We start from the raw sequence: 72,089 nt of genomic DNA, 5'->3' as shown, positions 1-72,089 counted from the left end.
TTCATGATCTTATACGAGATCTTTGCATTAGAGAAGCTAGAGGAGAAAACTTCATGTGGGCAGCTTCTAAGATCAATAATCCCTCCTCGGTCTTAAACAAAAGCAAGCCAAGAAGGTTGTCAGTCCATCGCCACACAACACGTACAATTTTATCAAAAGAGTGGGAGCCTTCTTCAATACGAGCATTCTTATCCTTTGAATCCCAAAAAACCTATGTGAGCTCAACATTCTGGAAGAAGTTGTACACCGAATACAAGCTGCTAAGAGTCTTGGACCTGGGAGTAGCCATTAAAATTGAAACTATGCCATATGACATCAGTCGTCTCTTCAATTTGAGGTACTTAAGGTTTTTTCTTAACGATCTTAACATTCCATATGCAATATATTATCTTCGAAACCTCCAAATTCTTTATGTAGAGGGTAATGCATCGCATAATATTTCTATGGAATCGCTACTTGAGCTACAAAAGTTGCAGCAACTCATCTTAGGAAACAGTATTACTAGGCTATATGGTAACCCAACAAGTATGCTACCCAAGAAGCAACTCAATAGCCTTCGAGCCTTAACTTCTATTTACCCTGATAGTGTTTTCGAATGTGCTATAATGAATGGACTTTGTCCAAATCTTAGAAAACTCTCGGTATGTTGTTCCCAAGACCATGAATGGTCATTAAAGAACTTCCTAGCAAGTTTACATCATCTCCAATCTTTGAAAATATCCTTCTTAGATGCCTTTTATAACAAAATTGTATTCAAAGGTGTTAGTGAAGCGGAACTTCCATTATCCCTCACCAAGATTACATTGAAACTATCCGGATGGTTAGAAGATGTCTTACATATGCTTGGAAAGTTTCCCAACCTTCGCATCCTCAAACTAGTAGATGTGAATTATTCCGGCCTTACTATAAGAGAAGGTTCATTCCCAAGACTTCATACCCTCCATTTGGACAATCTCCGCGGAGGATATGTGACAGTGCATCATCCTACGCTTCATGGCCAAGCAGAGCCAGGATGTACACAACTACGCCATCTCTTTGTAAAAAGATGTACTTGTATATTTGACAAGTATCTATTCATGTTGCCTAGCCTTAGAGATGTTGAAGTTTTGTGGCCAGACCCTTCTTTGGCACAAAAGTTGGAGGAAGTAAAACAAGAAAACAAAAATAAGGCATACTATAGGCTTCTAGTCTACAAAGGTGAATAACATCAGTAATGTTTGTTTGTTCATGGTTTTGTCAATTGGCGGCATTACCAAAATAGTATGAGTCCCTAATAGTATGTAATTTGCAAACTTCGTTACATATGTAGAATTTGAAACCTAGTGTTAAAGATACAAGTATTGTAAATTGAAATGTTGCTACAACTCTCAAATCGGGAGGGTCCAAATCAAGTTCGGGTTAAATTTGGTCCATGACCATGAGCTGATGTGTTTATGTGAATCAAATTCGAGCTCAGGTTACTTTGAGTTTGATCATTCCAAGTCAAGGGATTTTTTTCTTGCATGATTTTGGACAACTCTATGATACTATTAGAAAAATGAGCTATATATTGATTGATAAGATTATAAATGATTAAATGGCCATAAATCCACTCTATTTGGGCCTGGAAGCATACCTCCAAAGTGAGATAAGATCTACCATGCTAATTATGGGTCTACTGATTCGCAACCCTTCCAAAGGCTATACTATCTCTTATATTATTAATAAATGGCTTTCGTATCCTCTTTAACAATATGCTTTAGGAATTAAGACGGATGGGCTTGGTGTCTATTGACAACTTGCTCCATTTGTCCTAAATTAATCGTCATATAAGTAAATCATATTGACGAATCACTTAAATTTCGTGTTGTTATCTATTCTCATTTTATCTTATGATATATTTTATTCTACCGCTAAAATTATTTATGTGACTATTATTTTCAAATGAAAAGAGTCGTACTATTGAGAAAAAATAAAACCTTAGATAAACTTAAACTAAGCTTACACCATGTATGAATCATTCATTGGGAAGCTCTATTCTCTATATCTACCTCTTTACCACGTCATTATTATGTGGTCATGATTTATCATTTGCCAAGTCAAAGGCAATTTAGCCTTAGTCCGTACTAGTCCATCAAACGTACTGTTTCCGTATATATCATCTATATGACTTTTAGAACTCGAACTATAGAGGATAAGATTTATCATTGATGATTTATGTAGAGAAGTGTCGCTTTACCAACCAAACCTAACATATAAATATATACTCTTTATAATTAACCTAATGTTTGAAATATGGACATTAAATGTAACAAGTCGGTTGGAATTGGCTTTAATTGTTCTAATAAATGTACATAAGGTAGATGGATTATTTGTTTTAAAGGAATAATAAAATATATGTAATACAATTAAGTGACCGATTAACCTTACAAAATTATACGTAGTACTGAATTTTCATTGGTACGTAAGAATTGATTTTAACCACCATAGGGTTAAGCTCTATGAATGATCTTTTAAGAAGCACATACGGGCTTGGAAAATTGTTGATCTTGGCATGATTGAAGCACATCATGAATGACTCATGAGCGCAACTTTGACACATTCACACAATCGGATTGACATCACAATGTACTATGCACGTTAGGCTATAGGTTGTGTGTAAGACTGTCTGTACAAGTTTATAACACAGCACGAGAGGATTGTCTATACAAGTTTATGATACAACATGAGATCTAATTCGGTGCAAGTTGTCATGAAATTTAAGTGTAAGAAATATAGATGGGCACACGCCATAACATACATATGTGATATATGGGTCGCTTTGTGCCTATCAACTTATTGGCACAGACCATAAGTTCATAACTATTTGCATATACGCTCTCATGAAATTTGACATATGTAGCTATCGAAAAGTCCATGGTGCACTAAAGTAGCAAAAACGAGTAGTTCATAATTTATGATTTTGGATAATATCCAATGTATTATAGGTGACATGGAGAAGCATCATGTAGAAAACTCCATCTATTAAATGACAAAGCTAATTTTAAAACGAAAATGATCGATCATATCAACTAAGTTCCAACTAAATAGACGTGTATAATCTAACGCAATCAATTGGTTACTATTACATTGATTATCCAATAGCATACTACAAATATTATTTTCAATAATTAATTAAAAATTGACTCAACAAAAATAACATCTTAAAGACCTTAGACCAAATATTTGAAAAGTATTTAAAAAGGGCGAAAAGAACTATACGTAAAGATAGGGATCGGAGAATCAACATGAAATATGTCATGCTAATAAAGAACATCTTCACACTTCATGTTTAGTGTATTTTACGGTCATTCCATTAGTTCTAATTGCAAATCTTAATTACGCCGACAAATCCTTTTCATTAGCTGGCTGAGATTTTTGCTTGATCAATTAGAAGTTTAGAACCGCTATATGCCTATATTAACCATTTAATATTACAAAGTATATTAGAAATTAGAAAATAATATTCGAATATTCTTCTTATACGTTTAGGATTTTTAATTATACACAGAGTGATACGCTACTTTGTATCATACATTAATAGGTTTCCTAACACTATTAAAGTGTATTTTTTTTTTTTTGAAAGATAAAGTGTCTACATTATTATAACACTTAGGGTCTGTTCACATTTACTGAACTGACCTGAACTGATTGGAGCTGAACTAAACTGAAATGAATATTTTATGAGAAAATGAAATTAGGAGCTAAACTGAACTGAACTGATTGGAGCTGAACTGAACTGAAATTAAGTAAATGTGAACAGACCCTTAGCTTGCATAGATTGATCAATGGCAAACATTTTAATTTAGGGGGTTTCTTGTAATATTCGATGGTATCACGTCTTAAATGTCTTCTAATTCATCATCAAATTTTCTCTATTGTATATTGGTATGGGATAAGATAATAATCAATGATCCCTTATGTGAAGTAATCAAAAAAAAAAAAAAAACTAGCTAGTTGTCAATTAAAGTGCCAAAAGTTATTCTTTTGACTACATACAGAATAATAATACAAGTCATTTATCTATTATAACATTTGATGTTTTAAGTATGTCATTACGCACTAACATATGTTTTTTTAGAAATTTTTTTCTAAACATAATATCACATTATACTACGGATATATATTGCGAGCATACCCTTAATTAATTAGATACGGAGTATCTCTATTACATATGTCGAAATCATGAAATGATTCTAACAAGATTCTTGTTATAATCTTTTTCGTACACAAATATCTCATCATATGATTACAAAATAAAGTGTGAACACAATACTATGGAGTGTAATGGAAATTGTCAGAGAAAGTAAGATCGACTTGGGTTTACTTGAGAATGGTTGACAATAGGAGTAGTTGACAATATGCTCAAGTTACATAATCTAACCTCGATAATTGTGAATGGTTGACTATTTGGCAAGCTGAGTGAATTATTGAAAATAAAACGTTGACTATCTCCCATGAGGCCATGAACATTAATAATATTGTACGTGGTAGCATGTTAAATGAATTGATGAACTGACTAATTAAGGATTTTTATATTAAATAATACATTAATAAACATATATATACCGTACTCTACAAGTTATGGGAGTATAGTCCAGTACGTATTAATAAGTTGATAGATTATATTATAAACACAAATTTAAATACGTGTACGTACTAAGTCTAATCCTAGATCTTCAAGTACGTTGAGTTTATAACTAAAATGTTTATATAAGCTTGACTAATTAATGAGTTCATACAAGCTTAAGGTTTTATGAGTCAAAATAATAGCTAATTAATCATCACTGGCAATATTTATTATATATTAAAGTATTATACTATTATTGTTACCATTTTCATTATTTCTTTGATCTAGAGCTACATTTAAAGGGTATTTACCTATGAATTAACATCATTTTGATATAATTAAAACAGTAATCTTATAAAATTATGAGAATGTTATTGATCAATTTTGTTAAATTTCAAAATTTTCTACGTAGCTAATAATCAAGACGATTAAGGGCCTGTTCACATTTACTGAAGTGAGTTGAACTAAACTGAACTGATTGGAGCTTAACTGAATATTTTATGAGAGAAGAAAATTAGAAACTGAATTGAACTGAACTGAATTGATTGAAGCTGAAGTGCTGAACTGAACTGAACTGATTGAAGCTGAACTGAACTGAACTGAACTGAAATTAAGCTGAAGTAAACATGCCCTAAGTTGGGAAAAGGCAAATACAAACGAGAAGTAGGCTTTATGAGCCATCCCTTTATGAGCAGGGTTACGGAGATTAAAGAGTACTTTAATTAACTTTTCTTGGCAAAGGTTCTTTGAATCAACTTATTAGAATTTCAATTTCACCTCTTAAGATTCTCAACATATATACTTTCAAATAATACAAATATTCATACCATCAAATGAAAATGAAAACACATGTATAAAAATAGTCCTTAATTTCAGTAGATATATCATCACTCATCAATTAATCCAATCAAGTTATTCTACATGCATGTCTTGACTCGATCAACCAAACTCCAACGTAAAGTTAAATCATGCACAATAATGGATTTTAGAATATAAACTAACATTACTAACTACACCGTGCATGATCAATTTGTTTTACTACCGTTTCCGTGGTCTTAGTTTTCCAAAATTATTGGCCTAATTAAGACAAAATAAACATAGTTTGTTGCAATAAGATGATTATTCATCAAGCAAATATTACTCATTTTGGATACCAAACATATCCATAAAGATCCATACATTGACTACCAAAAATCAAACATGAGAAGATCAAATATATAATAATGATCTCATAGAGCTACTAATTCTTAAGCAAACCGAATTTTGGACCAATCTTTCCTATTACAAGATATCTATGTATGAAATATACAAAGTATACATTTATAAATTTGGCAAGTTGGTTAGTTACGTGTGGCTTGAAGTGCATAAAACTAAATCTAAGTGTGACTTTTGCATCTATAAATCTTGAAAGTCAGCTTAGAAAAAACATGAAAGAACGCTTTCATTAGGTAAGAGTGTGACAGTTCTATATATCGACATCAAATAACATGATAAATGAATAATAGTATATACTAATGGAGTATACCTAATCTCAAGGCATGTACAATTCTTACCAACACATTGGGGCTTTAAGAAGATATGCTTAGGTGTAGGTGTTGTTTGGTTGACGTGGGAATTTAATTCCCATAGGAATTTATATTTCATGGGAAGTTAATTCCTTAATAAAATTCCTAGGAATTTCTAAAGTGTGTTTGGTTGGTAACGAGGGAAATTGAAATTCCCATGAATTGTGGTTTACCAAGGGGGGGCTAACGGGCTAGGTAATTTACTTCCCATGTTTTGAGGGAAGTTGAAATTCCCATGAATTCCCACTTCCTTCATTTTTACCTTTTTAGGTCAACCAAACAACTACCCACTTTATCAATTCCCCCAATTTATAATGTCAACCAAACAAGGCCTTAAGAAGAACAAATTTGATAAGTGGTCTACTATTTTAGAACATGAGAGGAGGATCAAGGAGGATAGGTGGTACCCCTTGATATTGTCAATAAAATACGAATTCAAACCCATATATTTTTTTAATTGGTAAGGAGGACCCTGATCAAACCTCAACTCTCACAGTTTTTTAGATCCAATGTTTTATGGGTCAGACACTTGGGAGTGGGGGGGGGGGGGGTAAGGAAATCCCTACCTCCAAGTACCCTCACTTGGTAGGATTCGAACCCCAATTCTAAAACTTGATGAACTCAACACCAATGCATGTATACTATTATTATACAGTGTTCCTCGTTATACCAAAAATTGAAACTATATCTGGTCTGAGGCCTTCCAACTTTAGGGATCCTCTACAGTTGTGCACTTTGCACTCCCTTAACATTGCCATTGATACTTGAAACATATTCACAATAATCAACACAAATTATTTTCAACAATTAGACATTTTCTAATTTAAAACAATGGTAATATATTTTCAGCCATTTTTAGGATTGTTCTTGTTATAGTATTAAAGGGTGTATGTTTAATCATAATGGTACGAAATACTATACTAATTACTTAAATTTGTCCAATGCTAACATACATAAAACAAATATATTAATTCACTAATATTTATATCAATATACTATACATAGTGCTTAACTAACATCAGCTTAAATATCATATCAATATACATATTTATAAATGTTTAACATGCTTGAAAAATGATTAATACAAGTATAGTATAACATTGTCTTATACGAGTACCTCATTATAATAATAATTAATTAATACGGAGTACTCATATGATCATATAAATAAGGTGATAATTCTGATAAGAGAATTCATTCATAGCTTAAAAAAAACAAAAATGCATGATAAGAGGCTGGGATTAGTAGGAAATAGCTGGCATGCAGCAATATAACTATAAAAAGAGGGCCCCTCCAACAAGAAGAACAACTGTCGATTATCGTGGTTGAGTTAGCTAATGCAGTAATAAGTTGCCTTCTTTTCAAAGTTTTTCAAAAGCAACAAAAATCCAACTGTTTTATTAGTGTTTTTTTCACGCTGATGGTAACAACCATTTATATTTTTTGCAGTTTTTTTTTGGTTGGTTTGTATAGTGAGGGTGAAATAAAGCCAATGTGATTTTTCACCTAATGTGATTATTGTCCTATCCAATATGATTACATTTTACAAGCTCATAGATACCAATATTTTGTTGTGCTTGGAGAAATGAACATGTCATCCCTTTTTAGGTTTGATACTAATTTCGAACTATATGTAATTTATTAACACCTTTTATTAGTATCTTTGCTTATATGTCTTTCTTAAGCAGTTAAGCTTTGTCATCTTCACCTTATTCTATTAAAGATCAAGCCATATAAAACCATTCAACATACTACTAATGAATTGAACAAAATAGATTAGGACTAAGAAAATTTTCATACTCCCAAGCTAGTGTATTTGATAAAGCTCGAAATTGTGACCTCAAAGTCACAAGATGAATTCCTCACCAACTTCGCCAAATAAGTTAGGTTATTTTCAACATTTCGATTTAGCATATATTTTACTCTTTTGATTTTTATTTATCCTATTTTATTTGAACTAATTAGCCTTTATCTTCATTTGATCCAATATTTGCGAAGAAAGGAGAATCCGCAATATAGGAAAATTAGGAATCCATGCTTACTTGGGAGTATATGACATTAGAGACGACCAAAGAATGTGGCGTCTGGCACTCCACGTTGTCAATTGGCAATTATTTGTACATACAAATGGTACAATTATACAAATACTTAGTACATATATATTTTCATTTGATTTTCCAACATGTTACTATTTGGTTGTCCAGGTGACAAACTTGTGATTTTTTACCAATTTGATGTAACCAACACTCACATCACACCCACATGCCCTTAAATATCATCCCACGTGCTTTGCCAACCATCCATTTTCTCCTCATTTTTTGTTATTAGTACTCAATAACAAAATTAAACTAAATTAAATTCCAATTTTCTGAGTTTTTCCATCTCACTTTGTCACATTACTCATATGGTCCAAAGATAAAGACACCAAAGGTCCATCACCATATCTACCATCCTTATTATGTATAAAGACCCAATTATCCTTCATCCCTCAGCAAATCGTTATCGCCCATTCAACTATATCTTATTCCTACTTTATTTTCGCAAATTAAGTTTTTAAATACCGACCACTAGACCTGTCAATTTGGGCTAACATGTCGAGTTCAAGTTCGATTTCAAATCATACTAAAAACCTATCTCAAATAGTGTAAAAACATAATATCCTCACAAAATATAATAATTGAGTCAAATTGGATTGAGTTCAGGTCAGGCTGGGTTTGGATTTGGATTTTCTCTTAGTAAAGTCATATCAAGTTTGGTTCGGGTTGGGTTGGGTCATGAGTTAGTAGCCCCAATGATATGATACCGCTGTACAAAGTTATTGGTTTAAATTCTCCTCCTCGCTTGTAATAAGACTAATACCCTTGTGGGCGGTTGTGGCCGACTTGGACCAAAACAAAACAAAACAATTTGAAATTCAATTTGGTTTAAACAAGATCTATTTTTCACAAAATTTGGATAACGAACGCTTTACACTCACTCTTTCATGTCTACTTCTTCACCTTCACTAAATTTGTTGCGTCGTTCTCCTTTAAAAAAATTTGTGTCGAAATCATCCGTGACAACTAATTCAAGACAAAGAGTTTAACACAATTTGGGAAACCAGAAATGTCACCACCACCACAAAAAAACTTACCATAATGAGTAATTGACTAAACTACCCTTTTTTCACGAAAAATGGCTGGTAAAAATTATACTCCGAGTAAGAAAAAAGCTGCAGTTGTCCTTGTTCTTCTTCCATTCATGTCGGTGGCGCAGCAGATCAGATCACACAGCAGAAATATAATGTGACAAAACCAAAACTACCACTTAATATAGTAATTTTCTACATAAAGTAAAAACATCCAAATAAATAATTAGCCAAACTAACAATACTATTAATTGCAACTTTTTATTTTTTTTTTCCAACGAAAAACGGTCCATAATTAACAACCATATAATAGTAGTATAAATTCTAACAGATCATCAACATTAATAATTATCATCATCATCATAATTCATCACCAATAATACCATAAACCCACTTTACAGTTTTACACAACCACCTCATTCCCCCTTAGGTTAAATCGAACTAATACCCCGTCTGATTGTCACACCGTCTGATACAAGAATTTACGTCAACCCGAACTTGACTACCAACACGTCAACACCTTATCTGACCGTCACAACATCAAGTTAAATCGAACTAATACCTCGTCTGACCGCCAAACCGTCTCATACAAGAATTTGCGTTAATCCAGAGCCTCCGCGACTGACTAATCTTCTTCACTAACTTAATCAATATTTCATTGATCCAAAAACTAATTAAACTCCGTAATCAACACCGTAATGAAAAATCATAATAACCCAGAAAAATGGGGAGATTAACATTTTTTTTTCTTAAAAAAAAAGAAAAGAAAAGGTAGAAAGAAATTAATTCCATTGATTAATTAAGAACAAGGTTGCTTACTGAGCAGAAGTTCTGTTAATCATTTCTTTATATCGAACAATGGAATCATTCCTCTGCATTTGCAACTGTTTCTTAAATCTGTTGATGAAATCGTCTGCTTTTGCATCAACACCATTGTCATGTTCTTCTCTTTCTCTCTCCTCTTTGAACATCTGCACGGGTGGTGCATTTTCTCTCTCCTCTTCGAAATCCTCTTCAACAGTAGACGGCACGGCCGTGTGACGAGCATTTTCGTGAATTTCTGGTTCAACATGAAAATGGTTGAAAGCAGATTTATGACTAGCAGATTTCTTCATCTTCTTCGATAATTTTACTGGGATTTCACCGCCAGAAGGTTTAGTGTCGGAATTTTGTCGATTGTAGTGAGAAACTGAGTTTTCGTGCTTAATTCTGCTGTAGATTTCATCCAAAGTGGGTCTTTCGTCGTCGTCTTCTTCTCCGGCGAGGTCGACGGCGGCGACGGTGGTTGTGACGGTGGGTTGGTGGGGTTCCGGTTGTTGCTCCGGTGGCTCCGGTGGCGGTGGCGACGGCGCCGGTGGTGGTTGTTGGAAGTGGGTGGTGGGTGGCGGGGCGTAGTAGGTGTAGAAATTGATCGATTTAAGGCGTTGAAGGACGGAAGGAGAGCGGGATAATTGGGGTTGGAGTTGTGGTGGTTGATGCGGTGGTGATTGGTGGTTGTGGTGGTGGTGATGGGAGGGTTTGTGGGATGTGAAGCCGGAAGTGACCGCGATCGTGCCGATCATGAGGTTGAGGAGAAGGAATAGCACAGTTGGAGTTAACCAACTATTCATGGATGCCCAAATTGAAAGTAAGGATATTGCTTCTTCAAACATTTTTTTTTTTTTGGGGGTAGTTTTTTTGGTTGTCTTAACACTAATTTTTAGAGAGAGAAAGAAGACAGAGAAAGGGGTTGAGTTGAGGGTGAGAGAAGATGGGAGGATGGAATGGAGTGAAGTGGAGTGGGTTGAAAGTTGCCATTATTTTGTTGGTGTATGTATATACTTTTTTGAAAAAAAAAAAAAAAAATTAAAATTATTTGTCATATGAAATTTGATTGGCGGGGAGAGAGAGTGATGAAAAAGGGGGGAAAAGAAAAGGAAATAAAAGTGAGAGGGAGAAAGAAAAATTTTAAATTATTGTTTTTTTAGGGAAATAATAAAGTTATGTTGATGATTAAAGCTCCTCATCTATACTCATTCTGATTCTTTATTTGCATTGTTAGTTATTGATTGGGATTTCTTAGCTATTGTCTTTTTAAGAGAAAGGTCTTCTAAATCGTTATTTAAATCTCATTTCAACCAAAAAAAAGATATATTGATGATGAATACGTTATTGAAAATACGGTGTGTATTGTGTGCAGTTCGTCACATAATGTGACCGCTTGTAAAAAGAGCAAAGTAACCCATATAACACTGATCGGGTAACACCTATAACACTGACCGAGTAACCCTCATTACTGATCGAGTAACCCCTGTAACACTGACCGAGTATGAGAACTTGTATTGAACATACTATATATGTATATTAAACAATGAATATAAGGGTTATTTGATTCAATATCTTATGTATGGCTATAAACACTGATCGGGTAACACCTATAACACTGACTGAGTAACACTTATTTGATTCAATACCTTATGTATGGCTGTAAGGCCAACCACATATAAGAACTTGTATTGAACATACTATGTATATTAAATAGTGAATATAACTTCAAAGTTACTCTATAAATGTTCAAATTTGTAATATTAGAATATAAGCCTAATAAATGTTTTGTAATGGGTAGGGAGAGAAAATGGTTAATCAGTTCCATTGGCTTTGATTTTTTGTATAACTAATAATCTTAAGTTTTAAATTGTATTTTAGAAGAATAAAATTATGTTGATGACTAAAGCTACTCATCGATCCTCATTCCGATTCTTTAATTGTAAGCTAATTAATCGTGATTTCTTAGCTATCATCTTATGAAAGAAAGGTCCCCTATATTTTATTTTTTTATTTTTTTTGTTGGTAAGGAGAAGGGCCTTACCGAGTCCAAAACCAACCTCATGCTTGGAAGGTACTCTCCTTTCCACTAGACCAAGCTTGGCTTGGTAAAAAGGTCCCTATAATGACTATATATATTTATATCTCTCCCAGGCCAATATTATATAGGAAAAATATAAAACATTGGAGTTATATAATAAAAAGAGCTAAAAATGAAAATAATGCGGAATAAATGAGATAAAACATTTACATTGACTGACATATGATTTTGTCAAACAATGATTTCGTCAAGTATTCCTAAATACTTCATACCAATTTTAAAATAGTATTACACGTTTATTTGTAGATTGTAGTCGTAACTCGTAAGAGCTATTGATATCAAGAACCCTTTCCGTTTGAAGGATTATCTCATTAATTAAAAGTCCTACGACATCTACAATAGAGATTCGACGTTAGCAAATACATAAGATATTGAATCAAATAAAGTTTTCCATCATAAAAACTACGATTTCGAGTAGATCTTGAATTGTGGAACATCTCACGGTTATATCGCTGGAAAATACAACCTTGTTGGAGAGACAATCTAACGATAGATCCTTTGTAGGTGTGATGATGTTTTAATTTCCTTCTGATTCATCTGTTTGAATTCGGAAACTTGATAACTTTTCCACCAACGAAATAATGTCACAAAAACCCATTAGATCTAATATCATGAATTCAAAACTAGGAAATTTGCCCCCCCTCCCCCCCCCCCCCCCCCTCTTCTGAAGGAGGTCGAAAAACCCTTGTCTTTCGAAGAACATCAGAAACTCTTTCTTTAGAGGGAGAAAAGTTCCCCCCAAAAGGAGAAAGCATTATTAAAAATCTAAAAAACTATAAAGAAAGGATTGGGGCTTTCCATCGGTTAAAACTAATGGAAGCCTCTTCAAAATTCAATAATGGAGACAAGGGTTTTGGACAAAAGAAGGAGGAGAAAGGAGAGCGAAAAAATTTAATGATTTCACTACATTATACAGCTAGCCATATAAGTGTATGAATCATTTAAATGTAATATATGAAATTATGAACTTAAAAAAAAAATTACTTGTATAACCTAGCTTAATAAATGTGTTGTACGTAACGGATAGGGAGAGAAATGGGGTAATAATAGGGGCCCATTGGCTTTAATTGAAAGGGGGCTAGTTAACAAGGTCTCACTATTTATTAGTACGTCATTAAATGTACGTGGTAATAATTTAGCAAGTCTTATTGTTGTCTTAAGCCTACAAGAGTACAAGGTGCATGTATGAAAATAAATTAAGGGTACATGATAAAACCTGGCCTTGATTGATAATAAGATAACATTTGAATGTTCTTTAATTTAAGCTTTACACGTGTAAGACTTAACCTACTAATATAGTAAGTCTTAGGGTAATTGATGAATACTCTTTTATTGATTGACAAGGAGTATTCATTTGTTTTGTCAAAATAGCTAATCAAAGAATTCAAAATCTAAATCGTGAGGCTTATACCATTAAAAACATTATCAAACTTCACATAATAAAAATATCTTCCAACTATTCTTGATGACGCTGATTTAACGTTATAAATTGTGATACATTGCATACCTAAAAGATAATTTTGATGTATTACTCATATATTGAACCTTGTTTTTAAGGAGTTCACTCACTAAAATACCTTATAAATGTGTTAAAATGACATGATTTAAGGGCTAATTGTCAATCTTTAATATGAGTACACATTTAATTTTTGTATCTACCCATATATGTTATAAGAAAAATTTAAAAGAAAATTCTTCTATCTACAATTAGTGAACGATTACAATGCTCCATATTATTGCATGTCATAAGGATATCTTTTAGTATAATAAAGCGAAAACTCTAATAATATTACTTTCATGACCAACTCAAAATAGGTCCTAAATTAAATCGTCCAAAAGTTGCGTATTTATAATGTCTATCTAGTCTCTAATGTTACTATACATATCACTAGTTATATTGTCTCCCTCCACAATTGATGTCACTACAAAATTTATACTTCTATAGCAATAATATATATTGATACTAAAAATAATCTCGAGAAAAACACAACATGTCTATATAAATAAACCAGTCTAATCATTGTGCTACAATGAAAATAATGTAAATATGTTTTTGGCAATTATTTACAAGTGTCACTATTATTGTAAAATTTGATTACTAATAACTTTAATTTGGTAGACAGTGGAGAAAAAACATAAAAATATCTTTCAAATTGAATAATGGCCTCTTTGAAAAGATTAATAATAAAGCTTGTAATATACGTAGTACATGATGTATCATTGATTTATTGGAGAAATAGCTCGAGTATTGCATGCAAAGTTGAGATAGGGTGTTGGGGGACAAAGGTGGGCCTTTATAACAGAAAATTATTAATATTATTATACCATAAAAGGAAATGGGACCCTTTTCAATTTGGTGTATGGGCTGTACTCTGAACATAGTCCAGGCTTTGAGGGATCTAATTTGGATCTGTGGACTATTTGATGGGCCCAAAATGGTCCAATCATCTCCTTGCTTGAATATTGAAACTAAAATTTAAGGATTTTTTCAATGGTGGTTTTTATAGATATAGGTGGTGGTTGTGTTACTTGTTTACTATTTCTGCCTTATCAAATTACTTGCAATACAACCTCCTTGTCACGCTTTAATTAGTGTAATGATCTTGTCATTTGAATTGGATTCAAGTCAGGTAATTTTAAGGTTTAGGACGAATCAATTCAGATTTTGAATGAAAATTTGAACCGTCATATCAGATCGATTTAAGTCGAGTTTCGATTTGGGTGTTTTGGTAAGGTATATGTCATTTTGACATGTCTAGTTATTGTACTTTAAGGTATTCAAGTTAGTTTGAAGAGTCTATTATTAGAATATCTTGTAAAGAATTTGAGTGAATTCTCGTCTACTAGTTTTAAAAATTAGTTAATAACTAGCATAATCTTACCTTAATAATACAATTAACCTACCTAACATTTACAAATATGAATTATATGATTAAATCTCCACTTTATGGTCTAGTTAGTGAGTCTCCATTAATCCTCGACAAAAAGTTTATAATTGGTAAGGGTGTAGCCAAGTGTTACCAATAGCAGACACAATTTGATTTGATGTTTGTGGTATAATTTTAAAACAATTGTAGCTAACAAGGTATTGTTAGTGCGTCGTTGGTGGTCTAATGTTGTAATTTCGGTTGTACCTTTTCTAATTTTTTTTCTTTTGCTTTTCACTATTTTGGTTAATTAGGTGTAATGATTTATATTGTATTTTCTATGTTAAAGAATGTTGGTAGGGTTATGTGGCTTATTGCTTCCTAGGTTATGGGTTGATGCTTCTAGTACTTGCTTGGATTAGATAATGTACATTAACAACTAATTATGTATTTTGTCTTTTAATTTTAATCAAATTCTTCAAACCTTCTTTATTTTTTAGGGTTAATGTAATGAGAGGGTTGCGTTGGTAACATTGTGTTCTATCTTATGGTTTTGCTATTGTTAAGATTATCATGGCACTGATGAACTACTCATTTTAAACTGTGTTTTATTTCATGATTATTTGATACCATCAATCATATCACCCTTGCTTATGTGCTAATGGATGGTTATATAATGTATTTATAGGGGGAAAATTGTTAAGCCTAATATTGTATAGCTAATGGGCCAATGTTGTCGGCCCTAATATAATCTCTCGTTAGGTTGTATATATATTTATACTTGTTCATATAGTAATACACTAAGGAAAATCAATTCCTGACATGGTATCGGAGCCTCTACAATTCTACTCCCTAATTTTTTTCTAACCCCTAATTCCTAAAATAATCAATTTCTAATCTTTACATTCTAAATTCCTAATACAAAATCTTAGATTTATTGTCATTATCATGAGAATAAGAGTCTGTTCTCATTGACTGAAATGAGTTGAACTGAACTGAACTTATTAGAGTTGAACTAAACTGAACTAAAATGAATATTTTATGAGAGAAGGAAATTAGGAGCTGAACTGATCTGAACTTATTAGAGCTGAACTGAACTGAACTAAAAATAATCGTTTGAAAACAGGTCCTAAGTACATACTCTCTTGTAAATTTATAAATAGAACTATTTTTATTTATCTAACATGACGAAAGTACTTTTGTTTCTCTCTCATTTCTCAATTAAATTCTTTTCTTATAGGAAGTATAATAAAGTACTTCTCGATGTTTCATATAAAAAGATCTACTTTGTACAAAATAGTGAATAATCACAAATGTCCAACACATTGAATAATCAATAATACTTGTACTTGTTAAAGAGTGGGTGGGATTTAGACTTTTTGAAAGAGTGAGTAGCTACTTAGCCGATAGAATTGCACGAAATTCGATGAATGATTAGGTATGTTGGTACATTGAACGGCACTATTATTATGATTAGGGCTATGATTAGATTAGTAGGACAATAACATAAAACATTGAGCCACACTCCTAGCTTACTTGTTTGTTTAAGGGGCAAATATAAAATGTTATGGGTCATCACCATTTCACCTTGCTACCTCTTTTAACCTTATCTTCTCCTTATTTGACTTTTATTATGGAATGGAAGAATCATGTCATTTTTTTAGTCTATATTACAATAAAGCATCTTGTATGATTGCTTGCACATGGTTATTGGTTAGAGCACTGCCAAAAACTTTTTGGTTTGATTTGTATTGGTGGTTTCATTGAATATAAGAACGACCTACTCTAAACATTAATACACATTTTAATAAATTGTTGAGCCACATATTTATTTTCCGATTGTTTAGGAATATCAACCTATTGTACTTTCTAATTTGTAAGTCATGGCATACGAATAATAAATCATCGCCTTAATAAGACTTTGGTAGTCATATGACTCTCTTTACATCTTTTAGTAAATTTTAGTCTATACTATATGTCTATATGAATTACAACACCACTTAGCTTTAAGTTAAATTTGAGTAAGATCTTACTTTTAATGGTTTTGATATTCTTGATTAGTTTTTGTTTTGACTGTGCGTGTTTGTCAATACACATATTTGACCATTAATATTACATAATTCTCCCTTTTTTTTTTTTTTTTTTTACACACTCATCGAAAATATTCAACTAAGATTTCATATTAATACGTTTCTCTTATGCATTAGAAAATTTTTAATCAAAATTGTAAATTGTTATAAGAACATCAAATAGAAACAAAGCGAGTTTACATTAATGAATCTTGAGTTACTTTAATCTTGTGATGAGTTCAAACCTTCTAGTACAAAGTTGAAATCGTGCCAAGTTCTATAATATAATAAATTCGTATTATATATTTATATTAAGGCAAATCTCATAAGTAGATCATCCATTATGATTACTAATACATGGCATAATATTGACACAAGCACGTGAAAATTAGCTTTTATAATCCAAGTGGCTTACACAAGTGTCATACTTAGATATCAATCATAATAACTATAAACAATCATTGCTATAATTTGTATCGTATTGGTTAATTCTATTGTCTTGATTTTGTTATAACATAATTGAGCTGAAAAATAAACTCAATAAGCGGCGTGGCCGGCTTCTAGTACAAAGAATTTTTTTTCTTTGTATTATTGCACGTCACTCTCAGAGTATTTTTATATTTTATTTTTATGACTAAGTTAACCTAAGATGAGTAAACTCTATTTTAGACCTAGGTAATACGAGTAGTATCTAAGTTAGATTTTGGGTTGTTAATAATTTAATGTATCAAGTCTCACTCGGGGCAATTAAGATAGCTATTGAGTACTATAGACTTTTCATATATTTATTTAATCACTAAGTTCGAGTAATCCACTCACTAATGGAGTTACATTTTATTAAGTATTTTTAAATCTACCTCACTAGAGTTAATAGATTTTCACCGGAGATTTAAGTGATGAATCACAGCATCCAAAACAAGCAAATAATTTGGGACAAGGTTTATCTTTATCAATCAATTTACTTTCATTAAAAATTTAAAACCCACAAAAAAAATCGAATAGTGTTGGTGTTTATCAATCAATTACTACTACAAAATCAACATTATACTTACTTTGTTATGTAGTGCAGCATCATATACACTAAATTAAAGATTAAACACTACTCCATTATATTGGGTAGCTTACCCTCTATACAATATACATCTCACCACAGCTATCATCCATACCTTGGCTTACGGAGGAAATACAACATAAATATACAGAGGGGCGTTCCTGCCCAGAGAAAGCGCCCTGAAATTACTGCCTTAAGAACCAAGATTGGAAGTGCAAGGATGCAATTCTTCCTAGAGACAGACGATAAATACTCTCATTACCAGAGAAACAGTCTAAAATATGGGCAACTGCATGAGTCCCATTTCATCCAGGTCCTGCACATTCCTCCCACACGAGTCTTCTCCTTATTGTTGTCACTCTTGGACAACGGTCACAACTGAAGCTCATAGACCTCGGCAGCCAGCAAAATGTCCAAATTTTATGTTGATTCCACCAAATGCCATATTGGATCGACAGAAGATACAATGCATGCAAGAAGAATATATTTCAGGTCCCAGTGCATATAGGATATCAGTCCAGCCATTTATCTTTTCATCCACAAGCTGCTATCAACTTTTGAAGTTTTTGTGCCAAAGAAGACTGGTTTTTACTCTCATATACTTCAATCAGTGATTTTATTGCCTGCAACACTAACTCTCTTTTTTGGTTCCCACAGAAGTCCACTTCATCTTGCTGAATTATTGTCTCAAGCGATGAGCACAAATCTTTTAACCAACATTCAATGAACAATGCTTTCTGAAAGACACAAATAAAGACATGAGCTAAACTTACAATTTTTTTAATTTTTTAATTTTTTATTTTATTTTTTTTATTTTTTTATTTTATACATACATATATATATATATATATATATATATATATATATATATATATATATATATATATATATATATATATATATATATATATATATATATATATATATATATATATATATATATATATATATAAAAGCAATCAACTTCAGTACTGCTACAGTAGAAGATAATGTGCAAAGTCATTAGTGACAGGAAAACATTACAAACAGAAGCTAGCTACATCATTAGAGGATTTTTACAAGGTAACCAAGCCACCAGATCCTATTATTAATTTATTAAACATGTGACTTATAGGAGAGATTTGGCTATTTTGCATAACTATAAATCAGAGACCATGGAACCTGCGTGCTTGTCACCAACAAAACATTTGTGAAGTAGTCGTGATTAGATTTGAAAACAAGCAGTAATTTGATAACTATATACGAAATCTTCATAATAACATGGATGCATAATAAGCACAATAAAAACATATAAAAGCAACAATCTTCCTCATATGTGGAGTATAATATCAAATAAATACTTACTTTGAGGAGAAACTCTTTCAGTGGTTCATGACTGTTGCTTGAGCAAAGACCAAGTACGTGAAGCATGCTTGCGGTCAGCTGCATCATCCGAAAAAAAAAAGAATTACAAAATGAATTAAGAATAAAACATATCAACACATCAAAAATATATTTTTAAAAAAACCCGAGAGGTAAAATCACTCATATACAGCACTAAATATCACAAATTTAATAAAAATTAGCATATTCTAATACATAAAATAATCTTGTAGTTTAGGCCTTGAGGGTGTGAGCATTGGGGTGGACTGTGGAGCACTTCATAATCTTCATTAATCATTCATTTACTGCATTTCCATAAATTTTAGAAATCATCATTTAATAAATAAAAAAAACTTTAATAATGTAAGGTCCAGTGATAATTACTTGAAGATTTTCTCTGTTCCATCTATTAACTTACAGACAAATGACATATATCCCCTCAAGTGTTCCAACATAATAAATTCATAACTTCAAGGGGGCAGATACAGGTAGAATGGACACTGCAGAGTCTATAGCTATAAAATATAGTTCTAGAAAGAATAAAGTTCCAACAAAATATTATAAAAGCATTGCAAACAACAACAGATAGTTCGGCAATAGATGACACCAAATTTGGAATTAGCATGATTCAAATAAAGCAAATACTTTGCATCACAATTCACAAATACATTCAAAATTCCTGACCTGCTTCTCCAGAGCAATTCTATACTTGAAACTAGGAGTTGAATGTTGGTCAGTTGTCAAATTTTCAAGAATGTGTTGGATACTCTGAACAACATCTGAGAATGAATTGCCATAATCTGAAGAGAGAAGAAACCAATAAAAATAATAAACAATCAAATAACTAAACTAATTATTAAAAAATAACACGATTAAAAGAATAATATTCAAAGTTCTGGTATTGGGAAAAAGGCTATAAGATGTATAATATTATTCTCATGTACCTTTTGCTTGAAGATGTTTACTTGTCATTTAAGTATATTGGAGATATAAATATCAGCCATCTCTTAGTTTTTCCTTTAAGGTGTTCACTATTAGACAAGCAATTTTTTTATATGTAAAAATTTCTTTATTCCTTTTAAGCCTACTTTTTTTTTTATTTTTTATTTTTTTAAAAAAATATTATCAGAAACTTGAAATGCCAATACACTATTGCCATTTTACAACACCAATGCAATGTATCCTGTCACTATATAAATTTGATTACCAATGGAATAATTAACAATTCTTTAATCTGTGGTCTTATTTTAAAATGACACACGTATAATGAAGTAATTGATGCCACATTTATGAGTGGTTAAATAGGATAACTATTATCATTGATGGTATGATACATATATTAAGCAAACAACATCATAGTGAAATATATAGCAGATATTATGGGTGATGGGAGCTGAAGTTTGATTAAACTTGACAGTTGACACTCACCAAGCACTGTTGATGGAACAGCCAAAGCAGCGGCAGCTTGTATGCGGATTTTGTAGTTGGAAGAATCACGAAGCAGCAGTAGAAGAATACTATAAATTGACGAAGCCCTGACAGAACATAAGATTCGACAATTAATAGATTTTTATAGAAGAGACAGAAATAAAAGTGACAAAACCAAGCTATATTAAAGGACAAGCCAACTGAATCTTGATATCCAGAGAAAGGCTGAAATTATCCACAAGAGCTGTCAAAGGAAAGGTTAAGGGTTAAAGAGAAGCAATGAGTTAAGCCATTGTTCTTTGCCATTCTTCACACATAACTTCAGCAGCTAGGCTTCTGAATAGAAAGGAGAAAAAATATTATACCTTAAAGAAAAACCTCAGGAGAAAAGTTCAAAAATCCACAGAAAATAAATATGATGAAATTCTGTAGATAATAGAACAGCCAAGCCCAGCAAGTACCATTTCACATGAACTACCACTTACTTAAGCAGATGCCTTTATCAAACAAGGCTAATCAGGCTGCAAGGCTTTCCTAACAAGATCCAAATGCCTCTACTATGGCAATTCCCAATGAAGATTACTATGGCTAACAATATTTTGTAAAGGGCCTTAGGGGCAGCACAAGCACTAGTTACTGGGTTCAAACGGCATCTGGAAGCCAAAGGTTTCAAAAAGGATATACACTTTTGTAAAAGGGTTGGGCTTTAATGAGCTTATTTAACTAAGGCCTTGTTTAGTTTACCTTATTTTTACTTATTTCAGAAAAAATAAGCTCAGATCAGATTAGAAAAAATAAGTTCATATCAGATCAATGTTTTATGTGCAGGTTTTTATCGCTAAATATCTTTAATTTCGTAATGAAAAAAATTATGAATATTACATATTAATAAAATACATATTATCACGAATCTAACAAGACGCCACTTGATATATTTTTTCCTTATAGATTATCGTATATTTAAGGTCAAAGTTTGGTCAAATCTGACACAAATCAGATCAGATCAGACCAGCAGATAAGTTCAGATAAGCAAAAATAAGGTGAACCAAACAAGGTCTAAGTGGTATATTTGGTGACAATACAATGTTCTAGACTGTACACCTGATGACTATGTTATGTGCTAGATCCATGGATTTTTACAAAGTGTGTGTTCAAGTTACTAATGTTGATTGTTGTAAAATTAAAGAGATGGAAAACCCTGCAGTGTTTTGCTCATACGGCCAGTTAATATATAGAGATACTATGGTTGAATTTAGGAGAAAAATTCTTGATAGCCTTCTCCATATCCTTTTAATTAGCATGTTTTTTTCGCCTTTTGGTCTCCAATATGTTACCTAGATTTTAAAGTTAATTACATGCTTTTCTAGCGAGTGGTCCAAAACTCCAATATGTTTCAGAAAGCAGCAACCCTGATAAAACACTCGCTCTTTTGCTTGGAGTAGTCCTGGATGTCTAGGTCCTCTATACAGTAGATTTCTCTTTCTTTTTTATTAAATGAGTTCTCACAGGAACAAAAGGGTTGAAAAGGAGAGGAAATATCCCCCCCCCCCCCCCCCCAAAAAAAAAAAAAAAAAGAAAAAAAAAGAGAGCCCATTACCAATCCGATTGCTGCATTCTCAGTGATTCATTCAGAAACAAGTTACTTAATGCATGACAGACATTCCATTGGACCTGCAATAAAGGCCTTCTATTAGAAAAATGTATTTAGAAAGAGTTATACTAAAATAACCAGCAAAAACAAAAATTACATTCAAAAAACAACTTACCTTCACATTTCCGGTTGTAATACATGAGAGGAAAGCTTGCACGATTTTCTCTAATAAATGAACACATCCCAAGGGGTCTGAAGATAAGGCAGTGTCCTTATGAGTTACAGTGCACTTCCAGGAAAAATTCTCCATCTTGCTGATTCCAGGACATGTGACTGGACATTTCCCTTGTTCAAGGGGATTTGCAAACGGGATCACTCTTGAAAGATTACCTAGAGCTCTAACAGCATTTGACTTAATCTGAGGCACAAAATAGGGTCATTTAGCGAGTAGCAGGTAAATTAAGAGGAAGAGCACAATGAATTAGTGTAATTAGGTATCCTAGCAACAATATGTAAACGGCTGAGAATGAAAATTTTGAGATGACACCTAATATAAAAATTGCCATCTATATAGGTGTGGGGAATCATTCATTTGAAGAATCTATACATCTTATGTTGAATTGAGAGCAATGTAGTACAAGGGTAATAGAAGTCAAACTAAAGAAAATGAAAGTGAATATAAGAAAGGATGAGATAGTGACGGTGTTCCTCCATCTCTCTCTTTTCCTTATGACACAACTACCGTAATTTAATTGTAAATACCTTAGCTCCTATAACATCATCTCTAATCACTTATGTTTTTCTTAGTTTGACTATTATTACTCCCTTGGTTCATTACTCCCAATTCAAGCATGGCCTAAGTTGCATCCAGAGCCACAAGGAAGGAAGATAAGCAATTTCAATAACTAATTTTTGTAAAAACTAAAAAGAAGGGGGTATGAAGTGCATGATTGAAAACACTGATAAATATTTTTAAAATATTAAAAAGAAGGCGAAATAAAGCGCATGATTGAAAACACTAAGAATATACGTAAAATTCCAAACAAGTTACAAAGCCATCTTCTTGCAAAATGGTATACAGATGGCTAGACAGGCTAAGTGATGAAGTTCTTGCTTAAAGACAAGACCGGGAGAACAAGAGCAAATATCTCCTTACAGCTAGTTCACTCAGCAACAACATCAAAAAAACCCACTTACATCAACCATATGGGGATTCTTGTCAAAGTAGGTTTGTGGAGGGTAAGAGATGCATAGTGTCACCCTTGCACACAACAGGAAGCGCTTTGCCCCTTTCCTCTTTCTACAGGTATAAGACAGGAGCAATTTGGGGAATTGATTAATGCTCTTGTAGTAAAAAGAGACTCAGGGTCACTCAGCTGTCAGCTACTTTTCAACTTGAAACATCAAGAAGGTTGATAATATCCTCCTCTCTTTTTATATCCTTATTTTTTTTAAATGACAAAGAGAAGTGACAGAAATAAACATGACGATATAAATTACTTTTAACACATGGAGACTATTCACAACAAAATACATGCAAAAACCAGAATCCTCTAATGATAGGTAAACTACCTTATCTCCATCTGTTGTTAGCTTCAACGAACATTCTAACAATGTCACCAGTCGGAAATTTGCTTCAGAGTCTGCAAGAAAAAAATAAACCATAATGTGACATAATCCCCATATCATATGATTCTAGCAGAAGGATAATGAAAAGCTGTACACAATTAGCTTAAAACCATCCACATGAAACTGTGCAAAGCTTTGATCTTAACTTAAACTGAACATATAAAAACAAAAACATACAATTAAAAATAATAAGACCCACCTACCTAAGGAAATTTCAGAAACACTGTGTCGAAATGAGTCACATATGTTTGCCAAAGCCCAAGATGCAGTGACACGCACCTGCAGCAGGAATATTCATACGAACATATAGCAAAACGAAAAAAAACATATAACATATAACATATAAATTTATAGTAAGGGGGAGAGAGTTCCATAAATACAGATAATTTGAGTTCAAGATAAAGCCAATAGAAGATACCAAGACAGGCTGATCATGTGTATTGACCTCCACAGCATTGATAAACTCATTAAAGATTTCTGCACTACATGATTAACCATCCATTTAGCATATTTTTTATCATGATTTAAAACAAGTCCCCACAAAAAATATTTTGGAGTACTTCATATTACCTCTTAAAAATCTCTGGAAAACACGCAATGACACCAATTGCTCGACACGCTGCTGCCCTTACTGAAGGGACTGAATCATTTGCAGCTTTTATCTGAAAATTTTGAAGCAACATATTTATGACACTATACAGCCAGCAGAGTAATAAATCCAGATGAAGAACAGATATGTACTCACACAGGAAGAAAGGATGAACTGCTGCTGCTGCTTCCTAAGAGAAAATAAGACAGCACAAGTGATACCAGCAAAACAAGTAATTGATGCAGCTCTCACCTGCCAGACAACAAAAACTTTGCAATAAGTTTTATTACAAATTTGAACTGTTTAGCCTGGCATAATTTGTTGCTGCAGTTAAATAAAAGACTTAAAGAAATATATGGGGGAAGTGCAGGCATGAAAGGTAGCAAACATGAGAAATGAAAATGACTAATGAACCCAGAGAAGACCCACCACTTCAAACAATGTCCTGCCCCTTCTAAGGGAAAAAATCTCAATTATAAACACAGCATCAAAAAATTGGGCTTGACAGCTATTGGTTATATATTATTCAAGATTCAACTTCTACGAAAAAGATTCATATATATACCCATATGATTTCTCTTCCTTGACAGCTTTGTTCCATAAATAACTAATTTAAATAAGACTAACTTCAGAGCTAAAACGGATTGTTACAAGGTAAGAGATTATTTCCTGATTCAACCATGTAAATGTAAGTATGATAGAAATGGAAATATGTCGAGCTACAGACTCATATAACTTGCCTCTTGATGTTCTTGGATAACTGGAGCTATAAAATTAAAGGGATGATCTCCAAACAGCCAGATGACAGTAATATGAGTGGAGTCAGGTTAACAACTAGTAGACCAAGAAATCGAGCTTCAGTGTGGCACTCGTTCACGTGTGTGCTTTAAGGAGAAAATTTTAGAACTAGACTAGGCAATGGATCAGCTACTTTTGCATGGGGAGAATGGCACCAAAGAAAGGCCACAAGAACTTCGGGAAAGTAGGAAACCCAAAAAACTGGTGCCAGCAGTGATGCATACAGAATTCTAGAAGGAATACAGAGCAAATAGAGACAACTAATTCACTCTAGGAAGTTCAGTTCAGTGAGCTTTGGCTAATGCTTCCCAGCAAATTAAAGGCAAAATGACCTATCACTTTATCTTCTGACATAAGCTCAATTATTAATAGTTCATTCTAGGCAGAGACCAGGAATAAATTTTGCCAGAAACAGTTGTTGGCTTTAAGTAGCCTCTACACTATGTAAAAATCTGTCAATTAAGCAAGAATGAAGAAACAGAGAAAAGATACAAAGCAAAGCTGTCAAGCTGGAAATTTGAAAATTCCAAGAAAAGAATGCAAATTCACAAGTGAAAGATGGAAAAGCAGTACCCTCAAAAGCAGAGAAGAAACTAGTTGTTCATTGAGGACCCTAGACTCACACTCTACCCAAACATCAGTAGACAAAAACCAAAATGATGAATAGCCCCTTCAAACTATCCAAAACTCCCAAACCCTAACAGAGTCGAACCAAAGGACATATCCAATGCTCTCACAGATGAAGCAATAAAACAGAAAATTTGGTATGACAATATAGTAATAGGCTCCAGAATCCAGAGCTGTGTCACAAATGGATCACACAAAAGGATTCCTTTTTCACCTTACAAATAAGATATAACCAGATAGGAAAGGACTCAAAGGAGGAAAAGCCAGTGCAAGATTAAAAACAGTTCCATCCATAAGGTCTTTTAGAATTACAGAGCCTCTTTCCCCTCTTACCATACACATCACAATAAATATTGTACAGAATATGTCGGTCAATAAAATTCGCTACCTTATACCTGTGATACTCACAACCAATCTAACCAGCATTCAGTTCTAAATCTCGTCTTCAAGTCTCCAAATTTATAGCTTCTAAAAAATTGTCCATTCTGCAATTAGCTTTCCACGCAGGTTGGTCAATTCACTCCTTTTCCTAAGAGTACTTACATGAGGTCACAGTCAGCTGCTTAGAACTAAAATGTTCCAAAATTCCTAGGTTTTCTCCACCTATACAAGCATATAGCAATGTCAAAGCCTGGTGATAATTCAAAACTTAATGCTTCAAGGAAGATCAAGCTACAAATGGTCTCAATGTCACTCAAAGTAATACTGGTCCCATTACCCTTCAATAAAAGCCTTATGTGGATGACTGAGTTGAGATCGAATCTGGCTACCCACACCCCCACCCCCCAACACTACAGTACAAGACACGTTCACCATGTTAATAAAAAATGCAATCCCTTCTGGTTCTAACAGAATGCTGAGAAATCCTTTTTTTAATCTCTGATCAGCTAATTCTCCTCATTTACTACAAAGTTGGAATCAGCTGAGAAATCCTTTTTTTATTCTCTGATCAGCTAATCTCCTCATTTACTACAAAGTTGACATGCTTCCCTTACATGTACTCACTATTGTCAGGCCAAAGCCAAATTTACACAGTAACTAACCAAATTTGCAATGGATATACAGAAGCAAGCTAGGCTTAAGACTCTTAACGCTTCCCAAATATAACAGATATGATAAAGACCCAAACTCACCTCCTATACTAATAAAACTTCTCCATAACTATTAAGAAAGCTTGTAATGGACATATTGATGTTACTTTCATTGCTTCACAGACATAACACATGGTCCTGCAAAAAACTTACTCTTGAAGGAATTCCTATTTTTCAAAATCGCAATACAGCTATCACCTTCCAAGGTGCTTGCACTATTTATTCACACAAATTTCATAGAAAAAATAACAAATATTTTAAGAAAAACGAATGTGCCAACTAAAGGGGCACATGAATCATTAAATTAATTAGGACAAAGGTTCTTAGAATTCACAGTAAAGTACTGCAATAAGTATGAAGCACGCCTAAAATGTTGGGCTAAAACAAGTATAAAGTACTCCAATGTACACTAACATCTAGGAACATGACAGGGAAGGAACAGTATAACAAAGCAAATGGACTTACACTCCAGGCAAGTCATAAAAAGATCCTCGTTATGAACACTACTTTATAAAATAATATTTAAGATTTAGTGTTATGTTGTATCAAAACAATCATCAAAAGTCATGACACACCAATTTATAAAGCCAGCCAATTTCTGTCCTTTTCAGATAAACACTCACAAGCCAAATAATTAACTAAACGCACCATTCCAGATACATGGCATATAGATATGGATATATGTTTCTCAATGGCCTCAGACCACTCTGAGTTTCCTGACAGATTGTCTCTGGAAGGCCCGACATTCTCCAAATCATATGATGGGGCAGAAGAAATTTTTTTGTCACGCACAAAGTCGGACACAAAAGGAGTCTCTCCTAATCTGTCACCGAATAGATCCTCAGTTCCTTTAAATCCAGATACTGCGCGAAGACATTCATCTAAAACCTGGGAAAAAAAATTAAAAAAAAAAAAAAAGACATCAGAATGGTTTAACAGGTTCAAAAACACAGTAGAATGTCAATTTTAAATTTAAAATACAGTCATATTGAGAATTTAGAAATCTTCTACTCCCTGAAGGTTTGACACAATAATCTGCCAGACGGCAATGTAAATTATTTTAAAAACAAGAATTACAAAGCAGGGGACTTCATACCTTGACAGCAGATGACACAACCTTATCCATAGATGATAGACTCTCATGTCCAAAAGCTCCTTTTGAATATGATAACCTAAAAGTGTCTGGTCTCAAAATTTGATATACAACAGCTGAAATTTGTTTCCAACACGCAGCCACTATGTTAGGGTAGTTGTGGCATAGAGCTTTGAGGGCCTGTAACAAACTTGAAAGAAATTGTAACATATCATCATACTACACAAGAATACAACTAAACAGCTTAGTGGCAGCACAATTATCTGACTGGTGATCAGGATTAGAACAAGAAAAGTTTAAGATAAATTCAAAGCTAGACTAAATAACTGCACCATGTAATTAAGCAACTAAAATCAGGAAAGAAAAAAAAAAAAAAAAAAAAAAAAAAAAGAGGGGGGGGGGGGGGGGGGGGGGACAACATTTGGCTGTAATTAATGGTTCTAATCTTTTTGGGAAATGCTAACACCATGACAAAATTCATTTACAAAAAGATATTGATGTTCAGTCAATACCTGGAGAGCTTCCAAACATATTGGTGGGTTTGCGATTTGCTCAGCATGTCGAAGCAGAGTAATCAAGACACCTGATCCTCCTTTATCCAAATATAAACCTGAAATCAAGCTCATATAAGTACAAATTCAAAGTTACACTCCGAGAAAAATGAAATAATTTAAAACCCCATCAATCAAAAAAAAACACAAAAGAATAAAATTAGTAAACTAATTGAGGAATGACAAGTTGAAAAAATATTTCTGTAGGTATACAAACCAAAACCTGTATGACAGTGACAGTAAAAGAGACAGAAAGAAAGGAATCACAAATACACAAGAATTCCATTTACCACACACTTTCAAGGGATGCAAGAAAAATCTTGAGATATGATAGTGAGTTAAGATAAGACTACAGCAGGTAACAAGTTTCAGTTAATATCTTGTCCCTCTATTGCATTAACTAGTCAACTATCTTATTCTAATTGATTAAGATCATTGTCAAAAAAAAGATCAATCATCCAGAAGGAAAGATATTAATGTATCACACTGTCCTGGGCAGCATTGATCACTTCTGCAAGTTTGCATGTTGAGACATTTCCAAATTAGTTAACATTTTCAGACCACAGATTTAGGATCGCTAATTGCTCAACTGTAAGTTATAACATGAGAACTAATATAAGCCATTGAAATCCCCAGTAAAGAGGGGTTCAGGAGTGAAGACCAAGTGGAAGCCCCACAGTGAGCTCAGCTACTTGTCTTTTTTTTTTTCTCTCTGATTTCTCTTTACAATTCCATAAATATGCTAATGCAATTATGCATATTATCCAGTAAATAAAAAAAAAAAAAAAAAAAAAAAAAAAAAAAGCCAAAGCATCACAACTAACAAAAGCACCGGCAGTGACTAGGAGTTAGTGAGCCAACCTGAAGATATTTCAGCTTCAAACATTTCATTAACATGTGAAGAAGAAGGAGATGTAGATACAGCTCCAGTCAAGCAATTGATAGAAATAGCCTGTGAGATAAAATTGTGGAAATTTTCCTCTCAATAACAAAATTTAGGATAAATTCAGAATGATTAGTTTCACTAAAATAGTGCAGTCAGAAAACCAGCCAACTAACCAGTAAACTGGTTTGATCATTTTTAAATGAAAAACCCTCCTCAATCCTCAATCTAAGAGATGAAAGGACTCTGGGCAACAACTCTCCAGGCATCCTCGAATACCTAAGGAATACATCAAGCTATTAGAACAAATCCCTCAGGAAAAAAGCATATAAAGAACAATTCCAAATTCCCACTTAAAATAAACAAGTGTTCTTCATTCTGAATACTCTCAATTTTTTAAAAGTTTGATACTAATAATCTACCTTAACAAATCACATCAATTCTCTTATATAAACAGGATCTCCAAAAAAAATAAATTAGTGGCAAGGATAACAAGAAAACTTCACATCAACGGGGTATAAATAGTAAATAAGTACAGAACTTGGTCGTTTCAATCTTCTTCTTCTTCTTCTTCAATCTTGATCGTGCCAATAAAATTGAAAAATTCACTGCTGTTTTTCTTTGGATTACATAGTCTAGATAAATAAAAAGGTCAATAACTGTACATGCTATTCTAAAATTTTTGTCAAAGCGCAAATGGTGGTGTGTTTTGGTTCAAGGATCTTATAGAACTGAAAATAAAACTCAATTGTTGCATTACAGAACGACTATTCTGTCAATCATTAATTTTGGGGTTGCAATTGAAGTATTCAACAAACCCAGTCACAAAACACTGCAATAAAAACCACAAGCCACTTGCCGCATCATTCATTACGTAACAAGAAAAAAATCTGTTATTGCAGTATGAGGTACATAAGGATGGGAGACTTGGGGAAGTAATTGAGATAGACTACTTCCAGCCATACCTCCTCCCAAAAGCAATACAGAATGAAGCTTTGACTCTAACCAAAGCAAGAAATACATAATGAACCAAGGATATGAATCTACACATTAAAGCATGAAACTGCAAGTGCTTTACCATCGTAGCCAAAAGAAATAGTTTCACCAAGCAAACCTAGAGAAACTTTTGGGACAAAAAATTCAATACACCCCACTTTGCTCCTCTGTTAGCTTCTGTTAATTTTAAGCAATGTTGATACTTACATAATCTCCAGGATGCATAGTAAATCATTTTGACCTTTAAATGAAATCAATTTATCATTATCCTTAACGGATCCTCCAGAACTCAATGCTCCAAGTTTGAATGACTTATCTCCAGGGCTTCCCTCAAACATTCAACTCCTTATCTAAGAAAAATGTCCTCCAACTCTTCCTAACATCTAATTATTTCTCTTGGACCGAAGACGAGTGGATGTCACACTCTTATCAGTTATCACAGAATACCTCACCCACCACAACCTCCATCTCCAAACTCTCCAATGAGGAATTTACCTTTCCCTAAAATTCAATATCTCCACAATATTTTGCTCCTTCCCTCAAACTCCATTATTCGATCCATTATTCGACAATTAATCTGATTAATGGAATTTATTCAATCAAAAAGGCCTAAGTCATTTAAACATATTGAACCCGATTATAAAAGCGTGAGGTGCACCAAAGCGATATTGTCCTTGGATCCTAGGCAGGAGGTACAAGTGAAGATGTGCACTTCTTGTAGGCAAGGCACACCTTTAATGCATAAAATTATTTTCTTAAATGGTGCATACGCTTGCAGTAAAGGAGCCCCGCAGTTTATTACAGTAATATTAAGCACCTCTAGCACAAAATTGTCTCGGAAATGGGAAATCATGATCTTTTCTTCTACGTGATATAGTCTAAGGAAGCTCGACCTCATTTACCATAGGAACAAATACAAATCAAGCAAAATTTTCACAATTAGCAACCAACACTCATTTCAAGTTCTTGGTCCCCAACTCCCCACAATCTCTATAACACTTGAAACCCCCCCCCCCCTATGGCCCTATCCCCAGAACAGAATAATAAGAAAAGCCGAGAGGGAAAAGGAGATATGTATCCCAGGCACCAAGCATGCATAATCCTTGCCTCATATTACATAAAGCTCAAGGTTTTCAAATTTAGCAAGAAACATACAGCAGAAAGAAATCAGAAAGTAACGTGCTCTAGACTGGTGTAGCACAGAATAGCAAAGAACAAAAATATTTACGGTGTGGATGATATCAACAGCATGAGAATCTTGAACAAGGAAGTCAATAGTCCAGTATGCCTCTCGTGTTGAATCAAGTATAGCACACCTGCACCATCAACAGATATTTATCCATCGGAAATTAAAAGGGAAGAAAAATGATTTAAGAGAAAAGCAATTTTTGTTAGCATACAATATCAGACGAAAAACAAATCCTCAACATAAAGAGTTCAGATCTTGTGTATACCAGCGTGAAGTTGCATGAGTATCTGACCCAGAGAGCTTGAGAGCGCCATGTAAGAACCACATTTAGTTGAATCCCTGTATTCTGCAACCTGCAGAGCTACAGAGGAAGGCTCCTCCAGCATGGCAGCAATCGCTGAGGCAGATGCCAGGCGTGTCTAGCAAGCAAATGACAATGCATGATTAATAAGCATGTGTAGGAAGAATAATACAAGGTTCCAGAAAACAAATGAACTGACTAGACAGTGTCAAAGAATAATATAACACTCATAAAATGGCTCTTGAAGCCACATTAGCAGAAAGTAATGCAATAATGTAGGTTTTATCAAACTGAGGCATCAGTACCTTCAGGAATGGATCAAATAACAAGCAAGTCATCAAAGTCGCCTCATACTTCCTGCAAATAAGCAAGCAGTACCTTAAGAAATTGATCAAAAAGCTCAAAGAGATCAAAACTATTTCAGTTATGTCTGCAAGGAAAAAGATATAGGAAAGAGGAACCACATGCAAAATAGCAAAATATGTTATGCAGAAGAGCACAGGCGCACAGCACCAAGATACGCATATAATGATCAAAGAAAAATGTACAACCATAATAGTGATAAACTGATAATAAAATTGACAAATAAAAAAAAATACAAACAAAGATGGACAACAAGAGGAACATATTGTTCACCTTGGTTGAAGTACATCATTAGTTGGCAAAAGCATTGTCCACTGGGCAATGAAAGCCTTTGGATCAGCTTCACAAAGATCCTACAAACCCATAATTATGGAGGAATATAAAAACATTGAAAGTGAGAACTAATCAATCTTAGGTTCAGTAATAAGCTAAACGATAATATGCATGGCACAAAAACTTAGTTTATCAGGTTCTAACTTTTTCTGCTCAATGTAAGCTGTGTTCTTTAATCATTTATCAAACAAAGAAGTCCCTCTCGCAAAAGATACAACTCGCCTTCAGCTTGTACTAAAATACCGGGCAAGGCATTTGAGTATTATCTAGGAAACTGTAATTATTTATAACTAAAACATTCACTACTCCATACAGTACAAAAAATCATGACTTTTACTTGAAAGGCTTCACATGGCCACACGAAGTTCCAACGGACAATTTGAAGAAGTGCAACTTGCAATGTTAAGACTGGTAAAAAAAAGGAAAGGAGTGATGAAAAGAGTATCATCGGAGTGAAAAAAAGGTATGCCAATCACGGTTTACATTACTAAGAAAATGCGACCCAAAATGGAAAATCATTGTGAAGCCCCCAAAGGAACATGAGATGTACTTCTCTGTCCCATAAAGCTGTCCGACTCATATTTAAGGTTTCAACTACACTATAGACCTTGCTATTAAGAATGCCTTGCCCCTCTGGCTCAGGAAACTCAAACAGGTGACAAAATAGAAGGTGAGTGAGCAGACCCAATGTCACAACACCAAACTGCCTGTTAAAATGACAAGTAGCTACCTCACTATGCACAAACAAATGATACCTTACTTTATACTCTGACAGCACAAGACACACACCTAAGACACATATTTATAATTGCTAAATGCTAAGTCCACAGAGTGAAGACTGTCATTTGTGTTGAGCCTCCTCAAAAAAGCCATCACATAAAGGTTTACTGTCATTGAGACAATGAGACCTGACAATTCCATATGTAATTGGCATAATTAGAGAGAAAGGTGTGGAGTATCAGTAAATGGCTACAGTATATATACACATACATACATACATACATACATATATATATGCAATATCTTACCCTCTTATACCTTACCCTCTTATATGCAATATCTTACCCTCTTATATGCAATATCAGTAAAAACCAGCCATATACCTTACCCTCTTATATGCAATATCTTACCCTCTTATATGGAATATCAGTAAAAAACAGCCATATACCTTACCCTCTTATATGGAATATCTTTAAAAGTATAGTCTGCCACACCCCCACTAGTCAAATCACCAAAGGTAGCTCTGCATGACTATTAACGTGCTATAATTGCTGACATAAGAAATCCAGCCAAATAGGGAATCACCATTACCATTTCTCTACCAATAACATGTCCATAAACATCAAATTACCAACCATTCTCATCTCCAGATTGCAAACTATATGCAAATTTTTCCATAAACAACAAATCTATAACCATTCTCATCTCCAAATTACAACCACTCTCTTCTCCCAACTTTAACCAAAAAAGAAATTACTCTTAAGAGAGACCCACTGGAATGTGCAAATTTTCGCAGAAAGTGGCATACACTCGGGTAAGAGCCCAAATGCACTGCTTAGTTAGAGGTTCGAGGACATAATAAATTTAAGATGTAAGAATGAAAATAGTAAAGGAATAATATAAGGTAGAAACAAAATTCTCCAATTTTCACCTGTATACAATTGATAGCAGCAACTCTGGCCTTACAGCTGCGCACAGTATCAAAATCTTTTGGTCCAATGTCACTATCACTATAGTCAGAATCAGATGATGAACATTCAAGTGGCGAAGAGTCGTGATCTGATGATATTTGAGATGGCTTAGTTAGTGGCTGCTGCAGAGAAGAACCTGTCCTCCTGCGCAAATGTGGAGGCCTGTATGCACCAACATCCTTTTTGATGGTTTCCTTTGAAGAAAACCTATGGCTTGAAGGGCCTGGATCCTTATCTCTATGACAGGATAACGAGCTTGAAGTATTTAGGCCATAAGCTAAAAATACTCTTAATGCTGCTACAAAAGCTGCTAACTGCAATGTCATAATGTTAAAACAAGAGTTGATTCAGTTCAAGACACAAAGCAAAAACCTCATCCCCCAAGAAGAGAATCAATAACTCACATGATCTGAAAGAGAACCCTTCCGATTTACAAGTACAAGGTGAAGACATTGCAGAACTGAGGTGTAAAACCTGCAAAACATAATAAATAAATTAAATTAAAAAAATAAAAAAGTTAGGACTTCTAACCAACACATTAAAAAATATAACGTCAAAAAATGAGGACCAAGGAAGCAAGGGTAACCACTGAACATTTATTTATATATATATATATATATAAATGCGAACGTTGTAAAATGAAGTACAAAGATCTATTTATCAGCCTAGCAACTCGGCAGAAAAAACAAATGGTTAAAGGCACATCAAGACTCTCAGAACATAAGTTAATACAAGCATTTGAAAAAAAAAAATATAGAAAAATTATTAGGAAAAAAAAAAAAAAAAGGCATCCCTCACTCCCTCAGCAGCTGTTAAGTTAATTGTTAACATAGTATATCAAAAGCTCCAAACTCCTTTGCACAGAAACAAAACAAAGCAGGAAAGACAAGACATGAAACTTTCAATGAGACAGCCTTTTCTTTTAAATAGAGTGCAAATCTCATTACTGCAGTAAGGTTTTTGGTCTTTCCCATAAAACTATACCACCTCAAACCCAAAGCATAGAAGCTTGCATGTGAAATTGTGCAAAAACACATATCTAATAGTCAAGAACAGATTAAAGAACTCCCCTGGTTTCAAAGTGATTATGCTCCTTTAATGTTGATATGTTAGAAACGGAGTGCCTCATAATTCACTCTCCATATACGCATTTAATCCATCTATTCACTAAAACATGCTCCAATTGGTTCACTTTCACTCACCTTAATCTTTGCAAAAATTCAACTAAAACAAACACTATTAAATGAATGGAGTTTCTAAACATAAAAAGTTAATATCAAAATAAACATGAAAAAAAAAAAAAAAAAAAAAGGAGTACCTTGACAGGACACCATCCTCTGCACTAAGCATCTTGGCTGCAAGTGAATCCATCACTTTCCTCAGCACCTAATTCAGAAAATAGACAATCTAAGTTGTCCACTAAGACATGCATCAAGAGCTTAAAAAAATCAAATAGTACACACCTCAACAACTGACTGCCACGTGCCTACAGGAAAAGAAGATCCAACTCTTGCAAATGATTCACTGACCATACAAAAGGCAGTCGTTTGAACTTTCCACAAGCTGGCATGTTGAGGAATTCTCTTCCCAGAGTCACCACGACAACTCATACTACCATTGGATTGATATGAGCCATTCAACTCGGAATGACAGCATACAACAATATGAAGGAGGAATTCCACCAACTGAATGTTTTCTGATGTTGAAGACCTTCGAGGATCCATGCTGATCAGATGCCTGAAGTTAATTATGCCATAGAATTGAAAACAGAAGAACTATATTAGCTCTACATGTCGAACAGAGAAATGACAAGTGACTTTTAGTAAGACTGAATTTCATATAATAGGCTAAATTTCCTCTTAAGGTGAGATTTTGAGTGGACTTTGGTGTAGGGTAGAATCAATACTTCAAAAGAAAAGACTAAAGATGGAAATTTCATGTTATATTGTTCCAATAGCGAGTCTTACTTACATCTCTTGCTTTGCTGTAAGAATATGAGATAGCAAGTAATATTTGGAGGAGGCTATTTGACTTGTATGGTGAGTGCCAGGGTTTCCCTAGTACTGTTTTAGATCTGCTGCAAGTTCACTTTGTGGGCTTTAGAAGGGCAAAGAAGATGACAATATAGTCGTGCAATACTTTCATGGCAAATTTGCAGTGTCTGTAGTTAGAGCAGAAGGTGTCTCGGAAATTGCTTTAACTATTGACTTACAGAATAACTTTTTAGCTTCTTTGTAGGCAAAGGCAGCGGGGGCTTTTATCAGTTACTCATTGAAGGAAATTCAATAAATAAATAAAGGGAGGAAGTACTGTAGTCCAGGCAATAAGGCTACAAAATCCTTCCATCTATTAATATATATATATATATATATATATATATATATATATATATATATATATTTATATATATATATATTGTAACATCAAATTTTACTATGCTCTAACTAGACAAAGCAGCATTTAGACTGTTATTATGATATATTATTACATGACATAGATAGATCTGAATCAGAATGTACATAGGACTACAAAAATATAAGGTTTAAGTATTCAGAAATAACTTAGAGAGGAAAAAACAATGAACAATATTAATTCGGTCTAGTAATTCGGGGCTTAATTTTCATTTACATCTCAAATGGTTCAACTCGGCTATTCACACCGTCAACAGTCCATTAAACTGCACCCGCCTCCTCCTCTTAATTAAATCGCCACCCAAACCACCATCATCATCCCACCTACATCCTAGATAAAACATCACCACCATCACAAAGAACATCCCCCACACTAGAACCCTACCATAGAAATTCTAAGCCGAGCATAAGTGTTCAAACACATTGTTGTCCAAAAAAGATGTGTAAAAAACTTTTACCTATCCAAGTAGCTAGAGTTAGAGGCCAAAACAAAAGCTGTTTTCAGACAACTCAGGATAATATGCTTTATGCTTCTTGGTAGCTATACACAGCCATAAAAGCACAATAAATATACATATGGAGCGCTAAACAAACCTTATTGTTTCCAGACAATTCTTCGTAGCTTTTATGCCAGTCGAGTTGTCAGAGACATATCCTACTCTGACAGCATTTTCAATAAAACACTTTGCTATCTTGCTGAAAGACCCAAGCATCTCAGACCAAGCAGATGAACTCAATGCAAGTGGAACGCGAAGAGCAATATTGTAAATCTGCGACATAATTAGATAAGATGCAGAAACCAATAAGTTCAAAAATGTGTTAAATAACAAGAATTTTCTCCATCAATGTGACAACATAAAAAATGAAAAACAGTATGGAGTCTCTTGCTTTCTTTTCTTCTCTCACTCATGCTTTACTAGAAAATCTTATGTATACCCTGGAATTATTTAAAGGAAGCTCCAGATAATCTTTATGGACACCCTCACTGTTGATCAGTTGATTCATATTATAATTTTAGGTACTAGTCTATAGCAATAAAACCAGAAAAACATTTGGCTCAACAGAGGTCAAGAATTCAGGTCAGCAAACACGAGCTCATGAACCAGATAACATTCAGGATCGCTTTGTCAATAAGCCCATGTTCCTTAAACTGAAGCCTTGAAGTTCACTTTAATGTATTATACAAAGTAGCAGGGTAATCCACTATAACTTTGCCAAGTAGGCCATGTTCCTTTCAATTTATCTTCACCAAACAGACGTTAAATTATTATATTAGCAGAACAATATCAGCCATAAGGTTTGAATATTTAAAAAAAAAAAAAAAAAAAAACTTTATTTATTCTCATTGTATTTACACATGGATCCATAGATTGGAAGACCAAAGCTGCAAAAAACTACCTCTTTCAATCTAGTATGATAGTCAAAGTTTAACTATATTCTTGATTTCTAAATAATAATATGGAGTAGTTAAAAAAAACCTATTCCGAGAAGGCGAGAACAAATATGGCAAATACTTTAAGTAGATCATCTTCCTATTGCCACCCTCTTTCAATTCTTTTCTATCAGTGAGAGCACATACAACAAACATTATGAGTTGGTCATTTTCCTCTTGCCACCCTTTTTTTTTTAACTCTAATCTATTGGTTATTGACAATATCAATGCATTATTCATAAGCACATCTAACCTCAGAAGTATTTCTTGGAGGCAACTTAAGTTTCCATTGACCTATAACATAAATACATAAGGTCCTATAATGTTTAATCCATTGAGAATTGGAGCCCTAGTCGCAACTTTGGAATAATCTCTCGCACATAAGAGACTGGCTAGTTGGCCACTAAATCATAGTAATATAACCCCAGCATAATCTAATGATTACATGAAATCTAGCAACAATTCCAGCTATAGCTGATTAAATTTATTTTTCAAAATTAGAAACCGAAATGCAAATCGCAAAAACCTTCCTCAATCCAAGCCATAGCCTCATAGAGACAATTTTTCACAATTTAGCATCCATCTATTTTCAAAAGTGTTACTGTACGACATAACTTAGTATGAAAATGAAAACATACACAAAAGTTACAATGACAATACCAGATGACAAATAAGATGTAAAGCACGCCCCGTGCCTTCATTCGTGCAATTGCTTGAAGCCGCCACATTCAAAAGATACATCAAATCCGACGTAACCTGAAACAAAACAATCCTGATCAACATCCAACACAAAAATAAAAGAACGAATAAGCCAATATACAACAATGCAATACCTCATGAGGTGGAAGCAAAGGAGCAGCAGCAACAAATGAGTTAAAGTGAGCGAATACGAGTTCGTCGAGCACGGGAATAACACTAATCAAAATGTCAGTAGATTGAATTTGAGATTGAGTTTGAGTTTCATCCCTTAAAGTCAAAAAAGCAGTCCTCCATGATCTCACTAACACAATTGAATCAGGCAACTCTGTTTCTTCAGCCATTCTACCAATTTTTTGTTTGACGATCAAATAACAATCAAAATTGATATCATTTCCTTCTGCTGTGTAAATAAAAATTGATTAAAGTTTGCAATTTGGGGAATAATTAGGGAAGAAAAAATTTAAAAATTGCGAAATCTGAAACAAGCAGTTGAAAATTAGGGTTCTATTACCTGGAATGTGCTTCTTCAATCGCAGATGCTTCGATTCGTCAGGTAATGTTAGGGTTTATACATCATCAAATTTTACTAATTTAGCCATTTTTGGAGGGGAATTGACTAATTGAGGTATGTTAGGGTTCTAGCTGGATTTAGTGATTTACTGTTTACAAAATTTTTTCTGTAAAATCTTAAATTAATCAGGTTTCACATTGGTAAAAATAATACTCCCTCCGTCCCAAAAAGAACGACCCATTTGGTTGATTACGCGGGTATTAAGGAAGTTAAGTAAAAAGAAGTAAAAGTATATTGGAAAGATAAATTTACATGGGATTTGTAAAAAAATAGAGAGAGAAAGTAATAAAATAACATGGAAAATCAAATTTTTATATGGAGAAACTAATTTTGCACAAATATTGTTGCAAATTGGTGGGTGTTTTAATGCAAATGGATCATTCTTTTTGGGACAAAGTTTTGGCCAAATGAGTTATTCTTTTTGGGACGGAGGGAGTACTCCGTACTTGTAGAACCTTTTAACCATTCTTTTTTACTCCGTACCATATAAAATAAAATAAAATTAACCATTTAGTTTATGTCCAATTACGGCAATTAGTATTATATACTCCTGGAGTACAATGGATCATGATATTCCTTACACACAATGTTTGAGTTATTTTGTGTACACTTTGTGTTATTTTGCTTAAATGTTGTGTTATTTTGTTACAACAATGTATTATTTACTTATTTACTTCAACATCCATTCATGCTATTTTTAATTTACATAAAATAACAAGTACTTATTTTAAAATAACATGTATATAAATTGAAATTATAATAAGTTTACATCAAAATAACATTAGCAGCTTTGAGTTTAAAGAGAATCGAACACTTCAGGAGGTACTAAATTTTTTGACATGAACACGTTTGAACCCTTAAATGGCTTCAAATCAATTGATTTTTAAGAAACCCAGAAAATTGGAAGAAGAAAAAAGGAGAGAGAAAGAGTCTTTCATTTAGAATTGGAGTAGTGAGAGGTTGATTTCTGGGAAATCCATAATAATTGGATGAAGAAGGGAAGAGAAAGTGTGTGATTTTGAGGAAGAGAGAGTATTGGAGGGAGATGACTGAGAAAAAAGGCAAAATAATATACATTTATTTAAAATTAACATATATATAAAATAAAATAATAAGAAGTTAATAATAAAATAACATGAATTTATAAAATCTGGAGTACCATGTGCACGGTACTCCAAGAGTAAGATAGAAATTACGGTTTATATCCTCTCACAGGTTTATGCATTTACTTCTGTATCGTTTTATTACACTTTTATTATTTTAAAAAAAAATCATTATATTGTGAGAGAAGATAGATCGATATCTATATCTATATATATACTACACTAAAACAAGGTACATTAGCTCCATGGCTGTCATGTGTCCTTGTTTTAGGTCTTTAATTTTTTTTAAATTTTTTTTTTTTTTTGGTAAAATGTATAATTGTCAACGATTTTATTATTAAAGATACACCGAAATAATATCTTGACTTTCTTAATGTTGTTTCTCAATTAATATTATTCATGGATTTTCAGCATATATTAAGGGCATGTTCTCATACGTTGAAATTCAGTTCAGTTCATCTCAGTTCAGTTCAGTTCGGTTCAGCTCCTAATTTCCTTCTCTTATAAAATATTCAGTTCAGTTCAGTTCAATTAAGTTAAGTTCAATCAATGAGAACAGGCCCTAAGTCCATATCATTTGACTTTAGATTTAAGGAGTGTATCAATACTATATACTAAAAGACACACCAGCAATGACACGTGTCATCTCCTGGTGTGTCCTTAGTTATTTTTTTCTTTTTCAAAAAAAAAATATTTCAATTAAGGAAACAAATCATTTACAAAAATCATATATATATATATATATATATATATTTTTTTTACATATTCCATATTAACATGTAGTAATTATTATATTTAAAATAAAAGATTTATTCACAAATCTTTCTAAAAAAAATAATCAATTATATACCAAAAATCAAAATTTTAAAATAATCTTACAATAAGAAAAAATATTGCTCAGATTTTTTGTCTACTTTTGTTTTAGTTGTGTATTGGAAGCTACAATTAAAATTGCAAATACCAAATTAACATATTTCATACTTTTATTATTTCTCGACTAATTTATGATTATACTGAGTACCGTAATACTTCTCAATCAATACTATATAACTAAAGATCACCATGCATGGCACGGGATCTAACCTAGTATTTTTATATTTTGTACCCCGTACATTATTTTAGGTTTCCTTATTAAATTAGCACACATACAACTATATTAGAGTAGGTTATTCCTTCAACCTATTCCCCCCTTCCCACACACACACACACACACACATTATTCCTTTGGCTACTAACACAATTCCTAATGATATTGAAGCTAATTGTGCTCTGTTGTCAACCTTACTAATATTATCAATCTCAATTCAACCAATTATTTATTTTGAAAAATTCAACTTGACACTATACTTGTGGGATATGGCCTTTTCAATTTTCTTCATGGATCTCACCCTACCTATCTACTATAGATGGGTATAGCTTTATTAAAAAATAAAAATAAAAAATAAAAAAAATAAAAAGAAAAAAAGATCTCACCCTAACCTCCTCCATCCATATCTAATACGAAGTATATTTAAGTCAATTTATATTACGGATTAGTAAAAGATATATTTGATTATATATTATATGTAGATCATCAGATCACTCAAATATACTAATGTGTACTTGTAAAATATATATATATATATATATATATATATATATATATATATATATATATATATATATATATATATATATACTAATGTGTATAAATTATATATCTTATTTAAAAATATAACACGGAGTACTACCTCCACTTTGTTAAGTGTTACATTTAAACTATCTCCAATTCACTATTTTGACCATTAATTTTTTTTATATAATTGTGCATTAATTTCAATTATACAAAATTGAGACGAGTATATTGAAAGGTTATAACAATTTTAATCTAATAAGATCAAATTTGATAATAATGTGCTTTCTATCTTATATATAAACAATTAGACATGTTGTGAATCGTAAACAGCTTATAAATATGTAGATTATGTTTTCTCTAAAAAAATAAATGTAAATTGTGATACAATTATAATGACTTTAATAATTTTCTACCATATGATTTTAGGTATATCATACTTAATTTTTTAAAATATGAGTACTTAGTCAGGGGTCACTCGAGGGGTTACTCGGTCATGAGTCACTCGAGTTACTAGGTCAGGATTATTTAAGGAGTTCGGTCAGGGGTTACATACTCGAGTAATTCGGTCAAGGGTTATTTAAGGAGTTAGGGGTTAGTTGAAGGATTACTTAGTTAGGGTTTACTTGAGGGGTTACTCGAGGGGTTCGATCATGGATTACTCGAGAGGTTACTCGGTCAGGGGTTACTCGGTCAAGAGTAACTTGTCAGGAGTAACTCAAGTAACCCCTGACCGAGTAACTTGCAGGGCCGGCTAAGGGCCTATGCAACCAGACCCTTAGCACATAGCCCCGAAATATTGAGGGCCCAAATTTGTAAAGAGCCCAAATCCTTATACGTAGTATATATATATACTTGCCTGACTTTCTCACGCGTGCGTAACATGTATGCAAGCTTCCTTCTTCCTCCTATTCATTTACTCCAATGTAATGCTCAGTATCGTCTACTCTTCCGTAAATTACTTTGAATTTCCTAAATATTTCTTCCATCTTCCTTCAATTAATTATAATTTGCCATTAATTTTCTCACATTAACCAAACTTCTCAATTTTCCAAATAAAACTTATACCTTCCTCTTTCAATTAGAGCGGCTATGCAAATGACTTTCTTGCTTTTTAATTTTGTGTTTTTCATAGTTAAATCCCTTAATTTTCCTATTTTAACTGCAAATTTGTCTTATTTTTTGTTAAAAATTTCTTATTTTAGTTTTGCTATGATCTTATTTTTGCCAATTTGCCATTTTTAAGATAGAATGTCAAAGAAACATTGTGATTTTTTGAATCCACTTTGCAATTTCAATTTGCATATATTGACGGTGTAATATATGCAAAAGTAATTTCTAATAATTTGTATATTAATATTGATTATTGAAATATTTTCTAATAAAAAAAATCTAATAACTTTAAAACCCTTTTATTAGGGCCTAATTTCTAAACTTAGAACAGGGCCCCAAAAAAGATCAGGACGGCCCTGGTAACTCGAGTAATCCCGACAATTCGAGTAACCCTCACCGAGTAACTTTAGTAACCCATGTTGCGCGGTACAATAGGCCGCATACAAAAAATTGTGATAAACATATCAAATGTCTATAAAAAGATGTGACTATATTCATGCTACATGTGAATATAAAAAATCCTATTTTTAGAAGTTACATGTAAAATTTCAAGTGTTTTAGAGGTCATAGAGAAAAAAGATATGACATTATTTGTGATATACGAAATACAATATTAATACAATGATTATATTGTTTTATAATAGAAATTATTTTTCCAAGCATACATTGAATTCACGAAATTTCATATATATGTGACTGGCTACACCATGTGTAACACCCCCAAATTACTCAATAATAATCCAACATTAGGGAGTAACTTGGGAGTATTACCGCCACGTGATTACGTAAGGCTTAACAGAGTTTTGCAGCGGAAAATAGTACTTATCTTTCATTAATAATAACAGTGATAATAATAGTTGAAACACTTCCAAAGTAACTACAACACTAATACTATGTTTACTAAATTAAACTAGGTGATCACCGCCCATCGTTCCCAATGCAACATATAGTTCACATTGTCTGATCGTCATCACCTATCTACTCATCAAAATGATAAGTAGAGCCAAGCCAAAACAAAACAAATACGTATTAGCCAAAATGCTAAGTACATACAAACGCTAGACATGTAAAATCAGCTTAATTAATTAAACATGCTTTCGAAGAGATTGACTTTAATAAATCATAATTTGTCCAAACCATTCATGAATAGAAATTCATGTATAAAAACCTATCATTAGAACCAATTTCCGAAATAACCGACTTTCTAAAGATAATTCTGAACGGGATGGATCAATCCCTATTTTCATAAATCATTTTCCCATCTAAGTGTGCACACCCCCTAAGCTAGTAACTCCTTTACAAAGTGCTATCAGGGGAAAGACTAGGTCATACAAAGTTCATAGTCTTCAACTTACTCCGCGTAGTGGGAGTTAAAAAAAAAATCCAAAGGTCCAGGGGGTAAATCCTGATAAATAAACTTTCCAATATCTCATACTCGGGATAGTTTAAACAATAAAACTTCCTTTTTAAACATCTTGATATCAGTACAAGTTTATAATCAACCATATGAAATATTTAAACATTTGTAATTAAACGATCAAAGCATGTTTCACCGAAATATATTTCACAATCATTTAAACATGGTTCGAAATCACTTAACATGTAAATCACGTTGCATATAAAAGTCACTTTTAAGAGATATATCCACGTGTACGTACCTTGATCTTTGCACACAAGTACGGAACTCCTAATTTCGAACCCGAAATTCCTCCTATAACAACCAACAATTTTAATCAAATATTTTTCAACCCATAGACACAAGGACTTAAAATACTGACTTTACTAGTTGTGTATGAACAATTGGTTAATTTAACCCTTTTATAATTTAATAGTTACTTTTTATAAATTAATCTTTAATAATCCATCAAGGTAATAATGATTATAATTGTAGTAGCTTGTAATATGAGTAGTATATAGTAGTAGTAGTAGTATTATACGTAGGTAGTAATAGTCATAATAATAATAACAAAGTTAATGATAATAATAATATTAATTATTATTATTATTATTATTATTATTATTATTATTATTATTATAATAAAAATATAGTAGCTACAATTTGACAATAATGTACATAGTATTAATTAGATAACGAAAACGATGACGAAAATGCTAAAAACGTGAGTTCTCATATATATCTAAGCATAAGTGTAGTACAAAATAACAAACAAAATACAGAGGAAAGAAGTTAACACTAAACAACGTAAACAAGGAAAAAACAACAGAAACCATCGTATGCTGCGGCGGCTCCGACTGTGGCTTGGTTGCGAAATGAGAAGGGAAAGAAAAGAGTTTGAGGTCTCTGTACTGATTTGAGATGAAATTGGGGATCAAACTTACACTATTTATAGGCAAATTGGATTGGAAGTTCTAGTTAAAACTCAATGTTAGTGAATGATTTTGATAATACCACATATGGTAGGAGGAAGATTGAGGTCATTGTAATGGTGTTTCGCCTTATTTTTGACACTTGAAGGAAGGAATGTGGTAAAAGATTTGTAATAATAGAGGGGAGGTGTAAATAATGAAGTTGTGGAGGAGGAGCTTCCATGAAGGTGTTATAGTGAATGAAAGAAATGATACTTACGTATCATAAGGAGAAAGATGAGGTTTTTTGTTTTTTATTTTGTGAGTAGTATTGAAGAAGGATGCTAGGTTGACATATACTTTTGTGTAGTACTAGTGTGCTAGAAATATAAATTGGACTTGAGTATATTAAGAATTGAATTTGATACTTTGTTGTTTGAATCGGGTACAAGGTATTAACAGATGAAAATCTGATTCGGACACGACAAATTTTACTTGACTTGTATAAAAATAAAATCGTCTTCGTAAAATCATATAAATATTTTTGTATAATAATAAAATATTTCGGAAAAATCCATAATTAATAATAAGTAAGTGGCTTAAAAATACGAGGCATACAGTCCACCCCCCTTACAAGAAGTTTCGACCTCGAAACTTTGAGTAAAAATTGGTTATATAATCCAAATTAATACAATTGACTCATGCATAACTTATAATGACTTGAATATCACTCAAACTATGACTCAGGCACAACACATAGCAACTCAAAATGACTTAAAACTAACCAGAAGGGCAAAAGCGCGAAACTCTATCGCATTCTTCCCCCCTTAAAAGGTGTTATGCCCCCGTAAATCGACTACTAACCTCAGAAAACAACTCTGGATATCTTTTCCCCATATCTGCTTCGGCTTCCCAAGTAGCTTCCTCGGTTTTATGGTTTGACCATAGAACCTTGACTATCTTAACATCCTTGTTCCTAGTGCTTCTCACTTTACTCTCCAAAATCTTCATAGGCCTTTCCTCGTAAGTCAAGTTCTCGTTCATCTCGATGGTTTCAGGCTGTAAAACATGTGAAACATCTGGTATGTACTTCCGAATTTGGCTCACATGGAACACATTGGGAACTCTTTCTAGGTCGTTAGGCAAATCCAACTTGTATCCTACCTTTCCCACCTTTTGGATGATCTCGTAGGGTCCAATGTACTTCGGGCTTAACTTTCCTCTTTTCCCGAACCTCATTACTCCCTTCATCGGAGATATTTTCAATAAACTTTCTCACCTACTTCGTATTCCTCATCCCTTCTTTTTGAATCTGCATAGCTCTTTTGATGATCTTGTGCGGCTTTTATTTTCTCTTGAATCATCTTTACTTGTTTCACCGTCTCTTCGATCATTTCTGGCCCAAGCGTAACAGTCTTACTTATGTCGTTCCAACATATCGGGCTTCTACACTTCCGCCCATACAAAGCTCGAATGGCGCCATCCCAATGCTTGCATGATAACTGTTGTTGTAGGAAAACTCTATCAAGTCTAAATGATCTTCCCACGAACCCTGGTACTTCATAACACATGATCTCAGCATATCCTCCAAAGTTTGTATGGTTCTCTCAGTTTGACCATCGGTTGCAGGGTGGAATGTAGTGCTCATTTACAACTTAGTCCCCATAGCCTTTTGTAAACTCTGCCAGAAGTTGGATAAGAACCTTGAGTCTCTATCCGAGATGATGTCTTTCGGCACCCCATGGTATTTCACCATAAATTTCACATACGCTTTTCCCAATTGATCCATCGACCATGTACTCCTCATGGATATGAACGTTGCACACTTTGTTAATTGATCCACTATGACCCAAATTGTATCATTTCCTGCTCGAGTCTTGGGTAAGGCTCCCACAAAATCCATAGAGATCGAATCCCACTTCCAACTAGGCACCTCCAAGGATTGAACTGTTCCTTGGGGTCTCTTATGCTCGATTTTGACCTTTTGACAAGTCAAACATCTAGCCACAAGTTCTGCCACTTCCTTTTTCATATTAGGCCACCAGAATGTCTTTTTCATGTCCTTATACAACTTATCCCTCCGGGATGCATTGAATAAGGAGAACTATGAGCTTCCTCCATCAACTTTTGCTTTAGATCACTTCGATTCTGGGGAACACACCATCTCCCTTTAAACTTCATGCTTCCATCATCGGCTATTGCAAAATCTAATATTTGCCCTTCCTCGATCTTTTCTTTAATCTTGTTCAACTTCTCGTCCCTAGGTTGCCTTTCTCGAATCTCATCATAAATCGGTGGTTTGCTTAACAAAGCACTCAAAATTTTCTTTACCTCTCCTTGTTCCAATACCTCCAAATTCATCTTTTGGAATTCCACACATAATTGATCCAGTTTTGTTTGGTTATGATCCCTTGTGAGATTCATTTGTTCTAGCCTTCATCACCTTGTTGAGCGGCAATTTAGGATCCTTGACTATGCATGTCTTAATCCTTGTTTTGACCTCGCGTTAACTGCATGACTTGACTTATTACTTAATGCATCAGCTACAACATTCGCTTTCCCTTCATAATACTGAATCTCAAAATCGTAATCCTTAATCGTAATCGTAATCCTTAATCCTTAAGCTACAACATTTATTTTTTATTTTTTTATAATTAACATTAGTTTTGTAAAAGGAAAATGTAAAAATAATAAACAAAACTTACTAATTATATATTCATAAGTGTCATAATTAGCTTGTTAAGCAGGTTACCAACCAATCACGAGTATTTTGATAAGATACCTCTCAATGGTTTGAAATAATTAAATGATTATTTATATATTTTTTTTGTATTTTTGGAAAACGTGAAAAATGTCGTATTATTTTTGATAATTTTTTCTTTAATTTTTAAAATACTTTTAAATTAGATCATTTTTCTAGTTTTTACTTTTTAGAATGAAAAACTTTTATTACACCCGGTTTACACTAATATTAGTGTACATCGAGTAGTATAAGGGTAACTGTTAGCTAATTTTAGGGTAACTTTTTGCCACTTATTGGGTAACTTTGAACATAATACAATTTTTATATAAAAAATAGACAATAAGAAAAGTTTTGTAAAGGTATTTTAATTACATTCAATCACTAATTGTTTAGGGTAAAAATACCCCATGTACGTGGCCCAATAAGAAGGTGACACGTGGCCCTATGAGAGGGAGACACGTGTCAGCTGTCTTTATTACACAATGCAACATCAGAAAGAGAAAAAGGCCTTGATCACATCAGGCCCAAATCCCGAGAAAACCTTGAATGCCGCAAAACGGCGCCCCCCATGACACGTGGCGACCCCTGATTGCGCAGCCAATCACGTCACGAAATTCTAGGGTATAAACCCTAGAGGGGCACATGTTCCCACCCCTATAAATACCCCAATCATTTATGATGGGAGGGGTGGATTGTGACATAACATAAAAACAGAGCATTAAAGAGCTCCAACTTCTCTCTACTTTCTCTCTCTAGCTTTTCCGATTTCCGATCTCTAACTTGATCGTCGGAGGCGAATATTCCGATAAACAGAATATTCGTTGTTTTGCAGGTGTCCGAGTCTCATTGTCAGGAGAACGCGACCAGTATCCGAGGAGTTCACAAAAAACCCCGAAACATTTGGCGCCGTCTGTGGGGATACTCGTCCGTTATGGCAATAGATGGTCAGATACCTAATACTGGTCCTCGTCCAGGCGAGGACGGATATGTAGAAGACTTACGTACAACCATACATTCTAGCAATCCTTTGATTGCCTCATTTCAAGAGGCCGAACAACCTCCTGTTACCCCAGTTACCCTAATGGCCGAGCTGACTAAGCTTCGCCAAGAGTTGGCCTCCAACCAACAAAAGGGGGGAGGAGGTGCTTCCAAGAAAACACACAACAAGACCAATGCAACTAATGCTGGTAATACCCCATTCCGTCGTCCGCATGGAAGGTCTCCCCGAGTCCCACGGACCAACCTCTCTAGTCTGTTGGCGAAAATACAGTCGGCTGGGGGGAGGGGCAGACAGCCGAAAAGAGTTGAGACTGAGCCGTCACAGCGTTTCAAAGACGCAAGGGATTACATTCGGCACAAGCAAAGGGAGAGGGCCGCATATTCTGACACGGCCTCTACCCCAACCATGCCGGATGAAGCCTCCAACCAAACTTTCTCTCAATACACCAACACGGCCGTCTCCAGCAGAAGTCAAGCCGCTCATACCATTACTCCCAGACCAGTTCAGCCATCACAATATCAGCCCCCTCAAGTACTCAATGGGTTGATACAGCCAACTCCCCAAGTCTTTGGGCAATATGGGCCATATGGCCAGGTGTTCGGCCAGGCTCCCTACCTGGCTGGTACATCCGCACAGCCTCAGCCCATCGATTGGCAGATGCGTTTGTTGAATTTGGGAGATAAACCGCCCCCGTTTTCGCAAGACATACTAACGTCCCCTCAACCAGCAAGAGTGAAGAGTGTAATAGTGGGTGCCTATGATGGTACGGGCAACCCAGAGGAGCATATTACCTCGTATAGGAATTTGATGTACTTGCAAAGTGTAGATGATGCTACATGGTGCAGATGCTTCCCGGCCACTCTTAAGGGGGTGGCCCAGGATTGGTTTAACAGCCTTTCGGCCGGATGCATAAATTGCTTTACTACCCTCAGTTTGTTGTTTGTGGGAAATTTCTCATACAACATCCCACCAAGAAAGACAAGTCTCAACTTGGCAACAATTGTTCAAGGGAAGAATGAAGGACTACGCTCATACGTCCAAAGATTTAACCAAGAAAAAGCCCAAATTCATATCTTCCGGACGAAATGGCATACTCAGAATTTCTCCGGGGATTAAGGCATAATGGTTTTAAGTTTGATTTGGTAAGGAAAAAGATTCGGTCATACGCAGGTGTATTGCGGGAAGCCGAAGCCTATATTGAGGCCGCGGACTTTTGTTCGCTCACCAAATCAGAACAGCCGGCCAAGGGGGCTGAAAAGAAGCAATCTTCTCAGCAAGACTCGGCCGACCGAAAGAAAGAAGGAAGCAAAAGAAAAGAAATTTGGGTAGCTGATGACAAGTAACCCAAGTCAAAGTAAAGCAAGACGTACGAGCCTCAGTATGAGTTCAACAAGGATGGCTACTCCATTTTGATGGAGATAAAGGACAAGTTTGAGTTTGAGAAGCCTCAGCCTTTGAGAGGCTCGGCCCAGTACAAAAACAAGAACAAGTATTGTCATTACCACAAGGATGTAGGTTGACACGAACGATTGTATCAATCTCAAGAGGCTGTTGGATAAGTTGGCCGACAAGGGTCTGCTGAAACCCTATGTGACCAAGTCCAAGTTCACCTACAAATGGACAGACAACACGTCCGAGAAAAAGCAACAAAGTGATAAGAAAAATGACAAGGAAGATGATGGGAATAGCACTAATTCAGGTTTTGTGGCCGTGATATCAGGAGGCTTTGCTTCAGGCGGCCCTACCATGAAAGGAATCAAGCAGGACGCTCGAAATTTGTCAAATGTGATGCAAACGGATGCCGTTAAGGCCGAGCCATTTCCTGAAGTGATCATAAGTGAGGCTGACCGTGGAGAGGTCAAGGCTTTGCACAATGATCCCATGGTCTTTGTCATGAAGATAGCAAATTTGAAGGTGGGACGAATATTGATTGATACGGGCAGTTCGGCCGACATCATCAGCCTGTCCGCCCTAAGAAATTTAAGCTTCCCAGAAGATGCTCTCCAGGACATCACTCACCCCTTGGTAGGATTTGGGGGAAATGTCATTCATCCCGTCGGACGGATTGATCTTCCAATCCGTTTCGGGCAGAAGGGAGAAGGGAGAGACATGGTCATCCGTTTCCTTGTTGTTAAAGAGCTGACTGGGTACAACGTCATCCTTGGCCGCCCCACTCTGAATGCAGCCAAGGCGGTCATAGTGCCTCACTTTATGTTGTTGAAGTTTGAAAGGTCGGACGGAAAAATTGGAACAATTCAAGGAAGTCAGAAAATGGCTAAGGAATGTAATCAACTGGCCGTGAAGCCAACAGCGCGCGGACCAAAACTGTCCGAGCCAAAGGAAGAAGGATCCTCACTCCCAGCATACCAGGTCGGCCAGAAGCGTAAGGCGGCCAGGGCAGAAGAAGCCTAGCAATTAATGACTGTTGGCCGGCCAGATGAGTTGAGGCCCCAGCTGGTCGGCAGCCACCAGGATATAGTGCTTGACTCCAACCACCCAGAACGGACAGTTAGTGTTGGCACTATAGCTTTGGGATTGCTTGGGGATAAGTTAGTTCAGCTGTTAAGAGAATTCAAAGATGTGTTTGCATTTGAAGTTGGTGAAATGCCAGGGATAAGTCCTGACCTGGCCGTGCACAAGTTGGCCGTGAATCCTTTGATAAAGCCTGTCCGCCAGAAGAAGAGGAATCACGGAGAAGAGAGGAATCTGGCGGCCGCAGCAGAGGTGAAAAAGCTGCTGGACGCCGGTTTCATTCGGCAATGCTTATACCCAGATTGGGTGGCCAATGTAGTTCTTGTAAAAAAGCCGAATGGGACTTGGAGAATGTGCGTGGACTACACGGACTTGAACAAGGCGTGTCCTAAGGATAGATTCCCCTTGCCTAAGATTGACCGTTTGGTTGATTCTACGGCTGGACACGCCCTAATGAGTTTTATGGACGCATACTCCGGATTCCATCAAATTCCCTTGTGGGAAGAAGATCAAGAAAAGACAGCGTTTGTGACCGAGCAGGGGTTGTACTGTTATAAAGTTATGCCATTCGGCCTCAAGAACGCCCCTGCTACCTTTCAGAGGCTTGTTAACACAGTCTTTAGAGACCAGATCGGCCGAAACATGGAGGCGTACATTGATGACATGATTGTTAAGTCAAAAGAGCCGGCCGACCATCTCAAGGATCTACGAGAAACGTTCGCCGAACTCAGGCGGCATAAGATGATGTTAAATCCAAAGAAATGTGTATTTGGTGTTGAGTCCGGCAAGTTTCTCGGATTTTTGATTGATCAACGTGGAATTAAGGCCAACCCTGAAAAAATTCAAGCCGTCCTTGACATGAAGTCCCCAAGAACAATTAGGTGCAAAGACTGACCGGCTGTTTAGCAGCCCTTGGAAGATTTCTGTCAAGGTCAGGGGATAAGTGCCGTTACTTTTTTCAAACCATTAAGAAGAAAGCCATGTTCGAGTGGACAGAGGAGGCCGAGGAAGCATTCGTACAATTGAAAAGTCACTTGCATACATTGCCTCGCCTCGTCAGTCCGCTCAGGAATGAGAAGTTATTTATCTATCTTGCCATCCTAAACATTCTCTAAGTGCCGTCCTCCTTGCTGAGAGGGACGGCCACCAGGTCCCAGTGTATTTTATCAGCCATGTACTCCACAATGCTGATCTTAAGTACCCCCCAATTGAAAAATTTGGCCTGGCCTTGTACATGGCATTAAAGAAGCTGCGGCCGTACTTTTTGGCACATTCAATTGTGGTCTACACAGACCAACCTTTGAAGAAGTCGTTCTCAACGTTAGAAGCAAGTGGCCGCATGCTTAAGTGGGCTTTGGAACTCAGGGGATTTGACCTTGTGTTTGAACCAAGAAAGGCAATCAAGGGGCAAGCTTTTGCGGATTTCTTGGCTGAAATGACACGGCCTGATCTTCAGCCGGTCGGGGACCAAGTCTGGAAAGTGTTTGTGGATGGAAGTGCAACAGCGACCGGGTGTGGTGCTGGTATTATATGTGAATCTCCTGAAGGAGACAAATATGAGTATGCGTTGAGATTTCAGTTCCAAGCGTCAAACAATGAAGCTGAATACGAAGCATTGTTGGCCGACCTAAGGATGTGTAAAGCGGCCGGGGCAACCAAAGTTGAAGTATGCTCGGACTCCCGGCTAATAGTCCACCAAGTCAATGGTGGCTTCGAAGCTAGGGAGCCAGCCATGATGAAGTACATGCAGCTAGTGAAGGATGAGGCCGAGTGCCTAGAACATTTCTCTCTCAGACAAGTTCCTCGATTAGATAATCATCAAGCGGACGCGCTCTCCAAATTGGCTTCCTCGGCATCATGTGATACTCCAAGATCAGTGTTTTGGGAAGTAAAGGAGAAAAGGAGTATTGATGCCGAGCCCGTTCAGATAATAGATAGAAGTTCAACCTGGATGGACGGAATTATTTCCTATCTAAGGGATGGAATACTTCCGGACGACCCAAAAGAGAGTTGGCTAATGAAGAGGAGAGCGGCCTGGTTCGAGATGAAGGATGGGGAGCTATTCAAAAAAGCTTTTGTGAAGCCTTATCTTAAATGTATAATTCCTGAAAGAGGGCATGATGTGTTGGACGACCTCCATCAGGGGCATTGTGGCTCACATATTGGAGGACGAGCCTTAGCTGAAAAAGCGACACATTTGGGATATTACTGGCCGAGCTTGAATACGGACGCCATGCAAATGGTGAAAAAAATGTGACAAGTGCCAGAGGTTTTCAACCCTTATTCATCGTCCAGCAAATAGGTTACCAGCCATCAGTAGTCCGCTTCCTTTTGCTAAATGGGGCATGGACATTTTGGGGCCGTATACTCCTGCATCCGGCCAGAGACGATATGTACTAGTGGCAGTAGACTACTTCACTAAATGGGTTGAAGCTGAGGCCGTCTGGGACATCAAATGGATGGATGTGTCAGCCTTCATTTGGAAGAGCATAATCACTCGGTATGGGGTACCTCAGTCAATGGTGTTCGACAATGGACCTCAGTTTGAGACGCGCCAACTCAAGGAATGGTTGGAGGACCAAGGCATAACTTATTGTTTTGCCTCAGTCGGCCGACCACAAGCCAATGGTCAAGTTGAGGCCTATAACAAGTTGATTTCAAATGGGATCAAGCGCAAGCTTGAAAAGGCAGGCGGCCTATGGGCAGATGAGTTGGTTAATGTGTTATGGTCCATACGGACAACAACAAAGAGTTCAACAGGGGAGACTCCATTCTTTTTGGTCTATGGAACTGAGGCTGTACTCCCAATTGAAATGTACGAGCCCACTTTGCGGGTAATGCTCTATGATGAATCGGCCAATTGGGAGGCCATGAAGACCGCTCTAGACTTTCTTCTAGAAGCTAGGGGCAATGCGGCGCTTAGGCATGAAATATATCGCTTAAGGATGACGAGGGCATATAACCGTCGAGTGTCTAAGCGGCCGCTAAAAATGGGGGATCTAGTGTTGAGGAAAATGGAAGCTGTTGGCCGTGCCAATGAAGACGGCAAGTTGACTCCAAATTGGGAGGGGTCGTACCGAATCAGGAAAGAAGTCCGAGGCGGCACATATCGCCTTGAAGCAATTGATGGCCGACAGATTCCTCGGACATGGAACACTGACAATCTGAAGAAATATCATGTTTAAGTTTTCTTCTCTAAGTACTTAGCCAAAAAGCTGTGTATACAGCTAGGTCTACTGACCGAGTCATGTAATCAAAGCTATACGGCCACAACAATGTACTCTTGACAAATTAATGAAAAAGTCAGGCATTGTTAAACTATTTTGCTATTTTACTTATCTTTATTTGCATATTATGATTTGTAATTAAAGGCCGAGTGAAATGACTTACTAAGTTGCTTCCAATATAGCAACACGGCTTATCAGTCTTACTGAGTGGCCAAAGCAAAAAGGAAGCAAGATTGCTTCCAATGGAGCAATTCGGCCACGAGAAAAAAAAACTGATTCAATTCAGAGAACAATGCGTCCGCACCAATTCAAGGCGGACGGTTGAGGCAAGGTATTCTGAACTTGTTTAAAAAGCAAGTGTCCTTTACAAATAGGGCAAGGGCATACCTAGGCGTTTAGCCCGGCCGAGCCAGGAATCTCTAAATTGAGATAATACTTGGGATTTCAAGGGTACGTCCGAGCGATAGTTTCAACGGACTACTCGTACAAGATAGCTGAACGGTCAATTAAATTGATTCGGTGCTTCACCTAGTCCAAGGGCAATCATTACTATGATTTGATTAACTTGCTAGTCGTCATACCCTTTAAGGCATAAAAACTACCAAGTTAATCAAACATCTTAGAGAATGGACTAGGCGAACACCGAATAAAGGGGCATACCCCTAGGAACGTACGAAAGAGCATAATATTGAGACGTACGAAAAACATTTAAAAAGCAAACATTGCAAAAAAATTGCTAAGTATGAAACAGGATTAAAGAACCGCTTAAAAGGCGGACAAAATTTTCATTGATAAGGCCGCTCAAAAGGCGGCCAGAAAGGTTTACAATACCTCTCTAACAGGCGGCTTCAAAAAAAAAAAAGAGTACAAAAGAAGCTAAGTACAAAGAAAGCTGATAAAAGGAAAAGCTTGAAAGCTGAGCAGACGACTGCTGGGGGACCTGAGCTCTACTTAGCCGTATTATCTTTGGCAGGCTCCTCCGCGCTTTTGGCGTCCTTGACCGAGGCAGCCTCGTCGTCCGCCTCCTCCTCCTCATCCTCTCCTTCTCCCTCGTCCTCTCCAGACTCGGGAGAAGTAACTACCAGCTCTGGAGGAGGCTGGCCGACCTTCTTTGCCTCTTCTCTGAGGCAGACATAGTTCAGCCGCTTCTTAAAGCGCTCCTCGTAGTAAGCGGCCTCACCGTCATCCACCATCAGCTCGAAGGCATCGAAGAAGTATGCCCTAAGCCTGTCTTCGGCATTCTGCTCAATGCGGACGATTTCCTCCGCGCTGGGCGGCCGAGGAGCTTTTAGCTGCTCAGCATAGTCCGAAACGGACTTCTTCAAGGCCTCAACTCGGCCTTCAGCGCGTCCGCTTCGTCCAAAGCAGACTTAAGGTTGGCTTGGGCCAACTTCAGCTCACTTTTCAAGGTCTCAAATGCCTCGAAGCCCAGCCTCCACTTTTCCTTCTCTAGGACGGCCTCGTCCCTTTCAACCCTCAAGGCCTCCCTGGCCAAGGACTCTTGTTCGAGTGCCTTGCCCAGTTTGACCAGGTCCTCTGTTTGCCGCGCCGCCTTGTCGGACAGCGCGGTTATCTGGGTCTCAAAATGCACCCTTTGGACGGCGGTCGTCCCAGTCACAGCGTCCTCGGCCTTTCTAACCTCAAGCCAAGATTGCTTCAACCGCTCGTTCTCTTTATCCTTCCAGTCAAGGAAGGCGTTCAAGCGGAGGAAAAGCTGCGAACAGAAGAAGAAAAATTAGTCAAATAACAAGAAAATACGCTAAGTGTTGGAAAGAAAAAAAAAGTAATGAAATAGAAGCGTACCTCGGCACTACAGTTAAGAATGGGGCCGAGGAACCCCTCATTTATTCCCCGCAACTTGTCTCGCTGCGCTTGGGGAACTGCGCGGACCATGGCCTCGCGCATTGCTTTTCTGTCCGCACCAGTAAGTGACTGGCCGGGCAGTCTCATCTGCAACTCCTCTGAGATATCTGCGGACGATCGTGCAAAAAGAATTAGGTAAAATTTACAAGTACAAGTAAATCAAAAGGTACAAGAATAAAGAAAAGAAACTAACCAGTGAAGAAGATTGGAGGAGAGAGATTGATGGGAGGGGGCGGCAAGGAGGCGTCCCCCTCATTTTCTAAACGGCCAGCAGCGTCACTGGCCGACTGACTGGTATTTAACCAATCAGATTTTTTGACTAACTCAACAGGCGGAGTCGAGATGGGGCGGGTCATTTTTTCCGGGGACGACTTACCCCCATCGTCCAAAGGGGCGGACGAATCGTGAACCTGATCAGCAACAAGTTCCACGGGCTTGGAGACCCCGCTTTGTGTCAGCCGGGGCTGTTCTCCTTTAGACTGCGTTGTATCAGTCTGCGACTTCGCCTTCGCCGCGGCCTTGGAAGCAAGCTTGGTGGCAACCGTCTTCCTCCTTTTCGATGTGTTCGCATCGGGAGTAGAAGAAGCTGGCTGCTTCCTCCTCGCCTTTGGAGTGGAGGAGGACTGTCAAAATACAAGTAAACTTGTTAGAAAAAGGGCACAAAACAAAATTTCAGTGTCCGTGTAAAAGTGGGAAAGAGCTCCCTTCCAATATGCCTGAACGGACGAAATGCGTCTGTGCAAACTCGGGAAGCGCCAATACAGCAGAACGGATAATGAGTAAAGAAAGACTCAAAAATAAACTAAGTATTTACCTCCTTGATTTGCTCGTACATCTTGAAACGAGCCTTGTAGCGGGCAATATCCACCTCAGACATCGCCACTTCCCCCTTCTGTGCCGGGTCAAGCATAGCGTACGCCTCCGCTGCAAAAAAGGAAAAAGAAGACAAAGTGTTAGAATATTTTTCTAAATAAACTCTATGCGCGTACAAGAAGTTTATATATCTAAGCGTCCACCTTGGGGTATGTTCTGGTACAGGCCATACGCAGACATGAAAGTGGTGTCCCTAAGCCAATTGGATAGAGGAACCCAGTGGCGAGGGACACGTTCAGTTTTGTTACCCCGCTTGACCCTATTGACCTGGAAGTATTCAAGTTGGTATTCTTGGCTTGGATGGATAGGCGGTTTGTCAGGCTTGTGATCCCCGCGTCCGAGTTGAATGGGATCCGGACGGCACCTATTCATGCGAAGGTTGAACTCCGTATCTTTAGTCTTGATGCGGTAGAAACGGTGCTTCCAGTCCCTCCACTTACTGACACGGTCAACCACTACCATGTAGTCCCTGGTTGCACTCAAGACGAGCCAACCATCCGTGTCCTTCTCCAGCCGTGTAAGTGAGTGCATCTCATAGAAAACGGCAAAGTCAGGCTTGAAGCCTTTGCAAATGCACGTCACCAAATACCCAAATACATTTAACCAACTGTTTGGCGTCAGTTGGAAAAGGCCAATGTCGTATTCGTCCAGCACTGTCCGGACGAATGGATGAAGAGGGAAGCGGAGGCCCACGTCCAAGGCGGCCCGGTAGACGCAAAAAGCCCTTTTGCGCGGCTTCTCATCATCCCAGGTAGCCACAGCAATGGCTTTCCTAGGGACTTGTATTTCAAATCCCTCCCCCAAATGGAGGGACTCCTTGTACTGCTCAAACTTGTGGCCCAAGAACTTCAGGGCCATCTCTCCAACTGTACAGGCGTACGGGTCCCTGAAGTTATCAATGTTGGCGACGTTTTCTTCGGCCGCCGCCTCACCTTCGGTCGTCTCACCTTCGGCCTCTTTCTCAACTTCTTTTTCTTCCATTTGGTGAGAAGGGGCACTTCCGAATTCTAAAGACAACACCCTATCCAGGTCTGCTGCCTCGGCCGAGCTTCGGCCTCTTGAGCTGACTACGCCCATGGAAGAAGGAACGACCTCCTCAATTAACGGACGCTTGCCTTTATCTTTGGCAGCGTCCGCCTCATTCCCCGAAGAGGGGCGTTGCGAATAGGCAGATCGGACGGTTCCCTGATTGAGATTCTCGTCCTAGGTCTGTCCGCTCTGCCCAGTTGGAGCAGAGGTTGAAAGGAAGAGGGGACGGACGAACCAGCAGCGTCCGCCCCAAATTGAGTGGGATGTTCTTGGCAGAGTACCAGCTCGGCCTCATGCATGACCGCGCTGGAAAATTGGGGGAACCTAAGTTCCGGAGCTGGTGCGGACGAGGCGCCCTGCGCTTGTTGGCGCTCCTCGAACGAAGAAGTAACCTCCACGGCCAAATGGTGGGAGCCAGTGGAGGCAGTTGTTGTCTGAGTGGTGGAGGTAGTCTCCACCTCCATTGTACTAGGGTTGCTCGGGTCATAAGGGACCCTAGGGTGAACCAGACTTCCGTCTGGGTTCCTGGCCGCATGACGCTCACGCGTACGCATGGTTCTTGCCATTGCCTGTGGGGACAGAGAAGAATAAGTGGGGGTGAGTACATACGCACTAGACATAGACTCACTCCAAGGAGGAGACAACTCTTCTCCATCCATTCTAGACTCCTCAGTCCCAGGCGAACGACCGGCCTCATGAGGAGAGTCGGACGAAGCCGAGTATGGATCCAGAATTGAAATGAAAAAAAAAAATATATATATACAGGGATAAAGGAAAGAAAGAAGTGTAGACGGCCTACCTTCGTACGTTCTGAAAACTTCGAAAGTGTTCTTGGTGTTGTTGAAGATTGACCGGAAAACTCAAAAATGCCCGGAAAACTCAAACTCACGGCGGCGCTCTTGAAGATTAAGGGGAAAATCACTTTCTCTCTCTAGAATTTACAATTGGGTAAAGTGTGAAAATGAGAATTCACTTCCCATATTTATAGAATGAATCTATGGGGGCAAAATGGTAAAACCACCTTTCCCGCCTAAACATTCAAACGGTAATTTTTTGAGAAATTACTCGAAGAAAGAGACAGAGTGACGTTAGGGTTCTGTTAACTTATGTGGAAATCAGACGGACAATTGACGGCACGTCAAAGTGAGTTGAATCACAAATTCAAGAGATTTACACCTTCAACACTTAGTCTCCAGAACTTAAAAATATCTAAAGAGGAAAATGCGTCCGCCCAGTTCCCAGACGTTAGTCCAAAGGGGAGATTTCAGACGTACGCAACATGATGAAAGAACCAGAGAGTACGCCTGAAATCAAGGACGCCCAATCCATTTCGAACGCAGTGGACGCTCTGGGTAGGTAGGAAATAAGCTCCTCCCAGAGTATGAGAACGTCCAGAGCAAAATATGAGGACGTCCAGTCCCACTGCTTCGGCCGCTCTGGGTAGCTAGGAAATAAGCTCCTCCCAGAGTATGAGAGCGTCCAGACCAAAAAGCAAGGACGTTCATTTTAAGCGCAGTGGACGCTCTGGGTAGCTAGGAAATAAGCTCCTCCCAGGGTATGAGAACGTCCAGTCCAAAGTATGTGGACGTCCCAATGGGCTAGGAGTTAAGCCTCTCTCAGAGTACGAGGACGTCCAGTACAAAGTATGGACGTCCATATGAGCAAGAAGACAAGCTCATTCCAGACTACGAGGACGTCCAGAGCAGAATATATGGACGTCCAGGTAGCAAGAAGAGTTTTGAGTCCAAAGTATATGGACGTCCAGGGCAGATGGGAGGTAAACCCAACCCAGAGTACATGGACGTCCAGATGGAAGATCAGAGGAGGCGGCTAGTAAGTGTACGAGCCACCCCCTCTGAGGGGCAAATGTTTAGGGTAAAAATACCCCATGTACGTGGCCCAATAAGAAGGTGACACGTGGCCCTATGAGAGGGCGACACGTGTCAGCTGTCTTTATTACACAATGCAACATCAGAAAGAGAAAAAGGCCTTGATCACATCAGGCCCTAATCCCGAGAAAACCTTGAATGCCGCAAAACGGCGCCCCCCATGACACGTGGCGACCCCTGATTGCGCAGCCAATCACGTCACGAAATTGTAGGGTATAAACCCTAGAGGGGCACATGTTCCCACCCCTATAAATACCCCAATCATTTATGATGGGAGGGGTGAATTGTGACATAACATAAAAACAGAGCATTAAAGAGCTCCAACTTCTCTCTACTTTCTCTCTCTAGCTTTTCCGATTTCCGATCTCTAACTTGATCGTCGGAGGCGAATATTCCGATACGTTGTTTTGCAGGTGTCCGAGTCTCATTGTCAGGAGAACGCGACCAGTATCCGAGGAGTTCACAAAAAACCCCGAAACACTAATAATTGATTTTTAGTCATTTCAAAGGTGATTCTTTACTAATAAAGCATAGATAATTTTTATTTGTATTGAGTTACTTTTATACATATTGGGGTAACTTTTATTCATTTCAAGGATAACTTTTGCTTATTTTAAGGTATCTTTATAACGGAGGTACAATATTTTACTATACATCCGATTTTTGTAAAAATTTAATTTTAGAATTTAGACCCATGACGACAAATCTTATTAGGCCAGATTCTTTTGAGCTTCTGGACAGAGCAGAGCAGGGGTCAATAGAGTAGAGCAGTGCAGTGCAGCTCTAAAGAACGGGGCCTTAGTTACGGTCTTACGTAGTATTTGTTACACTTTGCACAAAACAGTCGACAGTCTCGACACACTACAGAGTGTACAGTAAAGAAGCAAGAACACACTTGACTACACAAGACCACCATTGACACACTCTTCCTCAGATCATCATCATCTTCTTCTTCTTCTTCCCTGAGATCTCTCCCAAATTCTCTCTCCTCCCTCGAAAATGCCGCGAACTTCCTCCCCTCTCATACCAACCTCCGACAACCAACCATACTCCAAATCCGAAAAGACCAAAAAGCCCTTCATCCCTTCTTCCCATTCTTCCCGCCCTCCCATACCCTTTATCGTCTTTTCCATTGTTTGCCTTCTTGTCGGAATCTCCGGCACCATTTTCTCTCTCCTCACTTTCACCCGCTCTCAATCTCCGCCAATCTTCCGGTGTGGTCGGGTGCAGGATTCGTTTCGTGGGCATTACTTATCGACGGCTCAGAATCGTCGATCTTCGAAGATCAGTGATGGCGGGAACTCTCTTGATCGTCCTAAGTTTTTAGGGTTTGTTGGGATTTTAACTGGGTTTGATTCGTTTGATCGAAGAGAGGGTTTGAGGAGTACTTGGTTTCCTTCTGATCCTGAAGGTCTTTTGAGGTGCAGTATGATTATATACTATTTTTAGCTGATTTATGTTTTAATGCAATTGGAATTGCGTGATTTTTGTTGGGTTTTATTAGATTTTGTTGCGGAATTTGCGTGATTCATGATGCATCTAAATTGCGTGATAATAGGGGATTTATGTTGGAACATTGATTATGGGATTCGATTTCGGGTTTTTGTTGATTGGGTTTCCACCTGTGACACTTTAACCAACTAAGCTTGACATATAATTTTTAGCTGATTTATGTTTTAATGCAATTAGAATTGCGTGATTTTTGTTGGGTTTCTTTTGATTTTGTTGTGAAATTTGTGTGATTTGTATTGCAGATTTGCATCTATATTGCGTGATAATCAAGGGATTTATGATGCATTTGGGGCATTGATTATGGGATTCGATCTTGGATTTTGGTTAATTGGGTTATACTGGCATACACTCATTGATTGTACATTGTGAATTAACATGTAAATTATGTGTTTATAAACTAAGCTACTATTATGACTTATGAGATCTCTAGGATTTAATTGTGATGAGCGATGAAAGATAATTGTTGCATTGTTTTTGGGATCCTGAGGAAGTTAAAAAGGATAATACAAGCGGGTGATTTCGTATTAGCATTGGCATATTTAATCAGGTGCAATTCCTACATCCGGTTGCAAATTTGTCGTTTGCAGAGTACTTAAGGTGGAGGTGTGAGATGGGGTGGGCACCCTATCGTTTGGGTGGTTTTAGTATGATAATGTGGTTTGAATAAGTATGCCCATTATTGTGTTTGAATACAACGGAGGCAATAAATCTGATGTCTTATGAAGTGTTTTGATGTGATCTGGTCTTATGTTTTGATCTGACAAAACTAATTATGTCATGCAATCATGTGAACTAAGCATAGCTTGTATGTGTAACAGTGTAAGTAGTGTCTAGGTGAGTAGAATAAAGGAATGCTTTGGAACTTTCAACCTAAACAATACATTTTTTTTTCTTCTTAGGAACAATGTTTGATTTTGCGTATTTGAAGTATAGAAGATATATGTAGACAAATTTGAAGCACAATATTGTAACGTAGTGTTTGAAATAGGGTAGAAACTAGAAAGGATATACTTTAGAAAATGAAAGAAAAGTGTAGGGTATTATCATTCTAAAAGAGTAGAAAAAAATTAGTTTTATAATCTTGCTAGGCAAGATGAAAATTGAGGGGATAAAATTTATGACTGGAATTATATGTAGACAAATCAGAAGCAGAAATCCAGAAAGTGCTATGTGGAGTGTGGACTATGACAAGATTTTCGTCCTGTTATCCCAACTTTCCTGCTGACAAATGCTCCCTAGAAAGAAATTGGATTTTTGCATGGTTTCCTTAATTTTTTTTTATTTCTTTCTTTGAGATGACCTGGTGCAAGTTCCGGAAGTGTTTAAGATGCTGAACTCTGCAGTTCTATATACATAATTACATATGGTGTACTATTGTGTATTATATTCACTGTTAAACTTTGCCTTCTATAGGTTGGAGCATTCTACTGGTTTAGCCTTCAGATTTGTGATTGGAAGGTCAAAAGATGCTAAAAAGATGGCTTCCCTCAACCAAGAGGTGGATAAGTATAAAGATTTTTTGCGCATAGATGTAGATGAAGATCATGCTAGCCCTCCACACAAAACGTAAAAGTTGTAGGCTTTGTGGTTTGACAAAATCTTTAACCTAAGCAAGACCCCAACTCCTATTTCATTGTGTCTATTTCTCTTCCTTTGCAGCCTGGCATTCTTCATAGCAGCATTTGAACTTTTTGAAGCAGATTTTTATGTTAAAGCTGGTGATGACATATATTTACGTCCAGGTATGTAATTTTGTATAATCACACTTTACAGAGAGGCTAAGTCCAAATCCAATATGAAATAATTTAAACTCAATTTATCAGGTCCAAATTTTAATGTCAAATACTTTTTTTACCAGCCCAAATCTAGTCCAATCCAATCTATGTAAGCTCTCATTTCTTGCTCTCCTTAGCCTAGTTGAACCTATTCTGGTCCGACAAAAAAATGCTCCATTCTTTCAATGTTGCAACAATTTCCTTTTAAGGATTCACATATATTGCTTCATTTCCCTTTACGAAAATCGAACACCTCCTTTCGGATTGCAAATACCCTTACTAGCATTTCATATGTTCCGATTCAGGCAGTTTTTCTGTCACTCTTATCTTTTATTCATTTTCTCTATTTAAATGACTTAAAAGATTTATAGATAATATTTTAAATGACTAAAAGATTATGAATACTTGATACCTCTATTATTGTGTTAACTCGCACTAAAGTCAACTCTACATTGTCTTCACTTTGCTACTTTGTTACACATAGCTGTAAAATTGTGGTGGGGCATTAAATGTCAAGATGGAGGTTATGAGAACAGCACCAACAGATCTTGATCTTACGCTTCTAGGCTCTAGCTAGCATCTAATAAAATACGAACATTATTACATCATTTTTATGCAAAAGGTAATAGTATACCTTGCACTTCCAATTTAATACTAAAAATAAAACTATCAATGTTCAAACAACTTCATTTCAGCTAATAACGTTCCAAGTTGAGATAATATGAAATTGATGTATGTCCTTAATTTTTAAACTGTATGTATCTTATAAAATTCGGACTGGAAGGGTTGAATCTAAACTAGTCCAAAATTTTCAAAATTTGAGTCAAAATGAAGTCCTAAAATTTTAGAGTCTTGTCTAGTGAGTCTAGTCTAGATTTTTTATGGACTCAACTTGGGATTCCATCTAAACAACATACTACAGACTGTAGATCTCCATGGCACAATATAACTCTCCATCTTGATTTTGTCAGACAGGCTTGCCACACTTTTAGCTAAGGAGAGAACTGAAACTAGGACATATATTGGCTGCATGAAGAAAGGACCTGTCATCACTGACCCTAAAATGAAGTGGTAAGAGAAAATCACGTTTTATTATGTCATTAAAAGTTAGATTAGACTTGAAATACATAAACTGCTGCTTTTGTCTGACTTGCATTTGTTTTTCAGGTATGAAAGTCAAGGACACCTTATTGGAAATGAATACTTTTTGCATGCTTATGCTCCTTTGTATATTCTATCTGCTGAGGTAGTTTCTTCATTGGCTTCAGCCAAGAACAACAGGTGTGGTTCCCCTTCTCGCTTTTAATCTTATGAGTCACTCTTATGAGTCACTCTATCTTCTATCTTTCACTTACTGGATTAATATTGATGCTGCGTACTAGTTGGTCTGAGTGGGAAAATACTTCTCTGTGGCTTTGGTTTAATTTCCCCGCTCTTTAACCATATTTGGCATGTATACTTGTTTACATGAAGCAATGCAAAGACCCCTCGCATTGCAAATGACTAGTTGTGAACATGAATAGTTGGTATTTAGGTATGTGCAGTACCTTAGGAATTGTGACAATAGAGAAAGACTACAGTGAGAGGCATAGAGAGGGATCTAAAATGGAGAGTAATAAAGTACTGTCAAGGTGCTTTTCTCCAAAACCACTGAATCTTGTGTCCAGATTTTCACTTATGTTTTACAAAATTTGCCCAGAAGTTTCAATTTACACCAGTTTATCTGAACAGGTTTGTTTCTAAACCAGAATACGTCTGCAAGAGTACCAAATGGGTCCTTAAATACCCCTCAAAAACCTCATCTCACATAACGAGTAAAGCCATTTGGCCCCAGAACTTCTCCTCCGTGTCTTATTTAGGATCTTCTGATAGTGAATTTCATTCTTAGGGTTTTGTCTCTCCTTAATCAAAACCATCTTCATTACATTATTCAGACTATTGGGTTGGAGTATGATGATAAGTTCTTCCTTCCATTGGTAATGAGGTTTTGATGGTTGTAGTTACTCAATTAATGCTGACCAGCATCTCACTGATCGTCCAAAGGTTTCTGCTTATAAATTCAACGTTGTTATAGACTTAGAGTGACAATCTGTGCCTCGGTTTCATCTGATCAGACATAACTTAATTTGACCTGCTCTTATACTGAAAGATGTTTGTTGCAGCTATCCCTGGTTGTGGACTTGTGTTTTTTTTGTTAGAGGGACAACCTGTGCCTTTGCCTTAGTTAGGTTATCTCTGTTAGAAAATTGATCTGGATCTAAATGCCTTTATGAAAAACCGACCATCAAATAATTTATTTGCCTATAACAAGCAAATCAGTGCTTTGCTCAAAGTGTCCTAGCGCAACCTCTTGATGAAAGTCTCGGTGTGCCCATCTTGATGGAAGTATCTTTTTGGGATGAAAAGTAGCGAAAGATATTGTGGTGCTTCATCCAAGGATGGACACCGATTCTTCTCCTCATTTGTCCAAATCTGGGCTAAATCTCGGATTTTAATTGAGGAGTTGCCATGTTATTTCTCCTCTATACAGAATAAAGGAAATTTTGGAAGGGTGAATGGGCAATGACAACCTTTAGGAAATTCTCAGATTTTTTTATTTAATTTATTAAATTTTATTTAATTTTTATATTCTCAGAGGAAGAATTGCATCTGTCACCTGTTGAGGAGCAGGTCTCTCCTCTCCAATTGCATAACACTTTTCCTTTTCGTCCCCACCTCTTGCTGGAGATCTGAAGATTTGCAATCTTACTAACTTGTGAAATCTTAGATGCATTCTTTTTCATTCTCTAGACAACAACGTGTCAGTCCCAAATGATTAGGGTCGTTTAACATTAACTGTCATAAGGAACCATTTTTGTGGAAGTCAGCGCAGCTATATGTATATTGCTTAATTCTCAGAGCTAGCTTTTACATTACTGAGGTCTGAGTGGACTGAGTCCATATTTCCTTCTGTCAGATCCTAACATTAAACATTTCTAAGATTATACTCTGAGTTTTGAAGATTTTGATTCATAATAGAGAATTGCTTTTAAATAGAGTTAGATAACCTATTATGTTCCTTTATATTGCGTGATTCTTTTAGGACATCATTTGGCATGCCACTATTTTGTTAGTTGCTATTACCAAAATTAAACATCAAACACCTTGCCATTTTGTTTCCAGTCTTCTTTTGTTGATAAAATGCTTTTCCTGTGCAGTTTAAGAATTTTTAGCAATGAAGATGTAACCATTGGCTCATGGATGCTTGCCATGAATGTTCATCATGAAGATAATCGGGCTATGTGTGATCCTCGTTGCACGCCAACATCGATTGGTGTCTGGGATATACCAAAATGTTCTGGTGCGGATCTTCTTACTCTCTTCTCTTTCCTGCTGTCCAATCAAATTATGCTTTATAAAATCTTAACAGCTATTTTTAATTGATTGATTATCTCTTTGTGATGGTCCATTACTTCCTGTTCTTTAGCCTCTAGGCAGTAGAGCTACTTACAAAATTTGTAAGATGATTGTGTGTACTATGTGTTTATTGCTTTGATACTTTTAACATCATTTAGGAATAAAATTCTGAAGCAAAAAATGACCCTAGGAAGCTCAAAGACTAGGCAGGAGCCCTGAATATTTGGCAGTGCGTAAGAGATGACTTACAGTACCATACAGACTATAAATAAACCAGTAGATCCCATCAGTGACTGAATGCCTCCTTTTGGCTTTATCTGATTGTAAATTAACTAAATATAATGGCTAAGATTTGTACTCAACCTGTTAATATCTATCCTTATCATTGAGAAATTGACTAGCTCTGAACACATGGGTTTCTAGTTGATAAGCATCAATATAAGGGAGAGGGGCAATTTAGGTAGTAGAATTATGATTGTATTATTAGGTCTTGAGGAAGATTATATTTAAGGTAGAAGCTCTATAAATAGAGCATTTTAGAGAGAAAATCTTGTGGGTTGATGAGAGTTTCTATTTATCTGTTTACTGTTTTGGGAGAGAACGATCCCCTAGAATGGCCAACTATCCTCTATAATTGCTGATTTCCAGAAATTCATCATTGAACTCCATCTTCTTTTAATTTCCGTGTTTTTTAATTTTCACTTAGCACAAGTGCTTGAGGCTAGTGCTATCATGGTTTCTAAGAAGGTCAGGCATACATTGCCTTGCTCTATTGTTTAGAGACTTACATGTTTGAACCTCTGACATCTTTGAAGCCATGAAGCTTTGCTCTTGCCGATTTGGGATCTATAGTTTTGAGATTTTGACAGCCTACTTCCTTCCTTTCCTCAGCATAGCTGCTTGGACTTACCATAGACATATATTGATAACTCGTTTTGACCTCAACCTACATAAATGGAGAAAGTCATTGTGTGAACTTAGAAAGATACTGCTATGAATTAAGCAGTACTGTAAGAATTCTAAGAGAGAAAACAGAGGAATAAAGAAGAGGAAGAAGGATAGTATGTATTGAGTTTCAGCAAAACACAGTCAATACACCTTTCATTTGAGAGGAAAGGAGCTCTCCCAATATTAAGCAAAACTTAACAACAATTTAGCATGATTCTTACAACAGATTATTCCCCCCTTAAATAGACTTAGCCAGCTAATCACTTGCTTAAAGATTCCTCTCAATCCATAACAAACTTTCCTAACAGAATTATTATACTAAAGACTCTTCTGCCCTTGCATTGCTAACTGATTCCACTCCCCTTGCCATGCTTCTTCCTTGCGTATGTAACCAATATTGGAGGCCTGGGCTGATCTCTAGCAGATACAAGGCCATAGCTACTTACTGGTGACTATTTATTTTCATATTTTGCTCCAAAGTTTAAAGCAAGAGATGTCAGGATAAGAGGAAATAGTTAAGAAGTGGTTTATTGTTTCGAAAGGAGGGACAGACAGTTTTGTATTCTAAGCTGAATGTCCTCAAAACCTTTTAGCCACAACAATATAATTAAATTCCATTTCTTTTTGGCTTTCTTCTTGGGTTCTAATGCGGATATGGGCTGTGCAGTAGAAACTCTGCAATCAATCACCTAGTCTATAAATGCGTATTTATATGAAGAGGTTCGTTTTGAAGCTGGCGTTTTGAAGCTGGCTTTCATGGATTTAGAAATGCTCCATTTATCAGTGTCGTCTTTTGGTTTGAAGCCTTTGCAGGAGCTTCTTTTTTTAGGGTAAAATTATGAGTGCTCTGTAATATGTTGGACATCGTTTACATAAGATCCACTGATGTTGTGCTCTTGCTATGATGCTTTTGTTCATTGTGATTAGGAATAATCACACGAAAGGAGTGGTGAACTTTTTGACTCTGTTGATCCTAAGAAATGTTGCTCTGACTTGGTACTTGTTTCACACAGATACAAGTCCAAGTGAAAAATCGTCCTTGTTTTGATATTTGCATGGTTTTGTTCCAAATTGAACTGTTAAGAGTCCGTATTCATGCCAGAGTATCTTCTACATGATACTTGGGTAAAATGAAGACTCCTCGTAACATTAGGTTGAAGAGACTCACAAACGATAGGAATTATGATTTAGGACATCTTTTCCAGTGATGCAGAATGTTGATTGATCTTTGATGGAAGTGAACCCTGTAGGTACTGTTGTTTTCCAACCCCCTCCCTGAAAAGTGCAATTGAAATATACCAGGAAGCCTTTAGGGATACATTTGTCATGTCAGCAGGACCCTGGAAATAAGGAAATTGTCTGAACTTAGGTTGTAGAATTCGTGCTGTAAAGGAACTACTCTGATACTTTAGTGGTACTTCGTAATATCATTGTTAAAGTACCTCATGCCAAAAACCTTGTTTTCTTCAGCAAGTTATGGGCCTTGTGGCATGAGACTTATAATGCATCAATTTCAATATCCTTTCCATTCTCATGTCAGGATGTCCTCTCTTATGGTAAAAGCAAGTGGCAATTATGGGGTATGTGAATAAATCATCACAGGAAAAGCCAAAATTTAAACATATGAGAGATACACAAGATAGTTCTGTATGATATCCGAGAATCCTTGTATGGAATATGTTTAGCAAGTAAATTTGAACTATCTTCTTCTCTAGATAAAATTTCAACCTTAGATGTCACTTTGTTGTTTTTCTCAGAAGGCCTATGGGTAGTTATTTTTAGCATTTTTGAAGCATTGGAGATGGGGAAAGAAACTGATTTTATATCCATTACTTGCTTGAAGCGTAATCTTTTATTCCCTGTGGATAAACCATTCTTTAGATTTTACTGCTGATTATTCATTTTATGCACATCTATTTTGTGCTTCAATGGAAATTATTATGAGTTCAATTTTGAACATGTTGCACATTGTAGTTCCATTAATAGATGGCTTTTGGGATTAGGCATTTTGCATGCGTTAAGAGTGATTAAAAAATAAAGGAATCAGATTGAAACTTGATTAATTGGTTAAAGCCTCTGTTTTCTTTGATGCTGAAATACTTTTCTTGAAAATTAGCAATAAATATAAGATCCTCTACTCATCATCCCATATACTTTTGAGTTCATGAATGATGCTGCTCTATGTTATATAGCACTTTTGTATATATGCACTTTATGATACTAATGACAGAAGTTGGGATTTCCTGAACAGGTTTATGCAATCCACCCGCAAGACTAAAGGAACTTCATGATACTAATATGTGCTCTAAGAGTCCAACACTTCCACCAGAGGAGGACGATGATAGATAAGTGTTTCCTTGCACTTCATATGTTCTATTAACCTTTTGATTTCAAGCACGGCTTTGTTCCTGTTACTCGAAATGCAATCGGAATTAATAAATGTCTCGAGGATGAGTATAATTTCAGAAGGAATACGCCCTTGAAGTCCCAAAATTTGTTGTAATGTACACTAGGCATTCTTTTCCCAGGTGATCATTGTATCTAGGGTATAGTTAATAGCACAGAGATGTAGAACTACTCTTTACAGGTATTAGGAGGAATACTATATTGTGTGTTAATATTCAGTTAAAACATGTGCTCTTTTTGAAAGTTGAGAGATATACCATTTCAGTTTGCTGTAACTAATCCCACTTCAAATATTCAGCCTCATTGCTGATATGTATTCCTGTAGTTGGTAAAAACCCTTTGTTCTGGGAACTCACAGACCGAATCAAAGACAATTGGCTCGATCTTTAGGTTGAAAAATATCGTTTCCCATTGTTCAGTCCAATTCAAAACCCTATGAAAACGGTTTTGGACCGGACCATTTTTTTTAGTTAAAGTATGTATAATTGATTGAATTTTTTATTTGATATATTAAAAAGTTTATCCATATTACATTCTATTCTACTATGTATATTTTGCTTTCAAATAAGGTGTTGAACAGTTAGTTTCTTTTCTCTTTTGTATGAATCTTTTTTCCATATTATTATTAAAAACAAAATTATTAATATTAATATAGAAAAATGTCTAAAATTGGCCAAATGTTGTCCGAATTTGGGCCAGTTTTAGTGGTCCAATCCAGATTCACTCCACGCATACCTGGTCCACCGATCTAGTTTTATCAAATTTCTCGATCTGGTCCATGACCATTTGGTTTGGTCCGACTGGGTTACCCCCCCTTGTACGTAGTCCCTCTCAAAATATGTCCAGATATACGAGTAAAACCTAAATAATTTGTATGCACTAAGAACTTAGAAAAAAGGATCTAGGTTTTGTTTTCTCTAAATTATACAAGTATATATTTATGAGAGATGTTTGTGTATATTGATATTTCTACATACATAATTGGACCACTTCCTGTCACTAAGTTGTTTGGATTCCAGGG

At 36.2% G+C, this 72,089-nt stretch overlaps 5 protein-coding genes across 6 annotated transcripts in view; 2 read left to right on the top strand and 3 right to left on the bottom strand.

Annotated features, from left to right (window-relative positions):
• LOC145594628 (disease resistance protein RPP13-like) overlaps positions 1-1,205 on the top strand; it is a 2,631-nt gene extending 1,426 nt beyond the window's left edge. Inside the window, exon 1 of the mRNA XM_081650956.1 lies at positions 1-1,205. This exon is cut by the window's left edge and continues 1,426 nt beyond it. Coding sequence (XP_081507082.1) covers positions 1-1,205 — 1,205 coding nt within the window.
• An 8,890-nt stretch (positions 1,206-10,095) lies between these two features.
• LOC145593965 (uncharacterized) lies at positions 10,096-10,890 on the bottom strand. The gene has a single exon (XM_081650319.1). The coding sequence runs from the start codon at positions 10,888-10,890 to the stop codon at positions 10,096-10,098; it is 795 nt and encodes a 264-aa protein (XP_081506445.1).
• A 7,182-nt stretch (positions 10,891-18,072) lies between these two features.
• Positions 18,073-39,885, bottom strand: LOC145595895 (uncharacterized). Of its 2 annotated transcripts, none has more exons than XM_081652324.1 (28): positions 39,741-39,885; positions 39,364-39,629; positions 39,191-39,286; positions 37,693-37,868; positions 36,151-36,424; positions 36,006-36,073; positions 35,092-35,161; positions 34,648-35,001; positions 32,937-33,016; positions 32,606-32,657; positions 32,265-32,418; positions 32,039-32,126; positions 29,991-30,093; positions 29,793-29,883; positions 28,893-28,990; positions 28,384-28,560; positions 27,936-28,175; positions 24,928-25,023; positions 24,753-24,844; positions 24,601-24,664; positions 24,386-24,461; positions 24,126-24,196; positions 22,729-22,971; positions 22,560-22,633; positions 20,963-21,069; positions 20,219-20,334; positions 19,517-19,594; positions 18,073-18,909 (listed from the first exon to the last, which is right to left on the bottom strand). In XM_081652324.1, the coding sequence occupies exons 2-28, from the start codon at positions 39,568-39,570 to the stop codon at positions 18,706-18,708; spliced, it is 3,549 nt and encodes a 1,182-aa protein (XP_081508450.1). In that variant the 5' UTR covers positions 39,571-39,629; positions 39,741-39,885; the 3' UTR covers positions 18,073-18,705. The 2 variants fall into 2 exon arrangements, with proteins under 2 accessions (XP_081508450.1, XP_081508451.1); XM_081652325.1 differs by having other exon boundaries at positions 39,364-39,626.
• Positions 39,886-46,772: 6,887 nt separating this feature from the next.
• On the bottom strand, positions 46,773-47,186 carry LOC145593963 (uncharacterized). The gene has a single exon (XM_081650318.1). The coding sequence runs from the start codon at positions 47,184-47,186 to the stop codon at positions 46,773-46,775; it is 414 nt and encodes a 137-aa protein (XP_081506444.1).
• A 14,705-nt stretch (positions 47,187-61,891) lies between these two features.
• On the top strand, positions 61,892-71,594 carry LOC145594755 (putative beta-1,3-galactosyltransferase 12). The gene is made up of 7 exons (XM_081651090.1): positions 61,892-62,452; positions 63,957-64,109; positions 64,203-64,285; positions 65,290-65,389; positions 65,486-65,599; positions 67,516-67,658; positions 70,914-71,594. The coding sequence occupies exons 1-7, from the start codon at positions 62,031-62,033 to the stop codon at positions 71,009-71,011; spliced, it is 1,113 nt and encodes a 370-aa protein (XP_081507216.1). The 5' UTR covers positions 61,892-62,030; the 3' UTR covers positions 71,012-71,594.
• The last annotated feature ends 495 nt before the right edge of the window (positions 71,595-72,089 follow it).

This window comes from Chenopodium album, chromosome 19 (genome assembly GCF_948465745.1).
Source record: "Chenopodium album chromosome 19, dcCheAlbu1.1, whole genome shotgun sequence".
NCBI lineage: Eukaryota > Viridiplantae > Streptophyta > Magnoliopsida > Caryophyllales > Amaranthaceae > Chenopodium > Chenopodium album.
The sequence above is the reverse complement of the archived record's forward strand: the minus strand, read 5'-3'. Positions and strand labels throughout refer to the sequence as shown.

Excerpts from the sequence above, each read along its gene's own strand:
- LOC145593965 (XM_081650319.1), bottom strand. The coding sequence starts at position 10,890 with ATGAATAGTTGGTTAACTCCAACTGTGCTATTCCTTCTCCTCAACCTC.
- LOC145595895 (XM_081652324.1), bottom strand. The coding sequence starts at position 39,570 with ATGGCTGAAGAAACAGAGTTGCCTGATTCAATTGTGTTAGTGAGATCA. Across the intron at positions 32,658-32,936 it reads AATGATGTACTTCAACCAAG|GAAGTATGAGGCGACTTTGA; the intron begins GTGAACAATATG and ends GCTTATTTGCAG. Across the intron at positions 24,845-24,927 it reads AGTTCATCCTTTCTTCCTGT|ATAAAAGCTGCAAATGATTC; the intron begins GTGAGTACATAT and ends CAAAATTTTCAG.
- LOC145593963 (XM_081650318.1), bottom strand. The coding sequence starts at position 47,186 with ATGAAGGGAGTAATGAGGTTCGGGAAAAGAGGAAAGTTAAGCCCGAAG.
- LOC145594755 (XM_081651090.1), top strand. The coding sequence starts at position 62,031 with ATGCCGCGAACTTCCTCCCCTCTCATACCAACCTCCGACAACCAACCA. Across the intron at positions 64,110-64,202 it reads GCTAGCCCTCCACACAAAAC|CCTGGCATTCTTCATAGCAG; the intron begins GTAAAAGTTGTA and ends CTTCCTTTGCAG. Across the intron at positions 65,600-67,515 it reads GCTTCAGCCAAGAACAACAG|TTTAAGAATTTTTAGCAATG; the intron begins GTGTGGTTCCCC and ends TTTCCTGTGCAG.